The 72,089-nt window shown below is 36.3% G+C and overlaps 1 protein-coding gene, 1 long non-coding RNA gene and 1 other non-coding gene across 3 annotated transcripts; 1 reads left to right on the forward strand and 2 right to left on the reverse strand.

The window, feature by feature from the left end:
* Positions 1-6,999: 6,999 nt before the first annotated feature.
* On the reverse strand, positions 7,000-7,106 carry LOC115208806. The gene has a single exon (XR_003881253.1). It is a non-coding gene; the product is annotated as a U6 spliceosomal RNA (small nuclear RNA).
* Positions 7,107-22,609: 15,503 nt separating this feature from the next.
* Positions 22,610-57,487, forward strand: LOC115231421 (alpha-centractin). Its single transcript, XM_029801446.2, has 11 exons — positions 22,610-22,764; positions 30,778-30,842; positions 39,005-39,080; positions 41,420-41,545; positions 41,834-41,958; positions 43,331-43,547; positions 43,879-43,971; positions 44,891-45,065; positions 46,638-46,699; positions 50,596-50,636; positions 52,121-57,487. Exons 1-11 carry the CDS (start codon positions 22,717-22,719, stop codon positions 52,221-52,223), a joined length of 1,131 nt encoding a protein of 376 aa, XP_029657306.1. The 5' UTR covers positions 22,610-22,716; the 3' UTR covers positions 52,224-57,487.
* A 1,490-nt stretch (positions 57,488-58,977) lies between these two features.
* LOC118761332 lies at positions 58,978-59,749 on the reverse strand. The gene is made up of 2 exons (XR_004997297.1): positions 59,643-59,749; positions 58,978-59,170 (listed from the first exon to the last, which is right to left on the reverse strand). It is a non-coding gene; the product is annotated as an uncharacterized LOC118761332 (long non-coding RNA).
* Between the last annotated feature and the right edge of the window lie 12,340 nt (positions 59,750-72,089).

Raw genomic sequence — 72,089 nt, forward strand, 5'->3', positions numbered from 1 at the left:
TTTACTGACCATTTTATCGTGTGTGAAGTTCGCTAGAAGTTTCGATAGTTTTCTTTTTCTTTTCTTTTCTTTTTTTTTTTTGTTAAGTCAGGAGGAAATGACTTTGCCCATGACAAGCTCTCCGACATTGGTAGAGTTGATAACGTTGTTGGTCACAGATTCAAAAACGCGGAAGGGGAATTCCAGGAAATGGGTAAAAGTATCAGAAGAGTGGATAGTGAGGGACGAGAGGCAGAAAGATGGGTGTGTCGCCGTGTCTGGGTACAGTAGCGTAAAACTAACTAGTTCAAAAGAGGTATTAAATTGGAGCCACGAAAACTCTATTAGGCTACCTGATGCAGCACTTCTTCCATCATGTGTTATCTCGGATTAACCTTTATTGAACAGACCTATGATTAAAGCTTTGGCCATTATGCTTTTTTTTTTTTTTTTGATAATCTATCTAGTACTACTTTATCCGACGATCCTTCATATTAAGACTGTAAACTCAAAACAAAATACAAAAGCCTAAATAAAATAAATAAACTCGAACGTCATGAAATATTCTAAACAAACAAGGCTTAAAATATGTATATTTAATAATGTTTTTAAAACAACAACAATAGCAACAACTATAATATATGTTTTTATACAAAAAAAAAATATAATATATACTGAGCAAAAATATTATTGCTTGATCCAGTGTAGAAGTTAACTTCAAATTCTTTTTGAAACTTACATGAATTCGTCGTCTACAACCCCCCCCCCCCAAAAAAAACAGTAGGGTGTGATTTGAGAGATATTTGACATTTTTAGCACATCAGATACTTTTCTCTGTGTGTGGTTCGTTTGATGCTGTTTGTTCCCTTCCCCAATACGTGGTTCGTATGGTGTTACATGCTCCTTTCCTTTTGTGCAGTTAGTATGGTATTGCAGTACCTGCCCTCCTACCCAGTGTTGCCAACTTAAAATCACAATTTTATGTTAAATTTCAGTGGAAAAAATACCAAACAAATGCTAAATAAGATAAAAAAAGTGCTAAAGGCTAATTATATCAAAAAGCTTAATTTTTATTTACTTTCTTTAATTATATTAAGCATTGTGAAATAATTTCTTGAATTTTACTGATTTGATCCCTTTCAGCTGCAGTGCCTTGGTCTTAACTTCTGTATACATTCAAGGTCTCAATCTTGTTAATTATGTGTTTTGGAATATCAAAGTTTTTGCAACATTTGCCATATCTTTTCAGGCCATATTTTATTGACAGTATTGATCTAAGCATAGAAAGATGCATTTCGTTTTTCAATTTTGATTTGATTACACTCATACTACTGAACAACCGTTCAACTTCTGCATTTGAGTTTGGCAACGTCAATAGATTAATGGCAAAATTTGCAACATCTCTAAAAGGATTTCCTCCAGTAGCATCTTTATATTCCAAGACTTTCAGTCAGAATGCCTCAGTATTAAATGTATTTGTCCATTCAATGCTATTACACTGAATTTCAATTGAAGCAATTTTTTCTTCATTTAAATGCATTGCTTCTAAGACAGGTAAAATTGGCTCTTTGAAATGCTGAAAAATTTTTTTGATTTTCCTCAGTATATCAATATTTTCTGGCAAATGGTGCATAAGCTCTTTATAAAGGCAGAGTAAAAGTTGTTGTGCTCTTTTATGAATATTATTTACTTTGGTGGCTGTTACAATCTTCTTGATAGTCATTTCTGCTATCTTTCTCTCAAATCCTAAATTTGGTTTAGGATCCAAAAATTTTTAAATAGAAGCATCAGGATCAAGAGGATCAATTCTACATGTTGGCAACACTATCATACTAGCAACAGATCTGATCAATTTTGAAAGATCTTCGAGTAATTTTGTTTTGTTGACAGTGTTTGATTCAAACAGTTTATTCACTTCCTGAATATTGGATGCAAAAATAAAAAGTAAAGTTCATTCCTAGAATTGCAAAACATTTCACGTAACATTTGTGCTGTAAAGCATTTTTCTTTTGTAGTTGTAGTTTGGAAGTGAGTTTGCAATTCAAACCATTGGCTTAAAATTCTATTTACAGCTGGTTCTATTGACAGCCACCTAGTTGTACAAGAATTCACAGTCTTCAAAGGCTTTTTATCATTGATAGCAAGGTAAAGTTGTTTGTAGGCATTTTGTCTTGTTGAAGAATGAGAGAACCATTTATGGGTTTCGGATTCTAAAAATTCTAAATTTATGGGCAAGCATTCAGCACAAGTGTAAGATAATGACAACTGTAAAGAATGACATACACATCTAAATAGAATTAATGATGGAACTTCTTTTACTTTCTGGAAAACACCATTGTTGACTCCTGTCATTACTCTAGCATTGTCAGTTCCTATACCCAGTAAATATTTTATATCTAATTTCTTCTTCGCTAATTCAGTTTTTAAGGCATCTACAATGCCATCTGCATCACATGTTTCTAAAGATACCATACTGAGATATGTATGTAACACTTTTTTGTGAGTGTCACTGTAACAATTCCTAACAACTTGTTTATCAATATATCATTGGATTCATCTAATAACAGGCTAAATTTTCTATCTCCTATATGGAGCTACAACATTTCTCACAATATTTGCACATTTTGTATGATGCAACTTCACTTTGGACATAATATCTCTATCAGACATATAATTCTTATATAACTCTATTAAGTGATCACAATTATTATATGATGAGTGGTAACACATTGCTATATTTGCTTCAAGCACAGATGCCTTATCATTTTTGGTTTTAATAAAATTGGTAAGAGGAATCATTTGCTGTGGAGTTGACGCCTTATGTTTCTTTGCTTCACAGTGGCATACTAAATGAGAATATTTTGCCAACATATTACATCTACAATATCTGCAATGTGCTTTAGATTGATCATTAGGTACTTCACACAACCATTTAGTAAATGCTGGCATCTTTAGCCATTCCTTTTGGAACTTTTGCTGGTACAACTTTGTTTTTTCTTTGCTCATTATAATGTAGTGGGAAGCAAGAAAATAAATTGAATGATAAATAAAAATATAAAATTGAAAATACAACTTATCAACAATTCTTTCATTCGCCACTAACAATTCTTATGTTTGCTGCTCACAAATTCTTGAGGTGAAGAATACTGATTCAGGATGCTGGGTAGCCAGCTTATAAATGGAAAAGTAAAATCTGTAGAAATCCTAAAACTGTGTTCTGATATAAATCTGGGAACATCATATTTCACTTCCAATCTTATATTTAATATCTATTGGTAAATCTACAAATATAACTACAATACTTGAAGAAAAAAAGTAAGTAGAAATATAAAGGGGGAGGCCCTGCCAACCCCACCCCCGTACTTCTACACAAGATATATAATCCAAAACAAGCATGAAAAAACCCAGGCCTATTTTAAAACAGTCAAACTGAAAGTAAATCAGTCAACCTGTCATGATAAAAACTCATTGCTAGGACAAATTTCCATGCTTTCATTCTTTGCAACATTATTGTGTAGTGATTTCGGGTGCTGACATGAGTTATTCCCCCCCTTCCCCAAGCACCACTCTATATCCAAGCGGGGGCGGGGAGGGGGCTGGAAAAGTTCATAACTGATAAATTTCCTTTGGATAACTTTCATTTGAAGTTTCATGAAAGTGAAAGAAAAATTCAACAATAGCCAATAGTACTAAAATTTAATGAAAGTAGAAAAAGAGGAAAAAGAAGAAAAAAGGGTAACTATTGTGGAAATGTCATGATCAGAGAAAAATGCTAAATAAAATTTTAAACCTGCTATTTCTTTTGCTAAATGCTAGATTCAAAAATTTGTTGCTAGGTAGGTCACGCATACATAGAGAAAGTTGTTTGTCCCTTACAATGCGCTGGCATGCCACACTTTCATTCCTGCACGATCAAGGCATATAATACCTCATGCACCGGCTGGCAGCCTCAGCCTTACTGCATTAATCACTGGCATATTCAATACTGTACACAGTATTTGTAAGCAATGCATTAGCCTCAGCCTTGCAAACTCTATTGCATATGCATCTCTATTATACATCTACTGCCTTATTTTGCAATATGTCTGCATCAGCCCAATTCTTCTCCCGACTCGAAGCACATCGGATGATCACATGCTCTGCGCTCATGTTAGATATAATCTACACCTGTTAAACCCCTGTTTGGTCACGTAATTAACAAAGAAAATGACCTGTTTCGCGCATCACTCCAGCATGCTACACTGTCGTCCTTGCTATCTCAGCAATTAACCACTACAGCACCAGACACATTTCACTGATGAAAAACATTCCAAGGCATTTACCATGCATTTTTTTGTTTCCTTTCCAGGAAGCTCACTGGCAAGGGGAGTGTATGTAGTGAATCTTGCATGCATGAAATGGATTCGATCCACTATAGCCAAATTTAAATTAACACTGCTACAGAACTTTTCCCACAATGAAACAATGGTTTTTCTCTGACAGCAGTTTTACATTTTCCAGATGCCTTTAGCTAGGCCGAAATAATGTCTTCACTACTTGACCCTTTCTAACCTCTTCTACTCCACAAAAAGTTAGAAATAGAGATAACAAGACCACCAACTAAATCTATTGTTCTCAATGATATATCTATCCTTCTGAATAGTTATATAAGCCAGCACATCCCAAGCAAAAATCAGTTTGTCACAGTCGTGACAACTCATCGGGGTTCGTCACAGTCGGTTACGAATCAATGAAGTCTGGCTGACCAGCTAGAACCTTGGTCAGAGGGAGAAAGCAACTGTGAGACAACACCCTACCATTCTCTCTAGCTCTAATTCTGTTTTCTTACAACATCATTCTATCTCTCTCTGTAATTACTACTAAACAATGAAGAGGACACAAACACAAACTTTACTTCGCATGCTTTTGGATGTATCAAAACCTGCCCATCGAGGCAAGGTATTTGCAATGTAATGGTAAATAAATACTTTCTTAAAACTTCATGTAGCATTCGTCTTTCACATCTTAAAGTAAGCAATCATAACAACAAATTGTTACATGCACACAAATGCTGACCTCAACAATGACATCATCAATAATATTGTGTACCTAATCAATTTCTCCCGTTACAATTGGTAACTATACCAAAACAAATAATTAAATCCGTTACAAGCATGTAACAATCAAGTAATGATTGTTGTCCTTTTATTGGTCTTCTGATATCAGAATATAATGCCAAGTGATATGATTCTGCATTGCATTTAATTGAGAATAAACATAGATGTAATAGTTGAAGTAAAAGCTGAAAATAATCAACTGAGCTAAAACCAATCATCTTTGCTTTGCAGCTCATTAACAAAGACTATATAATCATTATGGACCCAACTCATCTCCTCATAAGACTTGATATTTTTCACCATCTGAAGAAAACCAAATATCAGTGTTTGGTAAATGAAGCCCTTGTCAAAAGATGGCACACGACTTCACTCTCTTTTGAAGTCGGCTAATGTGGCTTTCTAGCTATTTTGGTATACTATTTTCTGCAGAAGATTGGTTTCAAACAAACAACTAAATAAAGCCAGCAAGGAGATAGGCATGGCAAGTGAAACCAGCTCAGGGTGGCTGTGATTGACAAGAGACTTCCTAGCTTTCTCACTCATACAAAATGTGCAGGTGATCTATTTGTGACACTGAGATATCTAATGATGATATGAAAGGGTTTCTTATGTTGAAATGATTTTAGTCACCACTAGAAGAAGAGCTTACAATACCTTTAAGTAGCTCCTGCATTGTGGAGCAAAGCATCTCTGATGTTTCACTCTGTGAAGTGGTTGGCATTAGGAAAGGCATCCAGCTGTAGAAATCATGTGAAGTCAAACTGGAGTCTGGTGCAGCTCCCCAGCATGCTAGTTCTGGTCAAACCGTCCAACGCATGCCAGCGTGGACAATTGAGTTAAATGATTATATAAATAGAAAAGATCCACATATATGTATGTATACACACACACACGCGCACGCACGCACGTGTACGCGCGCGCATATTTACACACACACACACACATATATTCAAAAAATTTTAAAATTAAAACGGTAATCTTTCGGAGACTTTCACTGAAAGATTACCAATTAAAACTTTATTGCAAGTCCTATTCATTTGTTACTTACACACCATTCCTAAGTAACCTACGTCCCACCCGTAATCGTGTGTCTCACTTTAGAAACACAGTAGCAGATGGAATCGTATCTAAGTACTTATCTAATACCTATTTTAATGACCCTGGTGAAAGGCAAACCTTATTCACCTCAGCGGGATTTAAACACAGAATGGAAAGCGACGTAATGAAATATGTTGAGTTATTCTGTTCGACTCTCTACCGATTATGTCATTACATACCTAAATATACCAAGGTATGTAGGTCGGTACACTTCCGCTTCTCCCGCGAAGAAAAAGTAAAAAAAAAAATTATACACTCCCTAGGACGAAAAGTATAATAAAAGGGTTTGTCGTGAGGAAGGAGAAAGTCAGTTTCGGCCAGTACATACTCATTCAACGACGGATGCTACCCGAAAGGTTATTTTTGTTCTTCATTTTGGCAAACCAATTTATTCTACTTTTCAACTGTTTACATTTTGAATTCACGACGAATTACCAACGCAAGCTCCGTGTTTATTTTACTGATAGGAATTTCTATGTTGACATTGATGTAAATACGTCAGAGTGTAGGCAGTGTAGATGAAGTTGTTCGAATAGATCTAGAATCGAAAGGAATCCAGCTGTGATCATCCCATTTTTTCTATGTGCAGGGAACCCAGGGGTTATATTACTCAACTAATGTTTTTTTTCTATGACAGTGGAATATGGTTTGAGGGAGATTTTGCTACTATTTTTAACAGGTTGAGCAATTACGTAAGCTACTTCGATAATTAACAAACACTGGAGATTTTTTTATGCGACTGGGATTGATAAAGTAATGATAAAATATCAGCAACAAGTGTATTTGGTTTTCGTAAAATGAATAAATACCAAAAATCAATAAACCAAAAAATATGGAACGCTTCACGAATTTGCGTGTCATCCTTGCGCAGGGGCCATGCTAATCTTCTCTGTATCGTTCCAATTTTAGTATATGTACTGCCGAAGCAAGTACATAAGATACTACCTGCAAACTGTATTTATACTCATTTAAAATCAAAATAAAAAATATTAGGCTATCTAATTTGCATACAAAGAATATTCTTTTATTAAAATCTAATTTAAATTAGTAAATTTTTTTGTTACTTTTCCAAAATTTATTTAGTTATTTATTAATTAAAAATATCTAAAGGAAAATTTTATAGTTGAAATGAATTTAAATAAAATAGTGAAGTTTTAAATTTACAATTTCTTTATGAAGCCAATAACTAAGGGAGGTAATTGGAAAAAATGTTCGCTGCGCTAGTTGAATTGCTTAATATATTTTTAGTGTACTTTAATCAGATTCCGATGACAACTTTGATCAAAGATGTTCCAGTCGGTGACCATCCCATCTTTTGTTCAGACAACTTTACTTCTAAAATGCAACGGCATTATAATATCATTTATAATCAAATCGGGATTAGCGTGTACTATTTCGTTTTCAAAAAATATGACTTTAATCTATGGTCAGGGGAAACGATAATGCTATATCTTAATTATAGCGTCATTATATGACATTTTTTCTGATTCTTTTTATTATAGTATCACCAATCGGGGTACCATTTTCTTTATTTTAACAATGCGACCTTGCATGACAACCAAAGTAAATGAAACTGCAGAATTATTGCATTTTTGGAAGAGCTCTTTTGGTTATTTACCCAATACCTCAAAGACTCCCTACCTCAAAAAAAAGCGATCAATATAAAGACCTTCACCCGGGAACAAAAAAAAATTAACCAGTCTGAGGGGTGTTAACAAGGGTATGAAAAACGAATATAAAAAAAAAATGCGCGCTGACGACCCGGGGGCGGGGGAGGGCCCTTTTGGAAAATTCCCAAGATCCGCTCTTTCCTTCATAACTTTGGGTAAAATGGATTTATATTGATGTTTTTGGGGGTTTTTTTACGGAATCCCAGATTTTTGGTTATGGAAGATCCGATTCCGATAAAAAAATTTTTTCAAAAATCGTATTTTCGAAATTTCAAACCCCTCCCCTCCCTCCCCCCTTCATTTTTCACTTTTTCCGGATTTTTTTTTTTTTTGTGAAGTACAGAAAAAGGCGAAGATAACGATTCTGGAAAAAAATTGTTTGTAAAATTTCAATGAATATATACCCTCAGGCCTTCAAGCAGGTTATATGCTAGAAATTACAGCCAAATCTCACAAAACTGCTATAGCATAATGAAATTTTGAAAATGCGATTTTTGAACATTCTTTTTTAGAATCGGATCCTCCATAACCAAAAACATGGGATTCCGTAAAAAAACAAATCAATATATATCTATTTTAACCTAATTTATGATGGAAAAATTGGATCTTCTGAATTTTCTGAAAGGTCCCTCCCGATCACCCAGGGCCGTTAGCTCGCATTTATTTTTTGTATTCGTTTTCCACACACTTATTAACACCCCACCAGGGTGGTTAATTTTCTTCTTCTTTTTTTTTGTTCCCAGGTGAGGATCTTTATATTGACCGTAAAAGTAAAGGGTAGTTTTCTCCTTTACTTTCTTCATATTCCTATGTTTCACACAATAGAATAATGATTCTAAAATTTTTTTTCTTTGCAATTTCAATTTTTTTTTTCCATTCATGTTTCCAGTTTTCTTTTCCCTTGAAGAATAGGACACTGAGGAATAGCTATTCTAAAGCTCTTCTTTATTTCAATGTTACTGATCTTCAAATCTGTCAGAAATTTTCATTTTCCTGCAATTAAATGTCAATGTTTTGGGTAATTTTCATGTTATTCTCCCTTAATTCCGTTATCTAGGTGACCAAGTCAGTAGTGGGGGTGGGTGCACTGAAAGTGTAACTGCTAGAATAAGAATAGCCTGGGCAAAGTTTAGGGAGCTCTTACCTCTGCTGGTGACTAAAGGCCTCTCGCTCAGAGTAAAAGGCAGACTGTATGATGCATGTGTATGAACAGCCATGCTACATGGCAGTGAAACATGGGCCGTGACTGCTGAGGACATGCATAAGCTCGTGAGGAATGAAGCCAGTATGCTCCGATGGATGTGTAATATCAGTGTACTTACTCGACAGAGCGTTAGTACCTTGAGAGAAATGTTGTACCTAAGAAGCATCAGTTGTGGTGTGCAAGAGAGACGATTGCGCTGGTATGGTCATGTGGCGAGAATGGATGAAGATAGGTGTGTGAGAAAGTGCCAATCCCTAGCAGTTGAGGGAACCTGTGGAAGAGGTAGACCCAGGAAAACCTGGGACGAGGTGGTGAAGCACGACCTTCGGACGTTAGGTCTCACCATGGAAATGACTAGAGACCGAGACCTATGGAAGTATGCTGTGCGTGAGAAGACCCGGCAAGACTAGTGAAGCCATAACCCGTGGCCCCTACCTGGGACGTAGTCAGTCCACCTGTGCATACCTTCCTTCTTGTGACACTTGTGAAGACCTGTTGAGGCAAGTGAAAATCAAATCAAATCAAACCAAATCAAAATAGATGAACATCAATGGTATTTGTATCCTTGTGGTACCAGTGCCGGTGGCACATAAGAAAACCATCTGAACGTGACCGTAGCCAGTACCGCATCGACTGGCCTCCGTGCTCAGGGCACGTAACAAACACCATCCGAGCGTGGCCGTTCGCCAGCCTCGTCTGGCACCTGTGTCGGTGGCACATAAGAAAACACCATCCGAGCGTGGCCGTCTGCCAGCCTCGTCTGGCACCTGTGTCGGTGGCACATAAAAAACACCATCCGAACGTGGCCGTCTGCCAGCCTCGTCTGGCACCTGTGTCGGTGGCACATAAAATCACCCACTACACTCTCGGAGTGGTTGGCGTTAGGAAGGGCATCAAGCTGTAGAAACACTGCCAGATCTGACTGGCCTGGTGCAGCCTTCGGGCTTGCCAGACCCCAGTTGAACCGTCCAACCCATGCTAGCATGGAAAGAGGACGTTAAACGATGATGATGATGATGATGATAATTAATTTTGCCACATGAGTAAAACACTTCAATTCATTCATTTCTTAAATGTTACTTTATTCATTTTTTTTTTTAATGTCGTAAATATGAATGATAAAAAACATAGGAACAGAAAAATTAGAAGTTTCTAGTTTGCATAAAGTTTGTTAATAGTAATTTTAGAATTTAATTTTTAAAAGCAATGTCTTATTTAGTATGTTTACCACAAATAAATTACCAGCTGTATATTTCTAAACAAAGTTACATTAATGCCTCTTTCTTTTAAGCATCAATGATTTACTTTTGTGACAAGCTTTTTAAGCTGTTAGATTTCTTTCTCCAAATTAATCCATATTCCCTAATCATAATTTTTAATTACCACTTCTTTTTTTTTTCTTAAATGCATCAAGATCAACTATCTTTCCGACAGAAAAATTGCCATAATTACTAGTGGTTGAAGGGCTTTCAAAGAAATTAATTTGTATTGATTCGGAAACAAGTAAGCTAAACCAATAGCTTCCACAGGAAGAGTATATACGTGGTCTGATCAATAAGTATCCGGACTGTTGCCAAAGTAACGAAACTAAAGCACGCAGAGGGAAGCCACTTGGCACAGATTGACATTGAACTCTGTTGTGCATGCACACAAAGTTTTAACATTCTAGCTCACTTCTGCTGTTTACAGCAGTGCTTGGAAAGAAGGTGTGTAACATGTGGTTGTCGCATTGACCATGACAGAGAAAGTTGAGCAGAGAATCTGCATCAAAGTTTGCTGAAAGCTTGGCGATACGTGTTCAGAGGCCAACTTCTTTGGGTTGAACAGGTTGATGAAGATACACTTCAGAAGTATGAGTTGTCATTGCCGAAGTAGATGGTTTAATTAACATTGTATAGTGTACATGTGGATAGCATTGTAGGCTGGGAGAATAATAACTGAAGCAAACTCATGAACATTTAACTTGACATAAGGATATTTAGTATTGGCTATTTACAATGAACAATATTAATAATTGCTGAATGGGTGAGAGAAAAAAGCTGCATCTGTAGAAGTTACTGATGAGACATTGTGTGAATATTCAGAATGGGTCTGTCCAAGAACCTGGAGCTATCAATGCAAATGTCCAGAACCATCTGCATGGCAAGAGAGGAGGCACACAAATCAGTCAGACGCCTTCAACATTCTGCAAGTTAAAGCATGAAAATAGTTTTTATAGGGAACAAGAAGTCAAATTTTAGAATATTCGAGAAAACCATTTCATGCTGATTGAATCGATTTATAGACCAATCACCTGAAATTGGTGGCTCACTCATGGTACCCAACTGAGTATCTAGTGGCTAGGGTTTGAATCCCTGCTACATAATGAATCTCTCTCAATACTTATGATATTTCCTAAAATAAATCTGCTCATTTGATGTAGCTGTGACAGAAGGATTAATTATCCATATCTAATTTGTCAAGACTTGCTGATGCTTCTGAGGTAAATGTTTCAAAATTGTAGTCAGAAATATGTCCTTAGGTATTTCCCCAGATAAGGTTGTTTTTCTTCCAATCGATTTTCTTTGAGGAAGCTTTGTAAAAGTGGGAAAATGGAGCTATTGCTTTTATAAACATTACTATATAGCATGATGATCTTCATTTTTATGCTTCTGTTTTCCAAAACATATCGCAAATAACCACCCCTTTTCCATTGAAATGACAAATTGAACTGATTCTTGGATTTTTCTTTCAAATGAATGGGGAAGCCTTTGTTATCTTATAGCTGCAGTACCATCTGCAGTCACAACAACACATTTACTCCAAGATAAGGAACAGAAGGGATGAGGACAGTGGAAGTAGGTTTGAGAACAGACGTGACTTGAAAGCAGAATCATAGAAGGTTGAGACCAGTGGTTCCCAACTAATTTTTGGCCATGCCCCACTGAAACATTTCTGTGATATTTGATTTTTGTTATTCAAAATTTTACTACTATTCACTTGGAGGAAGCTTAAAAGGTTATTAACTTGGTCTCTAAACAAGCTTCCAAAGAACATGGAATTCATGAAAGAGAAAAATATAAAAAACAGAAGGACAGTTAAATAAATAAAGTTGCAAAACATTGTTGTGGAGGACACCCGCAAGCCAGAGAAGTGGGCTGTTCATCTACAAATAAATAGTTGACAGACATAACAAGTCAGCGAGGTATGCCATTAGGCCAGTCGGGCCGACAACAAAGTACGTCATCATAATACTACACTAAACAGTGTCGAGCAAGACACAGAGAACTGAAATGCAGAAATATAAAATAATTGAATATAAAATAAGTAAACTAAAGTTAGTGAGATTCTTGTGCTTCATGCCGGCTACAGAGAGATTTTATATTAGGCACCAATTTAGTCAGCTTAAGTCTCAAGTCTCCTTGTTTAGTGATATCCAGTCGATTTCTTTTCTTCAATAACAAATCATTTACAACACTAATGCCACATTCAGCTAAATATGAAGATGGGAATGGTAACAACAATTTTCTTGCAAAGTTGGTTGAATTTGGGTATTTGGCTTATCACAAAACCATGACGTCACTCCTTTTATCTCTCTATATATAAAACTGAGAATGTGTGTCTGTCTGTCTGTCTGTGTGTTTCCCTAAAACTTGAGAACTACTCAACCAATTTCATTAAAATTTTACACATGCCTTACTTAAGGTCCGGGGAGTGTCATCGGCAAAAAGAAATCTTAACTTTTTCCCTAGGGCGACCCCACAGCAATATCATATCTTCTCCACTATTTCAGTATTACGTGTTAAAAGTGAAACAAAAACATCTCTTTTGTAATGCAGACACTTTCACTATTAAAGTGAAAATATTATATAACAAGGATGAACCATTAACAATGGTCATCCATTTTGCTAGAAGAAGATCCGCTATGGTCTTATATGCTACACCACTGGTTTTCAATTCATATTAATCAAATTAATATTCAATTTTTCATCCTTATGTGTGTGTGTGTATTAGCAATTCGTATAAAATTGCATTAATGGCTTGAACTTGAATAAGTGGTTTCACATAAATGGAGATAAATTAGAAAGGTTTGTTGTTATTATTATTACTGTTTGACTATTGTAATTACGTTTGTTGGTTCCTCGTCAGGGAAACGTTGTTGTGTTGCATTTGTTAAATAATTGTAAACCGTAACCCTCCCCCTTTTGGAGAAGGGGTTTTGGTTATTGTTTAAAAATTGAATTGTGTCCCTGTTTGGAGAAATTGACAATATTTTCACCGTCTTTACATAAGCATTTTTGTTAAAATGCCTTCGATAGAAGAAAGTCCAAAAATGAATTTCGCTGCAGCCGTACACTTCTATACAAGAGGGAGGACAAGATCCAATTGATTGAAATTGCGAGAGACGGGCCTACAATTCCAGTCTGTTATATATTTTGAGTATTGTTATCACTAGCAATATCAAGATATAATTTTGTATTTTATGTGTAGATGTATATATAGATGTACATGTAATATGTACACATATATATACACATATATATACACATATATACTTGCATAATATATCTACACATACGCACACACACACACACAAACACATACATAGGGGCAGGTGTGGCTGTGTGGTAACAAACTACGTTCCAAACACATGGTCCTGGGTTCAGTCCCACTGTGTGGTGACTTAGTATGTGTCTTCTACTGTAGCCTCAGACCAATAAAAGCCTTCTCAGTGAATTTTGTACATATATACAGGCATACATACATATATATACATGCATACGTACGTATTCAGCATAAACACTCTACCACTACAACTAATAACTGTAGGGAACACTTTCAAACCTGCCTTACATTCAAACCGGAATCTCAACGCCCGAGTTTTCCATCTCATGTTAATCTCTCTCATGGAGCTCATACAAAAAGGGCAAGTCTTTGGGCCCATACAATGTGACATGTACACAATCGAATGGCAAAAAAGGGGCCTTCCACATGCTCATATCCTGCTTTGGCTCTCAGCGAAGATCAATTCCAATGACATCAACAACATTATCTCTGCAGAGCTTCCTGATCCAGCTTTAGACAAAGAACTATACGAAATAGTTAAAGCAAACATGGTACATGGTCCATGTGGGCGTGGATTCAACATAAACTCACCATGCTTGAAGGACAGCATAGGTTCAAAAAGATTTCCAAGGAGGTTCCTACAAGAAACTCAGACAGGTGCTGATGGGTATCCATCATACAGACGCAGAAAACCAGAAGACGGAGGTTTCACAGTAACTATCGGAAAGCACAATATTGATAATAGATGGATTGTTCCATACTGCCCACTCCTGTCAAAGTCTTTCAATGCCCACATCAACGTTGAGTTTTGCAACTCCGTTAAATCCATCAAGTACGTTTGCAAATATGTAAACAAGGGTTCTGACGCTGCAATGTTTGGACTTCAACAAGAATACTGCCAGGATGAGGTGACGCATTATCAGGTGGGATGGTACATAAGTAGCAACGAGGCTTTCTGGCGCATCTTTGGCTTTCCAATTCACCAACGACACCCCGCAATTCAACAGCTTGCTGTGCACCTGGAAAATGGTCAAAGAGTGTACTTCACCGATGCTAATGCTTCTCTGTTGGCAGAGGAACCAAGGGATAGCACACTCACTGCATTCTTCAAGCTTTGTCAAGTGGATTCATTTGCTCAAACCTTGCTGTATCCACAGATTCCATCGTACTACACTTGGAATGGAAAAAAATGGGCCCCACGGAAAGCAGGTCAAAATGTTCATGAATACCTTGGCATTAAGTTTCACACTTGCCTTGGGCGAGTATACATAGTGCATCCCACTTAACAAGAGTGCTTCTACCTTCGTCTACTACTGCATGAGGTCAGAGGGCCAACGTCTTTCCAGGCCGTTCATGGACATGTCTGCACAACATACAGAGAAGCCTGCTATTGACAAGGTCTGTTAGAAGATGGTGCACAATGGGATGCAACTTTAGGAGAGGCTGCTTTATCACAATTACCTAAAAGTTTCAGGGCACTATTTGCAGTATTACTACAGGCATGTGAACTGTGTGATCCAGCCACTCTATGGCTCAAATATAGAGACAACCTGGCTGAAGACTTTCAGCGCCAAGCTCAACTGCTCTATCCTGACATGGAGAGTATCAGCAATGAAATCTATAACAAAACACTCATTGACATTGAAGACAGAATTGCTAAACTGGGTGGAAAGGAATTGTCGACGTTATGGCCTGCCACAAGCATTCAGGTCAGGGTCAAATAGCCTTCCCACTGCTGTCATTCGTGAAACAACCTATGACACTCAAGCGCTTTCAAAGTACATTGTTGAAAATAGCCTAAATTACTTCCAGACCAGCTGCAGGCCTACAGAACTATTCTTAACAGTGTACGCCAATGCGAGGGACGAATCTTCTTCCTTGATGCTCCTGGAGGGACAGGAAAAACATTTATTACAAAGCTTCTCCTTGCAGAAGTTAGGTAGCATCAGGACATTGCAGTAGCTGTAGCCTCCTCTGATTATATTGTGGGTAATTAAGTGATGGCAGAAAAATATGCTAAAGAAAGATTTGAATGATATTGAGGTGGACAAAAGATACATACATATATATATAAATAAAATACAAAAATGGGACAAGAACACAAAACATCCAGACAAACGATACAAAGAAAACAAGGACGGCTCATTTGGAGTTTTCTTTCCTCAGTCGAGTTCCAGATTATCTTTGCAATTTCGGCTATGTATATATATGAGAGAGAGAGAAAGGAAACTCCCCGCCATCTTCTCCTAAATTTGTTTAATTAAAAAATTTTTTTTTGCCAAAAATCCCCATTTTTGGATATGGAGGTTCCGGAAAATTGCCAAAAATCGGCATTGTGAAAATTCCCCACCCCCTTTCGCCCCAATTTCTTCAATTTTGACTTTATTCCCCAACACTAACCCTGACCCTAAAACCCTAACTGTAACAGAAATATTTTGAAATTTTTGTCTAAATCTTAATGTCTATTTTTCCGCATATTTACAAAAAAAAAATTCTTAAAAAAAATTTTATTCAGAATCATAATCTCTGCATTTTCCCACATATTTTGAAAAAAATAATTTCTAAAAAGAGTAAAAAAATGAAGGAAATGGGTGGGGGTGGTAATTTAAAAATGCCGATTTTTGCCAATTTTTTTGCAGATTCATATTCCCCATTGCCGAAAAATGGGGTTTGTGTTCAAAAAAAAATTTTTTTAAAGAGTGGCTGGGAGTCTTGCCAAAATGCCTATGTCTTGTCTTTCAAAACATAATGTTCAAGTTAGCTCCTGCTCCGAGATAATGGACGATCGAGTTATCACCCCTGAAATAGTCGAAAGGAAAAAAAAAGAAGAAAATGAGTAGGAAAGTTAGGTTTAAGAGTCTTAATTTCACTCAGAAGTGGGTGGGTGGGTGGGGTGACATTACATTGACTAATAACCATAAAATGTTGCACTGAAAGTTGGCATATATATATATATGTATGTATGTATATATATATATGTGTGTGTGTATATATATATATATATATTTATATATGTGTGTGTATATATATATATATATGTCCGTTGCCAGCCTCGCCTGGCCCCCGGTGGCACGTAAAAGCACCATCGTGACCGTTTGCCAGCTCCGTCTGGCACCTGTGTGGGTGGCACGTAAAAAGCACCCACTACACTCATGGAGTGGTTGGCGTTAGGAAGGGCATCCAGCCGTAGCAACACTGCCAGATCAGACTGGGCCTGATGCAGCCTTCTGGCTTCGCAGTCCCCAGTTGAACCGTCCAACCCGTGCTAGCATGGAAAGCAGACGCTAAATGATGATGATGATGATGATACGCCAACTTTCTGTGCAACACCTAGCATTGTAGGTGTTCTAACACCTGTCATATCTAATGACAGTTACAGTTTTGCTTTTTGGTAATTCATTGCTAAACCACTGCCTAATTCAATTATATATATACATTGGATAAAAGAAAATATATATATACATGTATTGTTCTACTCCTTTACTTGTTTCAGTCATCTGACTGTGGCCATGCTGGAGCACCACCTTTAGTTGAACAAATTAATCCCAGGGCTTATTTTTTGTAAGGCTAGTAATTATTCTATCGGACACTTTGGATGAACTGCTAAGTTATGGGGACGTAAACACACCATCATTGGTTGTCAAGCGATGGGGGAGGAGGGCAAACACAGACATACACTCACACACACATATACAATGGGCTTCTTTCAGTTTCTGTCTACCAAATCCACTCACAAGGCTTTGTTCGGCCTGAGGTTATAGTAGATGACAGTTGCCGAAGGTGCCACGCAGTGGGACTGAACCTGAAACCATGTGGTTGGTACCCAAGCTACTTACCACACAGCCACTCCTGCACCTATATATATTAGACAAAATGTGATAGCAAAGCCAAGGCTGTGAGGAGTTTTCAGAACATTTATAAGGAAAGAGATATAGATATAGTCTTACAGCTGTTTCTGGAAATGTCCTGAAAACTCCTCACAGCCTTGGCTTTGTTGTCTCATTTTGTCTAAGATATATATAGGTGCAGGAGTGGCTGTGTGGTAAGAGGTGTCTGTCACGAGATGTGTTTGTGAAAAGATGGAAGTCTGTAGCTTGCAAGCTGGGTATATTTGGCACCAGGTAAGTGTGGCCGGATCAAGAAGTAAAGGTTCTACCCAGATGGCTGGGTTCCTTGCCCTACTGTGTAATATTAAATTTGTAATCTTTATATTGTAAATACTGTACACATTATATTGTAAATACTAAAACGTTTTAAGCTACTACACCCTATATGTTTGTCTGTATTTGTATGTCCCCTCTATGTAACGCCTTAATGGTGAATTTTCATGAAATAAAGTAGCTTGTTTACCAACCACATGGTTCCGGGTTCAGTCCCACTGCGTGGCACCTTGGGCAAATGTCTTCTACTATAGCCTCGGGCCCACCAAAGCCTTGTGAGTGGATTTGGTAGACGGAAACTGAAAGAAGCCTGTTGTATATATGTATGTGCGTGTATGTTTGTATGTCTGTTTGTCCCCCTAGCATTGCTTGACAACCGATGCTGGTGTGTTTATGTCCCCATCACTTAGCGGTTCGGCAAAAGAGACCGATAGAATAAGTACTGAACTTACAAAGAATAAGTCCCGGGATCGAGTTGCTTGATTAAAGGCGGTGCTCCAGCATGGCCGCAGTCAAAATGGCTGAAATAAGTAAAAAGAGTTAAAAAAAAAAAGAGATATATTGTCTAAGATATATATATATATAATTTCTTATCCAAATTAACTATTGCTTAACCATTCTCTCACACCGTCTCCATTGAAGGGATATAATAAATATCCTGGAAACAGCTGTAAGAACTTCTATTTATAAATGTTCTAAAATCTTCACAGCCTTGGTTTTTTATCTCATTCTGAAATTTTTTTTTTATATATACACATGCTGATATATGACCTATGTTGGACTCCCTATTTGCATAATCACTGAACCTGGAGCTTAACTATGGTCTATCCATTGCACTTACTCGGCATTACCTGACACCTTTGGGTCTTAATGATACCATTACCTCTCATAACTTATCTCTCCCTATATACATATGCATGCTAATACAAGACCCACATTAGACTTCTCACTCCTATCACTATCGAACCAAGAGTTTAACTATGGTCTGTCCATATGTCCATAGCACTTACTTAGCATTACCTGCCACTCTTTAGGTCTTCTAGATACCAATCCCTCTCATATACATATATATATATATATATTATATATATATATATAAATATATGTGTACACACACAGTGAAACACATTGTTTAAAAAATTGCACAGAAAGTAGCAGATTGAAAAATCACATACAAGTGGTGGGGGATGGTGGCAGTTGCTACAGCAGTGGTAGCGTAAGATCTGTTTTGGCATTGGCTGGTGCTGCTTGTATGAATTGCATGTTTTGTCCCAGGTAAATGACTGAGATTGCAGTTACTATGTATGTATGCATGGTCTCTTGCATTGAGAAAACTGGTATATTTTGTGGGTATCATGCGTTTATAGATTTTACTTTATTTACAGTTTGCAGATTTATCACAGAGCTGTGCAGTATTCATTCAAATTGAGATGGACAGTGGTAGGAAGAAAGGCGTGATAGTAGCAGCAGTTATGGTTGTAGCAGTGGAATATTATGGCAATGATGATGATAATGATGGGTCAGAGTATTCAGAGAAAATGAAGAATGTGGATAGCTGGACAGTGAAGGGCTTTTCATTGCAGAGTTTAATAGGTCATCAATTGTGCTAGCTTTGAGGATTGCTGTCTTTGCTACTGTTGCTATCTGTATATACTTTAAATTTTGATGTGGCCGATGCTTTAGACCAGTAGTATATCTTTCAGAGAAATCCCTTGGGAATTTTATGACCAGCTTCACCAGTTAACATTTTGGACTTTTTATTTATCTATTTTTGTCCTTTGTTTTGGGAAGGAATCTAACTTCAAGCAACTTTTTACAGATCATTTTTTAGACACTATAGCAAAGTATGTAAGGGGTGCAAATTTTGATTTTGCACCCACTAAAAATTGTAGGGGGTGTGCTTGCACCCCGTTCCTGGGCTCTTGCGCATGGAAATCGCTGGCGAGTAACTGATACAGGAAGAAATAGATAATCTATAATGGAGTCCAACGATTCAATCCAGGATGAAGCGAACAGCGTACAAAACAATGAGAAGCAACAGAAACAGCTCCTCTTTTCTTGCAAAGCAACAAATACACAGCCTACATCTGGAATTATGGATTCCACATTATTTTACGTTGACTTGTGTAGGTTCATAGAACTTAAATCTAGTGAACAGTCATACCAGTCTCTTATGAACTGCCGACTAAGAGTTGTAGCCTTTGCTTGAACCTTTGGCACTCTACATCTCTCTGGACTCATCTCACTCAATAAATTAAGAATTCTATGAGTACCTTTTACTTAAATACTTCAAAATAACTTCTTGGGTGTCGTTGGTCTTTGTCTCCCATTCTCTTTACTTACTGCTCCCCCTCCTCTTCCTACCTTCTTTCTACAATTCTAACTTCTCTCCTCACTGGCCATCTATATCACTTCCCTCTCACACTCGCCCCTAATCTTTTTCATAATCATTTACTTGCCTATAACCAAATCAACTGTATTCATTTTTTCTTCTTCACTTAGCTTTGATCAGTTGTTGGCTCTCTTCAAATCTCATTTGATTATTGCTTACATAATGAAACAGTTCTGTGATTACACACAAATATCTTCCTCCCCATAAAGTATCGTCCACTCCCAGTCGGTTGATCTTTCTTTAAGTCTGTCTAATTCATATTATCCATCCACGTAATCCTTGGTTTCCATCTTCCTATTTTCATATTCATTTTGAAGGCTTTTAACTGTCTTTGTAATCCATTCTTTCCCAAATTATTTTAATATTTTCACTTTGGTGGTGACTAATAAAATGTTCTGAGATTTTGTCATTCTTAGTCCTTCCTTATCAATTATGTGTTCTGTTCATGCTGGCAAAGATTACTAGCACTCTGACATGCTATATTTTTCTTGTCTCTTTAACCAGCGGTATTTAATACTGTTAACTAAAAATCTACTTATCAGTTTTGCCAGGCTTAGCCGATTCACCCACATTTCCTTCTCTTGTTATCTCTACCTCTTAGACCAGATTCTAGCACAAAATAATTTTATCCTAACATTTCTGTCCCCAAAATCAACTCTCTAGAATGTTTTACCTGCCTGAATTCTCTTCAACCTAACCTACAACTACATCGATCTCACTTGGAGAGGGTCTTCAAAGGTCATTGGTTTTAACATTCTTCTACGGGCTTATTATTTAACATCTGCCAAAAATATTGACCAAGGATTAATCTTAGAATGTATTTTCGCATTAACATATGGCAGGTACTTTGATGTATAGTCAAGTCCTCATAAGTCTGTAGATCAGTTTCAATTCATACCGTTTTGCTTTTTTTGTGTAAACTTGAATATATTCTATAATTAAAATTCACTGACTGACTTAGAGTGTATATTTATTTCTTCCTGTAGGGCCGAAAATTATTCTCGAGGGACCAGAAGAACATAGAGTTCTGTATAATTGTAAAAAATTATTGTTGCATGTGAAACTAGTTTTTTTCTTTAGTCATCAGAAGGGCAGCACCTATGACCATTTAACAGCCTCTGAAACTGAGGGAGGTATTTAACATTAGCGCAGAAATCTAGCCCGAGCATTCAAGGGAAATTTGGTGGTGTTAAACACGGTCGACAGATTAAGTCTATTACTACCAAGTAGAAACTATCACTGATGGGATTTCATGGAGTTTCCATTTATCAAATTTCACCCACAAGGTTCGTTGATTTAAAGTTTGTTCAAAGGTCCATGCACTGGGACTGACTAGAAACCACAATTTATAAATTAAATTGGTATGACATATCTGTTCTGAATTCACAGCGTTTTTGTTGAATTAAACAGAGGCGTATTTATATCAAGAATTTCTTTAATTCTATTAGTTTGCTTAATTGAATTTCACTACAATACTAATTGGAACTGCAGATGGGAGAAGCTGATAAATTAACAGACTATCATTCCAATTGTCCAAAGTCTGTAGTCAGTTACTACTCTTGCATTATGTCCTTGATTAAGATATATAATTATCTACTGATTTGATTTACCCGGTCGCAAATAGTTACGCGATATTGTTGTTGTCAGCCCTGTTCGAGCAAACGTATGATGACAGGCATTCCAGCCATGACCATTGCGACATTTTCAGGCAATAAGTCCATTTTAAAGACAGAAGGGTGCATTTTAATTGAGATTTGGTAGTTATTTTCATCCGCTCGAGTTAGAAACAATACGCTCCTATAGCAGCACATTGCTGTTATTATGTAGCCTAAGGTTAGCGCAAACTGAGCAGACGTATGATCAAAGTATTTCAAGAGTTACAATATCGTCTTTTCCTATGTGCAAGGAATCTAGAATAATATTATTCCCCATATCCTTTTCTAAAACAGTGGTGTGTGATTTGAGAGAAATTAGGTTGCTATTTCTAGCAGGTTAAGCGACCACGTGGAGGTTTTGTTGTTCTTATAGTTCAACGTTGGAGCATTGGTGAGCGTCATTGCGTAATTGACACGTATTTGTTAGTTTTGTAGAACTGTCTTCCAACCCAGCTGTGCGTACAAATCAAAGATATACATGTTTCAATAGGCCAATCTGTACAAGATGCACTACACGAGCAAAAAGCCATCAGTTGGTGCCTTATTTCACAAAACAATGGGTTATGGTACTTTTTTGCGCTTATTCTTGCATTCCAATTTTTAACGAGTTGTCCTAAATAAATAAATAACTCCTATTAAGCCAGCTAGTATCACGAGTTACGTCCCTTGTTATTTTACGTTGCACATCCATGACAAATAGACCGCAGAAATTTTACGAATAAAAATTTTTTTTTTCATTTAAAATAATTCAATTACACATACTTTTGTAAGCTAAAAAATATTCTATAATATTTAGAAGCTTATATTAGTTTCATTGATTTAAATATTTTCTTAATGACATATTTGACACCTTCCCAGCGAACCTAGCGGAACACATACGGTTAGTTGGTAGATGTGCAAAGAGATTCTGATACTGAATGGAATCATACGATGTTATAGCTAACCAGCCTGTTGTTATTGACAACGTAAGTATTACAATTAATGACAAAAAGAGATAGTGGCAATGTTACATGTATATATATTTAACTTAAATATTTCTGTCTAACTGTGATCATTTGGGATGTTCCGTCAAATGTTGTCTCTATGACTCATCTTTTTATACTATTATCAGCTTCTTAGCTAATTATTCTTACGATCACTTGGAATATTATGTATTTTAACTCATAGAAAGATTGATCCGACAATAATTTTAAAATTTCCAGTTATTTTTAAATGAAATAATAATTGTCTAGTTAGGGAACTTTTGATATAAGTACGACTAAATTCTAAGTCGTCTAGCACTGACTGCAACTTCCGTTATCTCCATTACTCTCACCACTACTTCAATTGTACCCAGCCTTACAAAAATTTATATATAAATATGGATATATTTTTTGTTTTTATTTGTCATTTTACTTTTTATCTAACTTGCCGAATACTATTATCTTTAAAAGATAACGAAATTCTCGATGACACACCCATCTGATATCTTATAAAACTTAGTGCAGCTGCTAAGATGTCCTGTAAATCAGCATAGCTAAATTAGCCCTTTTATTGCCTTAAATTTGTAAATGCCGAAACAGGTTTTATTCTTTATGTAGGCAGACTGACAAACCATCATTTAGTCATTTACCTCGTCCACCCACATTTTCAACAAATGTCACAACGTCACTTGCTAAATTGACAATCCTCGTTTCAATTCACACACAGACGCACACATTATATATATGTATATATATATATATATATATATATATATATATATATCAATTTATATCAAATATATATCAATTTTAAAAACGATTTTCTTAAATCAGTTAAATTTCTGCTTTCCTTCGATTTTCATTCTGACGATTTTTTCATCATTTTTGGAATACTTAGCTATAATTCTAAGTGATTTTCTAGACGTACTTGATATTATTACCGTCTAAAGATTCATTTATAGCAGTTTTTAATGGAATATGAAGTCAATTCAGTCCAAAAGGTTATTAATGTTAGTACTAACTTTGATGCATATCTTGTATTTAAAATGATAGAAATGGAGCAATATGATTTCTTACATTAACCCTGACTTTCACATATTCGGAGGGAGGGCCATTAGTGATCCTCTTGACCCCGCTTTTGTTTAGTTATTTTATCAATTATAGAAGCATAAAAAGCTTATTCGATATTGGGGATTGGAAATTAAACGTAAAGAGACGTAACTAAATTTGACAATATATTCTGTCCGGTGTTTTACCGTAATCAGCGAAGATAGTACTATGGAAAGTACGAAAACACTGAAATAATCATTAAATCAAATAAAACCAATCACAACGAAATTTATCTAGTAATTATCTCCCTTCGAATCTCTATACATTTTTCAATGGAACAAAAATTTTAGTATTTTAATTATTTTATGCAACGTTTATATTGTAAACTCCTTGCTACGCTTATTAGGTGAGTTAAGCCTCATCTGCTCACTGAGATTGAATCAAATTCCAGTGTATTATACAAATTATAACCCAAATAATCAGTATCCAGTTTGGCATTAAGCACTTCCATATTCGAATCTTCTCGGGGTCAACATAACCTTTAATTTCGACAGATTTCGTATTTTGGCATAAGTATTAGTTATTTATTGATTGGCATGGCTACTGGCCAAGCTGTAAGAGTCGGCGCTATGTGTTTTGTCGCAAGGTTGATTGTCCCTCATTATGATTAAGTTCATCTTACTGTAAATAGATACCCCCATGTGACAGTAGAGATCACCTTTGTTGGCCTGTCAGGGCTGTATGAATGGTGAGTTATTTGCTTGTAATGCTGAGCTCAGAATCTGAGCATTATTTGCAAACTATCACGGCTCTCAGAACATAACTTATTCCAGTGTTGTATATCTATATGTATCGCTCAAATGCTATAAATACTGTATCATCATCATCCTTATCAATCTTAGCATAGGTAGAATAGATTTATTGTGCAGTATTAAATAACACTGCTTTAAATACAATGACACTATATGCATTACAGCTATATCATATGTATTACTGAGAGTAATAAAGCACAGTATCGCATTCAGTGTGATATTACACATATTGTGCACAGGTAACAAAAAATAACACATTGACTACAATAATACTATTAATGTAACTTTCTCAGAAGTAATAATTTGGTATGGTCATGTGGCGAGAATGGATGAGGATAGCTGTATGAAAACATGCCACACCCTAGCAGTTGAGGGACCCTGTGGAAGAGGTAGACCAAGGAAAACCTGGGATGAAGTGGTGAAGCATGACCTTTAGGCCTCATCGAGGCAATGACTAGTGACCAAGACTTTTGGAAATATGCTGTGCTTGAGAAGACCCAGCAAGCCAAATGAAACTATAACCTTGTGGCCTATGCTAGAGGTGTAACCAGCCCACTTATGCGTACCTGTCCTTCTTTGGACACTAAACTTTGCTTGCGAAGACCTGTTGAAGCAAGTGAAATCAAATTTGATGACTGGCATCTGTGCTAGTGGGGCACTAAGAGCACCATCTGAGCGTGATCGTTGACAGACCGGCTAACTGGCTTTTGTGCCGGTGGCATGTAAAAGGCATCATTCGAGTGTGATCGTTACCAGCGTTGCCTTACTGATACTTGTGCTGGTGACACATGAAAAAACATTCGAGCAAGGTCGTTGTCAGTACCACCTGACTGGCCCCCATGCTGGTGGCACGTAAAACCATCCACTACACTGTTGGAGTGGTTGGCGTTAGAAAGTGCATCCAGCTGTAGAAACTGCCAGATCAGACTGGAGCCTGGTGCAGCCATCTGGTTCGCCAGTCCTCAGTCAAATCGTCTAACCCATGCTAGCATGGAAAGCAGACATTAAACGATAATGATGATGATATATTGCTCAAAGATAACATTGCTCAGATACACAAAATTTATTGTCATCATCATCATTATTTTAATGTCCTTCCATTTTTTGGATGAAGTCCAGTATTTTCTTTTCATATTGTCAATTGATCATTCTCTACCATGAGCATCTTCTACTGACACCTATTCATATTACATGTTTATATCAAGATGGTCATCTTTCATTTATGCTCAGTTGCTTTTTCAGTTTGGGGTTTATCTTTCAGCTAACTCAGCATCACATATCCAGTAAACATGTTTGTCTTATTTCTCTTGAGGTGCTACAAATCTTCCGCATTCAATGTTTGTGTTTCACTATATGCAGATACCACGCAATCATACAGCATGCATTGCTATAAAATCATATTTTCTTCAGATTGATCAGATTTGTTTTATGGTGTTAAGTTTATTTACATCTTTACTGATTCCAACTAGTAGGCTGTGACTATACTTGGTCACTTCCATCAAAAGAAAACAATTTCTATACTTGGAATTGAACTTGTCTGCCTTGGTGAAAATCAGGAACCCTAGCTACTAGTCTTCTCTGAGATCTTTTCATTTAAATGTGAGAAGTATTCTTTCATAGTGACAAAATTGGTGTGATTTGAAATGACAATCTAATAATTGCTATAACAAAGGCATCTTTAGTGTAATTTATCATCATTGTTTCGCGTCCGTTTTCCATGCTAGCAAGGGTTGGACGGTTCGACCGGGAACTGGGAAGCCAGGAGGCTGCACCAGGCTCCAGTCTGATCTGGCTTTGTTTCTACAGCTGGATGCCCTTCCTAATGCCAACCACTCCGTGAGTGTAGTGGGTGCATTTTACGTGCTACCAGCACAGGTAACAGCCTCGATCGGTTGGTGCTTATGTGCCACTGGCATGGAAGCCAGTCAAGGTGGCACTGGCATTGGCCACGTTCGGATGGTGCTTTTTACGTGCCACCGGCACGGGTATCACAGCTACAATTTCCATTTGATTTTTATTTTGATGTTGATGTACTTGACTCAATAGGTCTTCTCAAGCATAGCAGATCGCCCTACGATCCAAGGTAAGCACAGCAGGCCGTCCTGCGATCCAAGGTACTTTGGATGGGCTGGGGCTGCTATGTGAAGCTGGTGCAGGAAAGAGCCATGAACTCATGTTATTTGTCGGGTCTTTGCAGTCACAGCATATCTCCAGAGGTCTCGGTCTTTCATCAACTGTTTGGGAGTGGCACTTCTTCACACATCTACCAATGACTTATATATATATATAAGCTTGAATGTGAGCAATTACACATTCCAATAGCTTTTACCTACTTACATGATAGGTAATAAATTTATTGTGGACATCATTTGGGTACCAGGTGTTAATGTCATACTTCAAAACCAAGCAAAGCATGAGCTGTCAAGTTTTTAAAAATGTTTGCAATCAATAGAAATTGATCTTTTAGTTGCATGATTGTCAAAGAATCAATATATTTCTCTTTTCTTAAATTATAATTTTAAAATAGTAATACTTTCTGAAAATGTTAATTCTTTTGATAACAATAGTTAACCTTATTGATGAATGAATGTGGCATTAGCAACATGAATTCGTTTTTAAAATCATTTCATTGTACATGCCCCCCACACTGTGTTTGGCTTCTAAATATTACAGGTACTTTACCTACAATATTTAGAAGCAGAACACAGTATGAGGGGCATGAATAAAGTTTTCTATCAAAATCTCAATGTAGAAATATCAGAAAAAATTTGTCAAAGTAATCAGTTTTTATTATCATTGGTTTAGATTTTGTTTTATTGTGACATGTTTTCTGTAATTTTTTGGTTCCCAAGAACTTATTTTGCAAGGTGAAATCTTTAATAACAGCTAACACTATGTACTCAGTTACATCAGTTAAACTGATAGTTATATAAATTATAGATCTTTTTTGAAAGTAAAACTTATTCTGTGTTAACACTGTATAGATTATCAATAACAAACTAATACTTTGTATTTTTTTAGCTCTTCAATAATATGTTTTGTGAAAAGCTTTCATGTTTTAACACTTTTTGTTTGGTGTCAGATTTTTATAGTATGTAGGCACTCTGTCAGTTGTTTCTAATATTCAATCTTCTTCTTCTCTCAAATTAATTTGGATTTACCCATATGATAGTTTTAAAAATATAATCCCAATCTTTTGACCCCTACCTTCAGTGTCAAAGAACCATTATTTTTTAACTGTTGTGGATGAGTATTCACGTTTTTCATTTATTTTTCCATGTACTGATACTAGTGCTCATTCTGTTATTAGTAATTTGAAGGTTTTGTTTAATCTTTTTGGATTTTCTGTTGTTATTCGTAGTGGTAATGCTAAATGTTTTGTATCTAAAGAACTTAAACAATTTCTGTATGATAGGGGTATAGCGATTACTCATTCTACTGTGTACAATCCTCATGGAAATGCTCAATGTAAAAGGTATAATGGAGTAATATGGAATTCCATTAAATTGGCCTTACGTAGCAGAAATTTACCAGTTTCTCAATGGGAAGTTGTGGTTCCAGAAGTTTTACATTCGCAACGTTCATTATTATGCACAGCAACTAATGAGACCCTGCATGAGAGATTCTTTAAATTTCCCAGATGTTCTATGTGTGGTGTTTCTGTTCCTACTTGGTTAATGCAAGGACCTGACAAAGTGTTTGTTAAACGACATGTATGCAATAAGTATGATCCATTAGTAGATGAAGCCCAATTGGTACAAATAAACCCTAACCACGGGAGGGTGCTGTACCAAGATGGACGTGAAAGTACTGTATCCATTAGAGATTTAGCTCCTACTGGCAACAGTTAAGTAAGGATCAAACTGATGTTGCTGACACTGATCCTACTCAAGTGCATGAACACCGTGGTGATTTTTCAGATACCACGATTGATTCTGACCCACCTACACCAGCTCAAGAATCAGAACCTCAAACTACTTTGCACAGGTGTTCATCCAGAACAAAAAAAGTTTCTGATAGGTTAAATTTATGATTGATGATGTGTTATGCTCATGAAATGCCACATTATTACGTTGTTGTAATTAGCTCATGGTTATGTTTATATTTTGCATTTTGTTGGTTAATTTTTTTTTTTTTAGGGGGGAAATGTTGTGATTTTAGTTTTGATCACGTGACTTTGATTGTCTCGATTGCTGTTATTTGCCTGCAGTGCAACTGTGCAAAGTTCTGTTCTGTTTACAGCACGTGTTCAGTGTTAGTTTTTAATTAGTCAAGACTAGCAACTCGCTGCATAAAACTGTTATTGTGTTGAAGTTTAGTTTTGCTTACAATTTAACAATCTTTGTATTGTAGATTACTGTATTTTTAGTTAATTAAAACCTTTTAAACTTAGATATTCCAGTTTGGGTTTATAACAATGCTCAGATGGGTTGAGTGCTTATGGTAAGTCAAACATTTCCATGAAGCTTAAGGCACAAACAATAAAAAAAAGTTGTGATTTTAGTACTTATATCTAACCTGAAGAAAGAGGATGATATAACTTAAATTTGAACACAAGGCCTTTTTGTCTCATTTTAATCATTGAATAAATCTTTATAGCTTATAACTTGTTCATAATTTTTTGACTAATGTTAGATTTTAAATTTAAGCTACACAAATTGTGATACCTTTTTTTTTCGGGAAATAAAGTGAAATCACTGATAAATTAGTTATTCATTAGTCTTGGGATATATCTCTTTATTCACAAGTATTATCAACTGAAGTCTTGAGGTTGGTGATATTGGCAAAATTCTTTATTGGATATTGGTATATATATCATCATCACCATCATTGTTTAACGTCCGCTTTCCATGCTAGCATGGGTTGGATGATTTTGACTGAGGTCTGGCACACCAGATGACTGCACCAGGCTCCAATCTTGATCTGGCAGAGTTGCTACAGTTGGATGCCCTTCCTAATGCCAACCACTCCGAGAATGTATTGGGTGCTTTTTATGTGCCACCGGCATGGGGGCCAGTCAGGCAGTACTGGCAACGACCTCGCTCAAATCTTTTTATACATGCCACTGGCACAGGTGCCAGTAAGGTGACGCTGGTAACGATCACACTTGAATGGTGCTTTTTACGTGCCATCGGCACAGAAGCCAGTTAGCTGCTCTGGCAACGATCACGCTCGGATGGTGCTCTTGGCACCCTACTAGCATAGGCACAAGTGCCAGTAAGGCAACGCTGGTAACGATCACACTCGAATGGTGCTTTTTATGTGCCACTGGCACAGAAGCCGGTTAGCTACTCTGTTGATGATCACACTCATATGGTGCTCTTTGCACCCTGCTAGCACGGATGCCAGTCATCGAATTTGATTTTGATTTCACTTGCCTCAACAGGTCTTCGCAACCAAATTAACTAGATAATTTGTCCTCTGCATTTTTATCTCATTTGCATCTTCACTTGCTTTAAAATATTAACAGTAAAAATTTCTTCAGTTTTCACTTGAATCTTCTTTTATTTTAATAGTTATGATTAGTGGCATTTGTTTTGGTTGTAATCTTCAATTTATTAAAAAAAATAGATTTCATTACAGTCATGATACTTCTTTTATTTCCAGTTTGGATATCTGAAGATGATATAGCTTTACCCTTTTCCTTATAGTCATCTTTTTTTCTTATAATTGTTTACGTTGTTGCTTCGTTCATTCATTTTCAAGCCTTGGTGTTTTTTTTGCTTCAGTGTCATGTCTTTCAATGACTTCAAATTTATCATCTAAGATTAACATTTTCTTTCTTCCTAATACTCTAGTATTGTTGTGTGTCTTTCTCTCATCTGTACTTATTGAGGTAAGATTATGTATTATATTTAGATGAAGTGAAGCAATATGATGACTACATGGAAGCATAAGATTCTCAACACATTTATTATAACATAATTAATTTAATGTTTGAAAATACAACTGGATGGTTTTTCCACACAAACCTTTGAAACTATTGCCATGCTAAATGATGTTGTTTTTGGTATTGGTATCAATTTAAAACCATATTAATTTGAAAACCATGTTCTTCAGATTCATGCCAACTAACTGAATTGATTTTATTTTCAGATGATGAGTTTATTTAGAAATGAAAAATGTAAACTTTAAACATAAAATTTTTTTTCAGGGGTCTGGGGTAATCAAGGCTGGATTTGCTGGGGACCAAATTCCAAAATATAATTTCCCAAATTTGTAAGTGTTTTATCTTTCTTTTTCAAAAAACATACTTAAAACTGATCAATTTAGAATATTGTTTTATTTTTTTATTCTCATTATCATTATTGTTATTCTTTTTATCCTTCTGAGATAAATAAAGTACATACCAATCAAGTACTGTAGTTGAAATAATCGACTAACTTTCAGGCAGAATCATCATCATCTTAAATGAAAGAAAAAGAGCGAGAGAGGTGTTAATGACATGTGGCAGGGTGGGGAAGAAGTACTTATTACATGGTTAAAGAGTTAGCAGGAGGGATAGAGATGGAAAGGGGAAGTAGATGTATTCAGGGAGAGAAGATAGTGGTGTGTTGATTTTGAAAAGTATTTTTTTTAATTGAAATAATTTTTTTGTATAGTGACCATTGCATGCACGTAAGTGCAGTTATTTATAGTTTGTTTACTTAAAAAATTTAGATTTGTTTTACAAGCTGCTCAAAAAAGGATGTGCAGATATAGAACATGGATCAGACAGGAGTAGAGAGAAAATATAATAAAAAGAGGAAAAAGACAACAGCAATGGAGATGTGAGGAAATGAATGTAGACAAACATCAAGAATATTTAAAGAAAGCTAAACTATGAATACTATAAAAATGCAATCCATCCTTCCATTCTTAAATAGGTCCTTGTTTAAATAAAATTTTGAAGGATTGGAATGAACTGGGGAGAGGGGTACATGTTGAGGGTTTGCTGCAGATTCCATTCCATGGAATTTATATGGGTCCTACTAGTATAAAATTATCTCAGACAAAAATTATGCAGTTGAACTGTGGGATTGTGTTCCAAAAATCATATTAATACGTTGATAAACATAAAATTTTTGTTTTATGAAACAATTATTTTAGAATCTAATTGAAACACATAAGGTGTATATTTTGGTTAGAAATATAGAAACAAAATGGTTAAACCTACCTTCCAGCTGTTATTAGAGTGGCTAATATTATTCGGTAATTCTTAACCCTTACGTTACTGTATTTGAGATGCTTTGTGTTTCTTTCAGTTACTTTAAATATAACAAAGAATTTAGTAAAATAACTTACTTATCATTCAGCTAGTGTTAGGAACATAAATTGTGGCTAAGGTTTGGTGGAAGATTTTAATTCAAAATTTAAGAAAACAAGACATTTGTATTACAGAGTCAGAGCCTGTTTCAGCTGGGTTGGTAATGAAAGGGTTAAAGAAATCATCATTTTCCCAATTTTTTCGATCAGTTTTGTGACAGTCTGCTTGTCATGATAACATCCTTAACTATGGAAAAAAAATCAAAGACAATCAAAATCTTTAATATAATAAAACAATTTTATGAAGTTCTTTAAATTTATGAATCAAAATTGAAGTAAGAACAATTTTAAAAAATAGAATTTCTATGGTTCCATTAGTTATTAAGTATTTTTAATAGTTTAATGTGAAATTTTACTGCACCCGTAGGTATTCCTTCATGCTTCAGAAGTGTGTATAATATTGTATTTTGAGACAATGGGGTGTTTGAGTGTTACATCAAATTTGCTTTGTTGTGGGTTTTGATTTAGTGACTCTTGTATTGTTTTAGTGTTTTGTTTTTTATAGTATTGGGAAGTGGTTATATAGAACATGAATTCATCATCATCATCGTTTAATGATGATGATGATGAATTCATGTTCTATATAACCACTTCCCAATACTATAAAAAACAAAACACTAAAACAATACAAGAGTCACTAAATCAAATGTGTAAGATATTTTATTTTATTGGATGTTGATTGTGTTTTGTATATGGTGTGTTGAAATGTGTTCTGTTATTAGGAGGGTGTTATGTAGAAAACATGTAAGTTGTGTTTTTATGTGTGACTTCTGTTCTAGTATTGAGCAATACCTTTCTCAATATTCCACAGCAAAATCTTCTTTCCTTCAAATAAGTAGCTAATTTCTTTTCAATGTCAGTTGCTCCTTAACTGAGCATCTAATTTTCATGATAAACCTTCTCACTTTATGCTTTTTAAATGCTAACTGATAATACATCCTCAGTTTCTTTTGCTATTATTTTTCCTTTGTGGATTGTTTTCTCATTGGGACAGGCCATATCAATAATCCATTTCTGCTTGAGTGTGGAGTATTCCTAAAATTAAATCTGACTTTCTGATATTGATTTTTTTATGCAAGCGTTATTCTAAATTCCATCACTTCATTCCTTTTTCTCCAATTTGGTCCCTCTGTATCATTCAGTCATTTATGATAAAATGTGTTCCATCTGTAGCTATTCCTTTTCTTTTTCGGACACAGTGTATCAAAGATTACATTATCCTCTATTTTTTTTTAATCATTAGAATGTGATTTGTGGAAGACATGGTTGTTAATCCTACTAGTTCAATCCCATAACATTTTTCCCAACTAATCTTTCTTGGTTTACCCTAGGTAGTTCAAGTATATGGGTGGCATATCCATTCCCTGATTTAATATCACCACCTAGTCCTTGAGTGTCTTTAGCAGAGTCAAGTCTGTTACAAGAATTAGGGTCAGGTCTCTAGTTTGAAGCTGAAACAACAATTGATAAGTCAGTGAATAGAAGTTAATTGGAATACATCAGTAATCTATTATTGTTAGAAATAAAGTCATAAAGCTGTTAAATGATGGAGTCATCGAGTTATACAAAATGGATAAATATTGTTACATTAGGAGTTATAGAAATGCAAACATGTAAAAAAATATAGCATTGTATACAAAGTGCTCAGTATAGAAATTTAATTGAAACTAATACATTAATTAGCAATTAGAACTAAGGTGTTAATTAAAAATATAGTCACAACCAAACCAATCAGTGTTTGTGTAAATGAAAGTTGCACCATCACTGTTCTGTCATTTCAGATGAGAAATTTTCAGATTATTTAAATTAACAGCTTGTCTTTCAGATGTACAATAAAATATTAATGTAAATGTTTTTGTTTTGTGGATAAATAGCGGGTTGTGGTTAATAATTACACTGCTGATGCTTTTGTTACCGCTATCTTTTACCTTCTTTTACTTATTTCACTCTGAACTGTGGCAATGTTGAGAGACTGCCTTGAAAGGTTTAGCTGAACAACGACCCCGGTACTTGCTTCTAACTCTGGTACTTATTTTGTCTCCTTTGCAAACTGCTAAATTATGGGGATGTAAATAAACCAAAACTGCTTCTCAACTGGTGGGCAGACTGACATAAATACAAAGACACACACATATACACACATATACTTATAAAGACATGATTGGTCTCTTTCATTTTTCCAAATCCACTCTTGGCCCTATAGTAGAAGACACTTGCTGAAGGTGCCACACAGTGGAACTGAACCTGAAACTGTGGGCTGGAAAGCAAACTCCTTACCACACAACCATGCCTATGCCTCATGTGAATCTTTCATATGTAACTAAACTTTAAAATACATTCTAGTACTATAATCAAGTTTCAAAGAAGTAATAAGTTCTAGCAGTGATTTCTTTTTAGCATTTTATAGTATAATGTAATTTATACATTAATTAGCCAAATTCAAATTAAACAAATTTAACCAAAGCTGAGTGGATAAGCTGATGGACTATGAAGTTCAAATCTCTGGGAGGAGTTTTAGGTTTTCTGTGCAAGATATATTCTGTATGGCCTTGGCTAATTTTCTTTTTATCAGTGACTTAACAGTGTGAGGTGATTAGTTATAGATACTAATCATCATCGAAAAATGGAAAGTGCTAGTACTTTAGCTCAAGAAATGAAGACACCCATCCCAACAACTGCAAGTAGTTTAGATAAACAGTTAGAAAATATGTCTGGTTCTAAAAATGATTTTATCTGTTTTTCAGAATTAAAGGGAACTGATCTTGCAACTTCTTATTAAATTATTAATCCATGCAGCATGGAGTAGAGGTAAGCTGCTGGTCAATCAAGTCCTTGTCGTAGTTTCAATTCCTGGCTTATGATAGTGTTATTATTAGAGGCTTGGACAGCGTAATAGCTTATTTCTCCCCTTCCTTGTTAATCCTTATAGCTGTTTAAGAAACCAGTATTGCATTAAGTTTGATTACAAGGTGAGCACTGGAACTTGATTGGGGTGGGAAGGCATTGGAGAAGGTTGAAGTGTGTGGATATTTTTTTATGATTTAGTCAGGAGATTGACATTTATTTCATTGTCACTATCTTGATCTCTAATTAACACCTTAGTTCTTATTACTAATTAATGCTTTAGTTTTCATTAAGTTTCTAGATCAAGCACTATGTATAATGCTATATTATTTTACATTTACTTTTTCTGTACCTACTTATGTGACTAAATTAATCCATAATATTTTCCCTATGACTCTATAGTTTATATATCTAACAATAAATTACCAATGTATTTCAATTAATTCAGAAGGGTTTAATAAAATAATTAGCTTTTATTCATTTACTCGTCAGTTGTTAAGCAAACCTTAAATCAAAAGCAAACGTTCTCATCAATCAGTTGTGGTTTTGAGGTATATTTGGCTGCTGTTTATTGCAGGTTGACCTCATAGACGTTCCCTCTTAAGTGGTGTTTGGATTACTACTTAAAAAATAGTTATATAAAACTTTGATGAAATTTTTACCACCCAATATCTCACATTCATGTAGAACAATTTCTTTTGTAATGAATTGTGGGTTGGTAACCTGGGATCATTTGTAGTATTAGGTGATTGCTATCAAAAGTGTTAACTTTTTATATATTTCTCATAACATCTCTCTCTCTCACACACACACACACTCTCTCTCTCTCTCTCTCATATGTATGTGTGTGTATGTCAAATCATCCAAATTATCCCAGCATGCAACATGTAAAAAATATTGTTGCTGCTGCTTGTTAGTTTTACATTTGGTACATGGCTCAGTGATTAGAGTATTGGGCTTGCAATCATGAAGTTGTGAGTTTGATTCCTGGACCAGGCAGTGTGTTGTGTTCTTGAGCAAGATACATTATTTCATGTTGCTCTAGTTCACTCAGCTGTAGAAATGGGTTGCAACGTCACTAGTGCCAAACTGTATCAGCCTTTGCCTTTCCCTTGGTATGGAGAGGGCAATTACTGGTCTTCCACAAACAACCATGCCTAGACTTGTGCTTTGGAGGGAAACTTTGTAGGTGCAATCCCAAGGTCAGTTGTGACCAAAGGTTTTTTTTTACCATTTTTAAAGGTTACATATATATCATCATCATCATCATCATCTATGCCATCATATTTACATTTACATTTTCCATGCTGGCATGGGTTGAAGAGAATGAGTTGTTCTGTGTCTGAATTCCCTTCATGACACCAACCCTTGCTCGTTTTCAAGTAAAGTATTTTATTCATGTCTTTGCACATTCAAGTGTTGATTTGTTGAACTTTCTGTTTATGTTGTACATAAACATAGTTCAATATAAAAACCTGTAGAGACAAACACACGCATCCTCATTGTTTTAACATCCTACTTTTCCATGTTTGCTTGGGCCAGATGAAACTTGTTGAGGCAGATTTTCTATGACCTGATGCTCTTTCTGTCAGCAACTTTCATCTTCCAAGGAAGGTAATGTAAGTAAATTGTTGTGCTTGATGATGATGATGAATCCAGCTAAACTTACAAAAGACTGACATGTCATGTATAAAAATGTAAATACCACTTAAGTCCTATGATTTTTTTTAAGGTCTAGTGCTTGAGAATTGGGTAAGAAATAAATCTTCTGCATAATCTTTGGTCTATCTCAAGTAACATTCCTAGATATTTCAAGTATTCTTGATAGTTGAATTGACTGAGACAATGTAGTTTAAAGTGTTCTATGCAGAAACCTTATGTAACACTTAGAGCAGATTTGAATTGCTTGTAATGAGCAAGTAGTCCAATACCTTATCAAATTTACCTTATTATCAAAAATACAAAGACAAAAGTACTTGGAATAAGCTGTAATACTTTCACATTAACGCAACATAATATTGATGTAATAAAGAAAGCAGAGGATGTGGGGATACACACACACTGCCTCTTTCTCCCTCTCTAATTGTACATAGCCGTCTTATTTGGTCAACACAAGGAAACAACACCATTATAGTACAAACACTAAACCCATCTTGGGTTATATCATTTCTACATGGTCCTTGAATCTCAAGACAACAAACAGCAAATAAACAGAAAATACATCACAAATCAATTCCACTATGTAACTAAATTACTTAAAATGAAACTTCTTCATGGCAAATATGAGATACACTTCAGTACTGCAGTGTCCTTTTCATTTCCTAAATCCAAGATATATGTGTATCACTACCTCAACAGCATTTTAAAAACTATTTCTTTCACTCAGTCTAAACATCATCATCATCATTTAGCGTCCGCTTTCCATGCTAGCATGGGTTGGACGGTTCAACTGGGGTCTGTGAAGCCAGAAGGCTGCATCAGGCCCAGTCAAATCTGGCAGTGTTTCTACGGCTGGATGCCCTTCCTAATGCCAACCACTCCGTGAGTGTAGTGGGTGCTTTTTACGTGCCACCCGCACAGGTGCCAGACGGAGCTGGCAAACGGCCACGGACGGATGGTGCTTTTTACGTGCCACTGGCATGAGGTCAGTCGGGGCGGCGCTGGCAACGGCCACGAACAGATGGTGGTGCCAGACGAGTCTGGCAAACGGCCACGAACGGATGGTGCTTTTTTACGTGCCAGGCGAGGCTGGCAACGGCCACGAACGGATGGTGCTTTTTACGTGCCGCCGGCACGAGGCCAGTCTGGGCAGGGCTGGCAACAGCCACATTTGGATGGTTCTCTTATGTGCCACCGGCATTGGTAACTCAGCTGCAATTTCCATTGATCGATTTTGATTCTGATCCTTGCTTGCCTCAACAGGTCTTCACAAGTGGAGTTTTGTGTCCCAAGAAGGGAAGGTATGCATAAGTGGGCTGGCTACATCCCATGTAGAAGGCCACGGGTTATGGTCTCACTTGTCCTGCTCGGTCTCTAGTCATTTTTTCAGTGAGACCTAAAGTTCGAAGGTCGTGCTTCACCACCTCGTCCCAGGTTTTCCTGGGTCTGCCTCTTCCACAGGTTCCCTCAACTGCTAGGGTGTGGCACTTTTTCACACAACTATCTTCATCCATTCTCGCCACATGCCCATATCAGCGCAAACGTCTCTCTTGCACACCACAACTGATGCTTCTTAGGTCCAGCTTTTCTCTCAAGGTACTTACACTCTGTCGAGTATGAGTACTGACATTACACATCCATCGGAGCATACTGGCTTCATTTCTTGTGAGCTTACGCATATCCTCAGCAGTCACGGCCCATGTTTCACTGCCATGTGGCATGGCTGTTCATACACACGCGTCATACAGTCTGCCTTTTACTCTGAGCGAGAGGCCTTTTGTCACCAGCAGAGGTGAACTTTGCCCAAGCTATTCTTATTCTAGCAGTTACACTTACAAACACAGAAATTTACAGCAGCTTAATAACTTCATAAAAATAAGGGCTGAGTATCAGGAATTGTCATGCTACAGTTAAATCCACTTTGCCATCCTTATTGTAGTGACCACCAGAATATTCATCATACAGGAACAGAATGGGTAGGGAAAATACAACATATCCCTATTGCAACACAATAGCCTATTCATTGCGAGATCCTCTTAGTGGCTACTTGCACTTCTAAAAATAGCATCCAAATCTCACACAAATCACTGCTATCTTAGAAAATAGAAGGACACATTGGATATTGAATAATGTTGTTATCGATACATTACTCTTGAAACAATAATAATGACTAGATGGTCACAGCTGGAACACTTTTGAATATAGGCTTGCTCATTGTGGGCTGATCTGAAGTAAACAATAACCACCATTACTGCATATTAGAGTATACAGTATGACTATCAATTAGGTGAAAGCATTGTATATCTAGAGCACTAAATCTGTGGCATTTACTTGTTCAATTGACATACCATAGGTCTGTTCAGCCACTACTGACCTAGGGTTAAATAACAACATAACTATATGTGCCATAAGTTGATTTAATCAGGGCTAACCTAAGACAAAAATAACCAGATCAATGTGACAATTGAAATCAATTCTGGTTATTTTAGTGTTAGAGCAAAATCCGAAAAGTTATATATAAAAGTTTTTAATATGAATTTATCATTAGACATTTTCTGTTCTTTTCTTAACAGTATCGGACGGCCAAAACATGTCCGAGTTATGGCAGGAGCTTTGGAGGGTGAAACTTTCCTGGGACCGGAAGCAGAGGTTTGTAATTTACTTTGGTCTTGATACTTTCATTGTCTTCTGTGTGATTGTATTTTTGCACTCTAAATTTGCTTTTTTGTTTTCCATTGCAACTGGTTTTGCTGAATGAGAGATGGTTTGTATAATATCATTGGCATTGTGTATCATCATTATCATCATCATTGTCATTTAACGTCAGTCTTCCATGCTAGCTAGTAATAATTGCACTTAATTGTAATTAGTGTAATCCACCTGGCTGTATTTAAGAATCGTAAGATAATGATATTGAACTAATAACAAAGTAAAAAGTACTGTTCACCGTTTGGTATTTGTCACTGATAAGATTTGTCCAATGTGACAAATTTTTACCCAATGGCAGTGTCTATTTTTCCTGACATATTTAAATCATACTTCCATCACATCTTCCTTAACTTATTCTCTGGTATTGATGAACATCATAGAATCTGAAACTACTGTACTTTAAGGTTGGATAGACAAAAAAATACTTGTGGGACAATTGGTATAGTCATAGTATTAGCCTGTAGGAGCACTGTATAATTAAGAAAAGTGTTTCCTTAACTTGTATTGAGGAATTCAGCTGTTTTCATGAGCTTGGAATTCAGTGTCAAACCACTCCTTTGAATCACTATTTGAAGATAAAGTCTTTGGAGATATATAAGTTACAGTACTTTATGGACAAACAGACCTATATGTCTTTCTATTTTTAAGGTGGTAGGGTGTGGTTTGATGAAGAATTGACTGCTATTTTTAGTAGGTTGAGTAACCATATAGCAGTGGTTTTTCAGTATTTTTGGTGTACTAGAAATTAAATATGAATAATTACTGTTACACTGGAGATAAAATATAAAAAAAAATACTGATTTTGCATAACAAGTTGAACAAAACTCTTTTCATCATCATTACCATCATCATCATCGTTGTTAAATGTCTATTCCATGGCATGGATTGGATGGTTTGACAGAAGTTGCCCCGCTGGGGAGCTGTCCAGACTCCAGTTGTCTGTTTTGGCACGGTTTCTATGGCTGGTTATCCTTTCTAACGCCAACCACTTTACAGAGTGTGCTGGGTGCTTTTTATGTGCTGCTGGCATAGGTGTGTTTATGCACTACTGGTGCATGTGCATTTTATGTGGAAGTGGCACAAGTGCATTTTATGTGACACTGGCACCTGCAAAAGACATGCCTGCTGTATGGATGATTGCAATTTTACTTTGCTTGGCACATCTTTTCAAGTACAGTAAAATGCCATAACTCCTGGTCTCTTGATATTTCCTTGGTGAGGCCCAACATCTGAAGATCCTTTCTCACCATTTTGTCTTGCATCATCCTGGGTCTACCCCTCCCACAATTGAGATTGGCTCTTTAAACAGCTGTCTTCATCCATATGCATCATGTGGCCAAACCAGTCTTTTCTCTTGCATACAACATCTGATGCCTCTTATACCCAGTTTTCTTTTTAAATTATTTACACTCTGTCGTGTGTGCACACTGACATTACCCATCCAGCGGAGCATGCTAGATTCATTTCTTTCAAGCCTTTGCAAGTCAAAGCTCATGTTTCACTGCCATGTAACATAGCTGTACATACACAGGAATCACACAATCTTCCTTCAAGTTTTAAAGTTAAAAATTAGAAAAAGATATATAGCATATGACTTGTTTCAGTAATCACACTTCTATAAATCAGTATTATGAATAACATGTTTTTCAAGATGTGCAGTATTAATATGGATTTTATAAAGCCTAAATGCATTTTTATGAAAATACCTACTTCACACATAGAGGTAATTGGCTTAGTGGTTAGGGTATTGGACTCATGATCATAAGATTGTGGTTTTGATTCCTGAACTGGGTGATGCATTGTGTTCTTGTGCAAAACACTTCATTTCACATTGCTCCAGTCCATGCAGCTGCTAAAAATGAGTAATCCTTTAACAGATTGGTGTCCTACCCAGAGAGGAATATAAAAGCCAGGGAAAGTGACCCTAATCTTCTTATGGAGTAATGTGAACTAACCATAACCACCCACTTCACACATAGATACTTCTTGCGACATTTGTGTACTGTGGAATACCATTTATGAATTGCTAATATCAAAGCTCTCCATTGTTGCTTGAGTTAGGTTGTAATATTTAGATAAATCCCCCATGGGTGTCAATCACTCAATCCCTCAATTATTATTGAAATAAAATGTTTGAATTATTGCTTAAGTGTTTCAATCATAAGCAAAAGTAGAGAAAAAATATTTAAAAAATTTCTTTATAAATAATTTATTTTGATTAGATTCTATTTTAATTCCTATTTTATGAAAAACATTTTTTGTGTACTATGTATTTGCAGGAATACAGAGGTTTGTTGACCATTAAATACCCTATGGAACATGGTATAATCCGTGATTGGAATGACATGGAAAGAATCTGGCAGTATATCTATTCAAAAGACCAACTACAGACATTTGCAGAGGAGGTAGACAAATTTACTAAGCGCATTCTATTTATTTCTGCAATATGTACATTGATTCTTTCTTTTATTTTTAAGGATATTTTGTAATAATTGTAAAAGTACTATTTATACTAGACAAAAAGAATAAGGTCTTAGCACTGAAATGTTTTGGATTCTAAACTTAGAGCATGTTGTGATGTAAGTTGATATATTAAACTTTAAATCCTTCTTTCAAAATTAAATACTGATGTTCATATTTAATGTATCTTTTGCTACAAATGATTAAAAAAAGATTATTTTAATTTTTTACAGCACCCTGTCTTATTGACAGAAGCACCACTAAATCCTCGTCGAAACCGAGAGAAGGCTGCTGAAATTTTCTTTGAAACTTTTAATGTACCAGCACTGTATATCTCCATGCAAGCTGTTCTCAGTTTGTACGTTTCTTAATTTTGTTTCTTAATAATAAATTTTAGAGTAGTAGAAATGCTGGAGAAATTAGATATTAGCGTTAAATACACTACACTGTTTAGTTTCATTCTGTTTGGTTCTCAGTTCAAATTCTATCTAGGTTTGTGAAATAAGTACCAGTAACATATTTGACCAGTTCAACTTTCTGTTCTCAAGCAACGATTAATCACATGCTTTGTCAAAAGCAATGAATAATTAAATCTTGATTTTTAAAAATTGTATGAATTATTGTAAAATTTTAGATTATCCTTTGAGTAAAGGGTGAATTAACAAGGATTAAAATCAATTCAAGAAAGAAAAAATAAATGCATTTCAATAAATTTTCTTTTAGATGATTCATTAATTCATAAATATGTATTACAGTATTACTGTTTATGAATTAATGCATATTCTAATATTGAAAATAGTAAACACAAGGTGCATTTGCTATGTAGTTGTTATAGTGCTGAACTGCTGATTAAGAATTTAATTCTTTTTACTACTACTCTTATGACTGCAATCATTGTGCTGTGCACCTGTGTAAGTTACATAACTCTTTACTTGAGTGTGCTTGGCTGACAAGTTTTTATTTATTCTTTATTGAATGCGTCCTACTCCAAAAACAAAACGTAAGAACTATCCTATCTGTGGTACCATGAAAGAATGATGTAAGACAGAGGGTGTATTTAACATTTGATTTATAGAAAAACGCCATGTTTGAATTTGAACATGATTTATATATAATTTTGCTCTATTAAATATGAAACAGATTTTACTGCTATTGGGTAGATAGCCTTGATCAACTCTGTTAAGTAGACCCATAACACAGCTGATTGAAAACATCTGCTATCAGTGTTTCTAGCCATGAATTTTCTCCTTTTTATTGTGAAGGATATAATCGTGAGATTTTGGTGTAAAAATGGTTCATATTCTTAAGATGGCTACTTATTGTGTATTGGGCTGTCAAACAAAAAGGTCACTTGATTGTATATTGTGATTTGAATGTAGCCAAGAATCTCTTAGTTATGCAACATTCATGACAGAATACATTTTCAAATGTCTTTTCTTTCTCTAAAAAAGTTCAAAGAATAGAAATAACCATACCACTCTAAAAGGAGTAGCACCATAAAATTGTGTATTTTATTGTCTTGGGTACAGCTTGGAGAGAGTGATTATTTCGACCTAGCTAACTAACTCTAGATACTTTACATGGTGACTAAAATGTTGATAAGAAATACTATATATTCAAAATTGTAAAGAATTTGTTAGTGATTACATTTAGCAAGTTAGGAAAAATCTTTCAAATTCATTTTGTTTTCATTGCTTTTGACTTATTTTATTTTTGTTTTTGCTTTTTAGATATGCCACAGGACGTACTACAGGATTGGTCCTGGATGCTGGAGATGGTGTCACCCATGCTGTACCTATCTATGAGGGCTTTGCTATGCCTCATAGCATAATGCGAGTTGATGTAGCAGGACGAGATGTCACTAGGTACTTAAGACTTCTCCTTAAAAAGGAAGGTTATGATTTTCACACCTCTGCGGAGCTTGAGGTTGTCAAAGCTATTAAAGAGGTATGTATTTAACTTATATCCAACCCATTCACATTTTCAATTTGACATTGTCAGCAATATTCCATCATGTTTTATTAAGCTTAAAATAACTCCTATCCTAGAAACATTTAACTGCATAAATTTAAAAATTCAAAATTTCTGTATGAGATATGTTTAGAATTTTTGATTTAAAGTTTTGTAGTGCAGTGAGAAATTATAATCCATAGGTCTGTATTGACTAAATATTAGCATAATATATTAATATTAATTTGTTTGATATTTCAAACATAATAATTAATATATTTATTTTTGTGATAAATAATAAGCCACATTTGTATATTCTTATTTTCAGAAAATATGTTATCTTCCTTTAAACCCAACTAAAGAAGAAGGTGTTGAAACAGAGAAGGTTGCTTACACATTGCCTGATGGAAATACTATAGAGGTTAGTTTCTCCATTGACTTCCTTTGAAGAGAGTTTTGAAAGTTGTTTGGCTTATCCTAAACTGGGCAGCTGGTTAACAAAGATTAACATGTAATTGAGTAAAAATCATAGTCATTCATTTCGATAGTAAGTGAGGAAAAAAAAAGATAATTTGGTTTGCAGCTTATACAATGTTTTGATGCTTTTCTGAAAATGGGATTGTGTTGAAGTGAGCTGTTTATGGAAGTAAACTTCAAGCTAGCTACCTGGTTTCCATTTCTTATTGCATATCATTGCAAAAAGTATAATAAATATTATAAACTCACATATCACCTAAAATATCAAGCTTCATCATCGTCATCATTTAATATTTGTTGTCCATGCTAGCATGGGTTGGATGGTTTGACTAGAACTGGCAAGCTGTACCAGACTCCATTCTGATTTGGCATGGTTTCTATCGCTGGATGCTTTTCCTAATGTTAATCACTTTATGGAGTGTATTGGCTGCTTTTATGTGGCACCACACAGGTGCTTTTATGTGATACTGCACAGGCACTTTTACGTGACACCACATGGCACTTTTATATGGCACCACATGGGTGCTTATGTGGCACCGTCACGAGTGCTTTATACTACCATAGTAACCAGTCTTAACACTTCTGAGTTACAAATTTGACCACGACCAACATCACACTCCTGAAGAAGAATGTCTCTTCTAGGCTGGGTTGTCCTTATCATACTATATAGAAGCAAAAATCTTTAGCGGTGCCTGAACTCTACTAACGGCAATATCGGATATGATTTTGAGTTAATGTGGTAATTAATGGTTTAATTGAAAACTGTAAACAAATCATTAAAAATGAAGTTCCTCAGTTGGAAAGCACCTGTGCTTACTGATGTAATTCAGTTGTTTGTATTATTTTCTTCTTTTTCATTGCAGATTGGTCCAGCAAGGTTCCGTGCTCCTGAGTTGTTGTTTAAACCTGACCAAATTGGAGAGGAATGTGAAGGAATTCATGAATGTTTAGTCTATTCGATACGCAAATCTGATTTAGACTTGAGAAAAGTGCTTTACTCAAATATCGTTTTGTCCGGGGGATCCACATTGTTCAAAGGTATTATTAAACTATGACCTATTTATTCTTGGTATCAAAAAGAAACATTTTAGGTGGAGAGGTTAGCAATGATAATATGGTGGCAGATAGTGTCAAAGGTTTTTTTTTATTGATGCTTCATGTATGTATGTATGAATTAGGAGTGAAACCTCTGTAGTAGACTGAGATAAAGTTATGTGTATTGTCAAAGGACACAATACAAAGGATATAGTAGTCAGAGATTTGCTCAGAGCAATACCTCAATGTAATGTGGTCCAGTACTTTAATTTTATAAGCTATGAAATGTAATAACAAAGATTTCATGTATTGGCACAGTATCAGATAACTTCAGGGAAGGCACAAATTGATCTTGGTGCTTGGCTGGTATTTTGTTTTTTGACCCAGGATGGATTTGAACTCAGAACATAAAAAGACTTAATTAAACGTTTCAAGGTAATTTTTACGATGCATTACTGGTTCTGTCAATCCACCTCTACAATAATATGAATAATGGTTTAACATTATGGCATAAGGCCAGTGAATTGCGGGGAGGAGATAAGTGTTTAACTGGTCCTTATTTTATTGACCCCGAAAGGATGAAAGACAAAGTTGACTTTGGTGGAATTTGAACTCAGAATGTAGAGATAGATGAAATGCAGCTAAGCATTTTGTCCATCATGCTAATGATTCTGCCAGCTCATTACCCTAATAATAGTATTCACATAGTTAAAAATTTTAATAGGCATCCCCTAATCCTTTCACCAAAACCACCACCACTGATAGAATCAACGTCTATTAAAGAGGTTGCAAGAAGTAACGAAAATTTTAGAAAAAATAGATAAGCAAGTGAATGGAAATCGAACCAATGAGTGTGTTAATACATTAAAACAGAATGACTCTCCTGGATGCAATAAAAAGTTTCGCATTAAGTTAATAAAGAAAGCACTTTAGATGATCCAAGTTGAGTGCGTATTGGACTATCAATAGAAGAGTTAACAGTTCTAGCTCTGTCACTGGCACTCTGGTGTATTCATGATCAGGAAACTCGCAAACAGGACTGTTCAGCTACCTAACTGTAAGCAGTTATTAGTTAGCATAAATCCCTACTTTCAGCACTGGTATTGTGAATTTGGTAGTTGCTGCTATTGTTTAGCCCCAAGGTGGTGAATTGGTAGAATCGTTAGTTTGGTAGTTAATCATCTTTTGAGAATATAATTGTGCTTTAAATGAAGTCTGCTGAGCTATGTTAGCATAAACTGACTAAATGATGATGAAATATATTTTCAGTGGTGCTGCTCTTATGATCCATGAATTATAACAGCCACCAGCACTGTCATATATAAATACATCTAGCCTCTCTCCAGTTGCTTCACTTGCAAAAAATAACTGTTACATCTTTCTTGAACCACACCGTATCTTTGAAAAAATAGAAAATATATTGTATAAAAAGGTTACTGAGTGATTTATGCATCATATCAAAAGACGTTTTTTTAAATATGTATTATCTTTGTGTTTATGTTTATGTACAAGTGTGGTAATTTATATCAAGTGGAGCATTTTCACTTCTTAATCCTAAATTTCATATTTTCCCAGGCTTTGGTGACAGACTTTTGACAGAAGTAAAGAAATTAGCACCAAAAGATTTGAGAATTAGGGTATGTTGAGATTATTTTCTTGTTCATAACATTTAAATTTTTCACAAAAAATTATGTTAAAAATATTGTTCTAAGTCTGTTTTGCTTTGTATTGATCCTTTACAAAAGAACAATACTGCAGTTCTGTTGCCAGGAGACAGTGTTGTTGTGAAGTAGCATTGGTAGAGAGGTTGTTAAACAGATGTTGGTGAGAAAATCTACAAGTCCAGTATCTCAGCTATGTAGACATTAAATACAAATTTGTTAGTATAGGTGAAATATCATTGAATCAACTTCCAGGCATATCCATTCCATCTTCATTGTGGATAAATGCCTACAAGATTTAGGTCTTGGATAAGTGGTCAGTATTTCTGAGGAAATATTTACTGAGAGAAATATAACTGTCATGTTATGCAACAATCTAATTGAAAAATATAGCAAATGTCATGGTTACAATTGTTTAAAGACTGTGGCAAATCTGAAGCACTGTGTGTCCCACCTACACTTAACAAGGAAACTTCACACACACTCTACCACAACGAACCAAACTACGTCTCAACATCCCTTCCCTTCCTCACATTTCCACTTCAAGAACTATGATTACCTCCCACTCCCCAATCTTGTCCTCTTGGCCTGGTTTCACTGTATCATTGCTCTCTGCTTGCACCCCTGACCTGTGCATTCTATCCACATGCCTTGTCGCACTCTATTATTGCCATCTGCTAACCTCTGACCTGGGTGTTCCACCCACATGTAACAAGAAAACTTTCCCCTCACCCTACCCCAACAAACCAATCTAGATCTCTTCTCTTTTCTGGCATTCTCTCCTTCATTCACTATGCCTAGCTCTCACTCCTTGCCTAACTTTCACTCCCCAATCCTCACACCCCTGTTCGTCTGTATCATTGCTATCTGGTAGCCCCTCCAACCCTATATATACCCAGGTCTTTCGCCACTTACTTGCACTCTTTAATCACACTCTCTTCGCAATATCCTATCACTTATATTATGGTATTTGAACTTCAAGGGTACACTCTTGCACTTGCCTATATCTCTCACTTCCTTTACTTAACCATCTCATTTATACTCTGATCCCCATTCCTTGTGAGTATGCCTGGCATTTATCACCATCTCCATCCTGCAGTTTTTTACTCTCTCTCTCTCTTTCTCTTGCACTTCCTTCAGGTTGGGCAACCATGTATTTTCTTTGCCATAGCACACCTGTTTCTGTCTTCATTCCTGATCTTTCTCTCTCCAACCTGGTAACCTTGTACTTCCTCTACAGCAAACACCTATATCTGTCTCACTATAACCTTTTCATCATCACCTCCTCCAATGCCTCCTCCCCTCTTAAAAGTTTTTGTCTTGCAAGTACTTGGCGACCCTGTCAGTGCAGGTTCTACTTAAAAGCACCCAGTCCACACTGTAAAGTGGTTGGTGTTTGGAAGGGCATCCAGCTGTAAAAACCTTGCCAGAACTGACCTCGCCTATGCTTGTGCCACATAAAAGCACTAAGTCAATTCTGCTGAGTGGTTGGTGTTACGAAGGGCATCCAACTGTAAAAATTCTGCCAAAATAGTCACTGAAGTCTGGTGCTGGCTTTGGCCTGGCCGGCTCTTGTGGTAACATCCCACCCATGCTAGCCTGGAACACAGATGTTAAATGATGATGACGATAAATGAGAAGTACAAATAAATTAACCTGTAGAGTTTCACTTAATTATATTGAAGTGGGTAAGGAAAATTCCACATGAAATATCTAGTTTTAAGATAATTTATTGCTTGTTTGTTTTCAATTACAATTTCAAAAATCTTTTGTTTAATTTTTTGTTTGTTTTTGAATTAAATTGTTTTTTTATTTTTATGTTGCTCTAAATTAACAGAGTTTTCATTGTTTGATCATTTGTGACCTTGCCATTTGGTAGTCCAAAATTTCGACACTGTTGTATTTATATCACTTTAGTTTGGTTGTTCTGGCTTACTGAGCTAGTATGTGGAAGCTTTCTCTGACTTCCCTCTTATTCATCATAGTCCTCCAGGCAATAACAGATGAATTCAAGACAGGATGCCCCTGGGAGCTCCTCTATACTGATGACCTTGCTCTAAGAGTCACTATCAGAACTAGAGGAAAAGTTTCAGATGTGGAAGCAAGGATTAGAATCAAAGGGCCTTAGAGTCAACTTAGCTAAAACCAAAGTCTTAATAAGTAGGAAGGCAGACAAACCACAAATCCCTTCAGGTAGATGGCCCTGCTCGTTCTGTAGAAAAGGCATAGGTAGAAACTCCATAAGATGTACCCAGTGTAAGCTATGGACACATAAGAGGTGCAGCAATATCAAAGGAAGGCAAACTGGGAAGATAGTTCTTGTATGTGGCAAATGCTCGGGTGCTATAAACACTGAAATTGTGCAGAGAACAGCTTCTGTCATATTTCAGGGAGAAAAACTACAAGTAGTTGATAGCCTCCATTACCTAGGGGATCAAGTCAGTAGTGAGGGTGGATGCTCTGAAAGTGTAGCTGCTAGAATAAGAATAGCCTGGACAAAGTTCAGAGAGCTCCTATCTCTACTGGTGACAAAGGGCCTCTCCCTCAGAGTAAAAGGTAGACTGTATGATATGTGTACGAATAGCTATGCTACATGGCAGTGAAACTTGGGCTGTGACTGCTAAGGACGTGCTTAAGCTTTCAAGGAATGAAACCAGTATGCTCCGCTGGATGTGTAATATAAGTGTGCATACACGACAGAGTGTAAGCGCCCTGAGAGAAAAGTTGGATCTAAGAAGCATCAGATGTGGTGTGCAAGAGAGACGACTGTGTTGGTATGGTCATGTGTTGCGAATGAATGAGGACAGCTGTGTGAAAAAGTGTCACACCCTAGCAGTTGAGGGAACATGTGGAAGAGGTAGACCCAGGAAGATCTGGGATGAGGTGGTGAAGCACGGCCTTTGAACATTGGGCCTTGACTAGTGACAGAGGCAATGACTAGTGACTGAGACCTTTGGAGATATGCTGTGCTTGAGAAGACCCGACAAGCCAAGTGAGACCATAGCCCGTGGCCTATGCCAGTGGGTGTAACCAGCTCACTTATGAGTACCCCTCATTCATTGGACAATAAACTTTGCTTGCGAAGACCTATTGAGGCAAGTGAAATCAAAATATTGTTGACGTGGCTGATGACAGTACCGCCTGATTGGCACTCATGCCAATAGAACATTAAAAGCACATCCAAGTGTGATTATTGCCTTACCAGCACATGCTGGTGGTATGTGAAAAACAACATTTGAGCGTGGTCATTGCCAGTGCTGCTGAACTGACTCCCATGCTGGTAGCATGTAAAAAAACCTTTTGAGCGTGGTTGTTGCCAGAACTGCCTGACTGGCCCTTGTGCTGGTGGCACGTAAAAGCACCCACTACACTCTTGGAGTGGTTGGCTTAGGAAGGGCATCCAGTTGTAGAAACTTTGCCAGATCAGATTGGAGCCTGGTGCAGCCTCCTGGCTCGCCAGTCCTCAGTCAAACTGTCCAACCCATGCTAGCATGGAAAGCGGATGTTAAACGACGATGATGTTGCCTTTACACTGTATTTCTGTCTAGGTTTTATATTTTCTATGCTATTTACAAACAGAATTACTGCTACTGAATAATGTTTAGTGCTGTAGTTGAAGATTAGTCAAGCGATGGTTAAGTGTTGCAGATAGACTTATTTAAGAAACTAGTTATGAGCATAATTATAGAACTAGTCAAATAAATGGTCTAAACTTAATTAAGACTAGTCTAGTAGCTAGACTAAACTGATACTAATCATATAGTTTAATTAAATTTAAACTAGTCATTTGTTTTCAAAAGAAGTGAAAAATGACAGGTACATGAATATTTTCAAACATATATATATATATATATAATTTTCTTCTGTTTTAGATATCTGCACCCCAAGAGAGATTGTATTCCACATGGATTGGGTAAGTTTCTTTGATGTTAGTTATTCTGGTTACTATTTTTGTTTCACAAACATTTTAGCATATTTTTCCTTCTTTGTATCTGTTTATATATTTAGTCTTTGCCTTTGTTTACTATCTTATTCTATGACTTTCTTAATAACGATTGTTACCATTAACTAACATTACAAGTCCAGACCACCACAACATACTTCATTGGCTTCCCTTTAATACCTAACAGGTTCACAACACTTCTCCTTGTCACCTTCATATATTCAGACAACAGCTACCTATCTCCACTGAGGCTGCTGCCAACTATTATACATGTTAGTAACACATTTCCCTATCATCCTCTACCAATCATCTTCCTCTACTTTAATTGTTGTCTTAAAATAATAGATTTTTACACTTGATCTAACCTTTACACCTGTCTAAAGTACCAACTGTAGCTTGCATCCACTTCCTTCACATACATTGATATAACCTACCACTTTGACTGTCATCCTTTACTATCACCATAACACCATAACCTACCTCTAGTCTATCCATATTATAACCAACCTGTAACTACTACTTACTATCACACATCTGTATCACTATGGCCTACTCTAATCCTGCGACCACCTACATCTATAATGCCTCTTTATGAGCCAATGAGGACGTTTCTATTCAATCAAATGACTCAATAGAAATAGCAACTGAATTTCCATGAAATATGCTATATTGTCTTAGAAAAGAAGGTCACATTGAACAATGTAATCTCTAGCATACAAAAAGATGGAATGATCACAACTGGAACACCAGTCTACTCATTTGACAAATCAAACGCTGAACCACAACATCTCTATGAGTTATTCTCTTTATAGCTTTCTTCTTGTAACAATACATCCAGTTCACATAACCCTTTCCTTTTTTTACTTGAAAGATATACAATATATAAAATTCCATGAATTTCAATACATCCTATTTGTTCACTTGTAAAAAAAAAATCCATATATCTGTGTTGGTTTGCATATTGATTTTGTTCACACGTTTAAAATGAATGTTATTCATTGTCACTGTAAATTTCTTAGATAAATGCATATAGGCATATTTTCTTTCACAGTTGAGAATGTTACATGTTCAAAGGAACCTATCTTATATACAAACTTTGAGTCTAAAAGGACAAACTCTTTATTGCTGGAGCCTTAATGTAAAATACATCATCATTATTTAATGTAGACATTAAATATTCCATTGGTTGGATAATTGGCAGGTTCCAATGGGTTTGAGGACTGCACTGTGCTTCAGTATCTGTTCTGGAATGGTTTCTATTTTTATATATGGATGTTTTTCTTAATGCCAGCCACTATCATAATTATTTGGTGGCTATATCATAGCAGGTATAGCAAAGCTGTAACTGTTGGGATATTAATAATGTTATTTTTATTAATTTTCTTGTAGTAATGTTTTTAAACTGTTGTAAGTTAATTATTTACTGTTTTCTTTTTTTTAAAAAATAATTTTAGTGGTTCAATCCTGGCATCATTGGATACTTTTAAGAAGATGTGGGTTTCAAAGAGAGAGTACAATGAAGAAGGAGTGAAAGCAGTTCACCGAAAGATGTTTTAAAAACATGGCAATCATTTCTCTCTACACCAGCTACAATTAATAAACACAGCCTACCCCTATGCATGTGAAGTTTATGTAACATAATGATTTTTGTGTCTGTGTATATATTTACCATTCTATTTATCTGTTTGACAGAACAAAAGATGAAAGAAACTTAAAATGTTTTCTTCTCAGAATGTTCCACTCTACTAAACAGCACTAGGGGGGTAGTGACTAGAATCGTGCCCAGGAGATCTGAAATTTATTAAATGAAATGAAGGGAGAAACAATTACTGAAAATATAAAAAAATATTTATTTTATGAAAATAATAGAAACCCATTGACTTATCATTTTCTGTTTAGAATTCTTTTGATTTATTTCTTGCTTACTTCAAGAACAACAAAACCCTTGACCCTTCCCCCATACAAAAGATAATAAACAAATTATTTCATCTCTCATTTATATTTAAAAGTAATTATCTCCTGGTGAGTGAATGAGTGGATGAAAGTTGGTTAAATATTTAGTTAATTTCTTTTCTATGCTTTTCTCATTTCATTTAAACAGATATTGCTACTATAGATATCTAGAGAAGGGACACTTAGATGGGAGAAGACAATTTTTATTTTTTCACTTTTCATTTTAAACATCTGCTCAAGTTTGTACCCTCTTTATGTTTGGCCAAATGTCTTGATTTATTTAATCTTTTGCTATTGCTTGATAAAATAGTTATTTTATCCTTTCTATTTCATCCCACTGCAAAAAAAAAAAAAAATCCAGAAAAGCCTGGAAAAAATAACAAAATAATGATCCAAAACAAAGAAATTTGCAAAGTCATTCAAAAGAAATTTAAAGAATGGTTCCTCTGAATTGGGGGAATCTCAAATTATATATTGTTTATTGGAATTTGTTTGACAGTTGAACATAATGATTTAGCTGACAGAGCTAAATGATTATTTCTCCATGATATGATGCCTTGCCATCTATCATACAAGCTAACTCTGTGATGCATTCCGACTAATATGAACAAAGAAGATAATGTTTTCTTTCGTGTTTACTTCTATACCAACACAAATTATTTTTATCTCTTTCTGGTGATGTTCTAGTTTGTTCCTCTAAAGTTTTAATTAATTGTTGCCTCATTGAAGGTGAACCATAATCAAATTGAGCTTTGCAAGTTATTGTCACCAGCTGTTCTTATAGACCGATACTTCAGATTGTGTCTGCTTTCATTATTTGCTGAAGGCATAAAGATGAAAACGAAGAAAGAGGCAATTATAATGTTAAATTCTTTTTAGTTGTTATTTTTAGTTGTACTTGTTAAACAATCTTTAGTTTAGAACCATTAATAATATTTATATTTCTGGAGACACTTTTTGAATTTTGTGTCTTGAATGTTGTTTTAGAGTATTTTCATTGCAGAATTTCAAAAGTACTTAATTGCATTTTAGGTCTGTTGTAAATCTATTTCATTTATTTTCATACATAGAAAGCTTTGCATTACTTGAGAGAGTCAGCCTGAAATCTTTCATTGTTCAAAATAATCAAAAAGCTCTAGGATGGCTTATGATTAATCAAAAAAAATTAAAAGCATCAAGTAAACTACTCTGTTAATAAAATGCTTTTGGTTTTCCATACTGTCTTGGTGAATGACCAATTCCTAACCTTTTGTTGAGCAAACAATAAACTTTGTAAATCTCAATCAACTTTTAAGCTTTGTGATTTCTCTGTTAATTCTGGTACCAGTGATATTGTTGCATCTTAAAACTCTGAAGTGTTACTGTTTGCTGAGATGTTAGGGAATATATTGGACATAATTATATAGGATTAGATATGACAGGTTCTGTTATACAATACAAAGCAATAGTGTTGCATTAATTATAGGATATAGTCTTGTATAGAACAAGACAGAATCTATTACAAATTAGGATATAATGCAGTCTATCATAGAACAAGTCAAAGAACAATTTTGTACACAACATACCTTACTGCAGTCTTTCATGTAGAACAGAGAGTAAATTACATTGTAATTACAAATTAAAATATAGTGCAGTTTGGTATAGAGCAGGCAGTAATATTATTATAGAACTAATCACAATAACTGTTATAGGAAAGGCTATAACAATGTTTGTTTTATGGAACATGTTACACAATGTTATAGAAGGGGTAATAATACGATGTTTTTGAAGAGGACTTCAATGAATTAGATTTTACTCATATAATATGAAATCAAAATGTTGGTTAGAGATAACATGTTTCTGCTTTTACAATAGTCTCTTTAATTTACATGCGTGGCTTAATTCTTATTTCATAAATTTTAATTGCACATATGGTATTTTTTCATATTGTTTACTTTATCTACTACACTACTATCATTTCACAATCTTCTGAGTTTGTTTCATCTTTTAAAACATTTCACAATTATATCTTGTCTATTTTGAGTTTGCTGTCAGTTAATTATATTTTCATTGTCTTAGGCTTTTTCTTTGAATTGTCTTCATTGCAATTGGAATAAATATTGCAACTTTATATATATAATATATTATTATTGGGGGCCCACATTGATCATGCCAGTGGAATCATGATTTGAGATTTAGTGATAAGTAATCTTTTCACACTTAATGGGTTTTGTGAAGGATTCTTGCAGAATAGAAGATAAGTTTTAAGCACTCTGCTTTCTAGATCTCAGCTTATGGTATTGTTCTCAGTACTCCAATGACTAAAGGAATTAATATGTCCCTAATTGTTTTTCAGTTCATTTGTCAAATTGACATATTTCTAAATCTTGTCTGTTTCCTTTCACATTGAAGTGATTGTTTGTCTCTATTGCAATAATGTATCTTGTATCTTCTTTACATGGTCACTTAGTTCTAACAATTTCTAGAAAGTGCTTACAAAATTTATTTTTAATACTGCCTTCTGATTGGCTCAGAGAATCAAAGGAGCATTGAACAAAAGGCCTTACAGTGTTTGTTCAGGCTTTTTGCTGCCAGTGTTCAAATTATGTCATGGTCAGCTTTGCCTGTCATTCTTCTGGGATCAACAAAATAAAGTACCAGTCAAGTACTGGGGTCAGTTTAAATAAATTCCCTCTCCCTGTGCTAGAAACATAATTTTTATAAGGGCAGTGGAGTGGCCAAATTGCAGTATTTATGTTCAGTTTAAAATCTTACCAGTCAACTTTACTGTCATCCATCTAAAGTCTATAAAATATATGCCAGTCAAGTACATGGCTTGATTTCAATGACTAAATCCTTCTTAAAATTTGTGGCCTTGTGCCTATATTAGAAGTAATTATTATTACAGACACAGGAGTTGTAATGGCTAAAGTAACAACACACTTGACTAAATGCTTTACATTCTGAAGTTTTGTGTTGCAACAATTCTGAGTTCAAATCCAGGATTGACTTTGTCTTTCATTCTTCACTGTTTGATAAAATACCAGGAAATTGCTGGGAATGATTAACCCAATGTAAATTCTTTTTCTAACAAGAATTACTTTTGTCTAAGAGAAGAAAAATCATTATTAATATTACCATAAGACTAGAAAAGCAACTGATTAATATTAAACAATCTATTAAGTAAAAAATAAAAAATGAGTAATAATAAACGATATTACATTATCATTTCTGAAATTCAAAATATTTCCTAAACATAACATGATAGATTGTCTTTTAATTTCTTTAAGACTATTTTCATTTTCCTTTAAGTTAAGACTTTATTATTTTTGTTTTCTTTTAAAACATTTCATGTCACAATTGTTTCACTTGGCAGTATCTTGTTATTAACTGATAAATAAATAATTGAAAATAATATTTACTTGAGTATTGTTTTGTCAGATTTTGCTCTGAGTTAATTTGTTTTCCGTATTGGAAATATTTATTGATATTGTTTTTTTGTTGATGTTTCTAGAATTATGGTAATTGTTGTGTGGCCCCAGCCAGATTTTCCTGATCAGAGCTAAGGCACAGCCTTCTAGGCATATTGTTAGTATATGATATCTGCCTTGCCAAGTTGTATTAAACTTTGGACTTCTGGCTGTGACTATATCTTTATTATGGGAGGATGAATGCTGCTATGAAATTTAGGATTTAAACATGTGGTCAACAATGATAAGGAGTTTGTTGAGAGAGAGAGAGAGAGAGGGTTTTGGATGCTACGTAAAGCTTGCCATAAAACTACAGACAATTTCCTTTCTTGGCTTCTTCTGTTAGTTCCCTAATTTTCATCTGTTTAGTCTTAATATTTGTGTTAATCTAAGGAGCATAAGTTGTGTACCAATTTCTATTGTGCGCAGGTTCTCTTTCTTATTGGCAAGTCTGTTGATCTGTTACAGGTTCCATGCACCATTTTATCATGGTGAATATTCTTTAGAGATTGTATCAAACTAACTACTGTCAGGTGTTTAGCATTTCACATGCTGTGTCCTATATATATATATATATATATACACACACATACATTTCTTTTGGCGGATAGGTCTCCTGACGTCTTCATTTTCAAGCTGTTAAAAGTTGTATTGATATATGAGTCATAATTGGTTACCTCCATGAATAGTTAATTTTCTCACTAATATCAGTGTCTTTTAATATCAGCACTTAACCATATCTTTGGGGATTCTACAACACATTTAAGTTTACCTGTAAAGTAATTTTGTGGGCTTAAACATTGTTAGAGAGAGAAGGTGTGTGTATACAATTTTGATGTGTTTTAATGTTTTATTGTAAGTCATGGAATCCTTTAACTTAATGTTTTAGCCCTAAAATTTCTTTATAACAAAACTAAATATGCTTTCAGTTGAAGTAGTAAAATTTTATTTCTGTAGAATGTGTTACGAAATTAGAACATTTCATTTTAAGTGATTATGTAAATTTTCAAGTTTATATTAAAGGTAGTATGATTATCGTTAATCATTTATACACACATGAAGACACAATAAATACATATATATTAGCCATTATAAATTTATTAATTGTACTTTTATGCTATTTTGTGAGGTTAAATTTTATGTTATTTTGTGAGGTTAAATTTTATGCAGCAATATTTTAAGAAATAAAATGAAGCATGTAGAAAAGAATTGATGCAATGTTTGAAGAAGTCTGAGAAGATATATTGAAAAAGCCTAAACTGTTTAATGTCTGTGTTATTTTCCTTGTGTGTCCCATAAATAGAGCTAACATGCAACACATCTATTTTACTGTCTGGACAGAGAACAAGATTGAGGTTGCTAGTGTGTTGAAGGGGTGATTTAAAATAAAATGAAATAAATTCTCATTAATTAATACTCTGTTGAGAATTCTTGTTAACTTTTTTTTTATTATCAAACAGGTGAGTAACAAACAGAAAAGGTAGAATATATGACTAAATGCTTTATGATACCCAATTCTTATTCAGCCAGGTTTGTATCTGTTTATCTCTCTGAGGACAATAAAAATATGTACCAGTCAGTTTCAATTGACATATCCTTTTCCAAAAGTATGTTAGACAAAGTTAGAAATAATCTAATGAGGCATTGAAGTGTGAAAAACAAAAGAGCTGAACTGAATCATTGCTGTATTTTGTCCTTTTGTAATTTGGCCTGTATTATTTTGTCCTTATTCTCTCTGGCTGGTCAAATAATTATCAGAAATCTACTAGCATATATTGAATTAATTACACTTCTACCTTTCAAATTTATTAACTTGTACCAATGCAAGAAATGATAATTACTATTATTACATTGGGTCCCACAAAAAAAAAAAAAATGGTGCCAGAATGAGCTGTCTAACCTTCACTAGCAAGAAAAATGGATCTTAAAACAAGTACTGGGGGTGGATGTAATTGACTATCTTCCTCCTTAAGAACTGCTGACATTCAGTCAAAATTTGAAACGGTCATTATTACTAAGGCAGTGATGGCACTGAGCTGGCAGAACTATTAGCATGCTAGGCAAAATGCCTAACAGCATTTTGTTTGTCTTCATGTTCTGAGTTCAAGTTCTGCTGAAGTCAACTTTGCCTCTAATCTTTTCAAGGTCAATAAAATAAGTACAGTTGATCACTGGGGTTGATGTAATCGACTTATCCCCTTCCACAAAATTGTTAGCCTTGTGCCAAAATTTGAAACCATTTTTACTGAGGCAGTCAGCTAGCAGAATCATTAGTATAACATGCAAAAAGCTTAACTATTTCTTCAGGCTATTCATATTTTGAGCCTGAATAGCCCTGGCAATGCAGGGCTCAAATCCTGTCAAAGTCAACTTTGCATTTTGTCCTTTCAAGGTTGATAAAATAACTTCTAGTCGAGTACTGAGGTTGATATAATTGACTTACTCCCATTCCTCAAAACTTCTGGCTTTGTGCCAAATTTAGAACAAAATTACTATGTTTAACCCTAGGTTCTTCATTCCTGATTAAGGAAACCTAAGCACTGCACAGGTACATTTATGTGACACCTGTATGGTACCTCATAACAATACCCAGCACACTGTAAAGTGTTTGGAGTTAGGAAAGGCATCCAGCCGTAGAAGCAATGCCAAATCTGGAGTCTGGTGTAGTTTGCCAGCACTGGTCAAACCGTCCAACCCATGCTAGCATGGACAAACGAGTTAAATGATGATGATATGATCACAGGTTTCATTCATGACCATTCCCTTCTTTTCTCCGGCATGATATATATTGTGCTTTTTCTGATGGTATGATTTGAGGATTTTACTGATATTTCTAGCAGATTAAGAAACCACATAGATGTTATCTTGGCTTGATTTGGTAGAATTGTTTAAGGTCAGTGTAAAGCTTTAGTCATATATTGGAGTGCATTTAATTAATCCATCCTCTACAAAATGTTTGGCCTGTGCCTCTGTAAGAAATTGGGCTGTGTGGTCAGACTGAATGCCTTTAGTATTTTTAGTTTGCTCCTTCTAGTGTCTAGAGTTAATTCTAGTGGGTTTGATGTTGTCCTTCACCATTCAGTCAGTAATAACATAGTCATACTGGAATATAAAGAAAGCATTGTTTGATTTAAATGTTAATCATTAATGAACTACATAGAAAAATAGTGTAGAAAGGAAAAGCTTGAAATCAGAACAAACTAAACTACTTCAGCAATATTTCAAAATAAAATATAGACATGTAGCACCATACCAAGTGCTGTACATTCAATAACGAAATTACAATAATACCAAATGTACTCCTTGATTTTGATTTCCGGGTGATTTTTTTGACAAATCCCAAAACTTGAGACATGATTGCCAGAAGTGGTAGACTACCATTAAGGATGATGTAAATCAGGATGAAATTTGAAATAAACATTCTAAGCAGGGCGGCGGAGGTGGTGGGGCTCAAGAAATTCCTTAGCTTTGTTGAAGTAAACACTTCAATTTATTTTCTAAGAGAAAATATCTAAAAAAAAAATTTAATAATTATATAATATTTCACATATGATTTTTCTCCTTTGTTGCTTACCTTTGACTTTTCTGAAAATATTGACAATACTTTTGTTTCACATTGTCAAACAAAAATTCCGTTTTAGCCGGAGAAAAATTCAGTTCTTTTTCTTAGATAACTTTTCTTCTTACGTCCTCTGAGAATTCTCGAATATCACTATTCTATAGCCAAATTTGCATTGAAGTGAGGGAGTACTCTCTGACAAATTACCTCCCTTGTAAAGAATATACTGTATTGCTTCCCCTGAACGTAAGAATAACACTGATCTTGCGTCGATCAACATTTTCTCTTTTGAATTACACACTTTCTTCTGTTTCTAACATTTCCTTCCAACATCTATTATTGTTTTATGATATTCTGTGATTCTTATCACCAGGGTTGTCCGGTTTCCCTTTGTAAGCTCTACCATTAGCTACAAAAAAAAAAAAAAAAAAATGAGCAGTAGAGAAGGAGCAGTACCCATAATTTTCGCAGAGCCTTTTATATTGTTGTGGTTGGTATTTACTGTAAACAACTATAGGCAAATTCATGTTTGCGGAAAAGTGTGGATGTGGAAAAAATTTCAGAGGGATATATTTTTGAAAAAGGAGTGTTTAGTGTGGGGTCTGAGGTGTGGTAATGACGTGATACAGTATGTTTTCGCAAGGAGGTTTAATATAAAAGGTAACAAGTCAAAAAATGTCGCTGTCATATTGAAGATCACCACTTGTGTTGATGAGATGTGATACAGCTAGATTGAAAGAAGGGATTTAAAAAAGTTTATTAAATCCGGTTAGAGGAGGATATGCGGATAGCTGGTTCAGAGAGTAGAGACTACTGTAGCAACAATACGACAGAAGTAAATCATTGCCTATCAATCAAATAGATTTGGGGATGTCTTCTAGGATGTTTGTGTACATCTGAAGGAGCGGTTCCGTACCATATATGCATTCAGAACTCTTACCTTCTGTTGAGAGTAAGCAATTGATAAGAGTTAAGCAGTAATAGGATACTTCATGGCAAACATAACTAAACAACACATAATATTAAAAAAAAAATTCAGTTGGATAAGGGACGCAACTTAGGACATTTAATCTAAGTTGTTTCCCTGGAAAGTTTAAAGGCAGAGAACTACGAAAAGAAAGAGAAAGAAGAATGTTAGAACAGAGAATATCTGGAAATAGGAAAACTCGAAAAGAAGGAAAAATTCAAGGAGAGATTAAAAAACAAACAAGATACAAGAGAAAAAGAGTAGATCAAAGTGGTAAGATAAGGCCCTATACATATTGTTGTTGAATGATCGAAATAGGAAGTAGATAGACAGCCGACAACTGATGAAGGCTCATTCTTTGTGTTACTTGTCCTGTTTTCAATGTTTTTTGTCTAGTTGTTTGCGTATTTAACTTGCTTGTTTTTGTACTTCATGTTGTTTACAATTGGTGACGTCCTGTACCCATATGTGCATATATATATATATATCTATATATATAAAACTGTAGTTGTGTGAGTGTCTGTCTCCTATGATTTAGATTCCTAACTCCTCCCACATTTTGCGGTGCAGTTTAACCAAATTCGGGTATCTTATAGTCGTGATTAATATCGAGCCCGTCTGGCTATTAGCGCGCGTCTACGATGAGTCTACAATTTAAAAAATAATTTAACATCATTTTTTATTCCATTCTAAAGCATAATTTTTCGTGTGTCGATGGCGGCGGAGTTGGCGTCCACGCTCACAGCTGCACCTGTTTGCTTCTCCTCCTTCCCTCCCTCGTGAAGCTGTGGGGAAGGGAGTGTAAAGAAATCAACGTCGTAATGCGTTGTCAAGGAGACCAGCGTTCTTTTAGAACAACGACTTCATGGCTTGAAGACACCAAAACAGAAATGGCTAAGAAAGCCCGAATTGGCATCTATAAGGGAAGTAACTCTCTAAAAATGCTTATATAGTTATTTCCCTTACAAACCCGAGCAACGCCGGGCGATACTGCTAGTCTATATATATAAAACTGTAGTTGTGTGAGTGTCTGTCCCCTTCGATTTAGATTCCTAACTACTCCCACATTTTGCGGTGCAGTTTAACCAAATTCGGGTATCTTATAGTCGTGATTCATATCGAGCCCGTCTGGGTATTAGCGCGCGTCTACAATGAGTCTACGATTTTAAAAATAATTTAACATCATTTTTTATTCCATTTTAATGCATAATTTTTCGTGTGTCGATGGCGGCGGAGTTGGCGTCCACGCTCACAGCTGCACCTGTTTGCTTCTCCCCCTTCTTCCCTCCCTCGTGAAGCTGTGGGGAAGGGAGTGTAAGGAAATCAACGTCGTAATGCGTTGTCAAGGAGACCAGCGTTCTTTTAGAACAATGACCTCATGGCTTGAAGACACCAAAACAGAAATGGCTAAGAAAGCCCGAATTGGCATCTATAAGGGAAGTAACTCTCTAAAAATGCTTACAAACCCGAGCAACGCCGGGCGATACTGCTAGTATCTATATATATAAAAGTGAAGTTGTGTGAGTGTCTGTCTCCTACGATTTAGATTCCTAACTACTCCCACATTTTGCGGTGCAGTTTAACCAAATTCGCGCATGAGCGCACACACGTCCGCGCATGCGCACGCACACGCTCGCGCATGCGCGCACACACATTCGCGCACACACATTCGCGCATGCGCAGTCACACGTTCGCGCATGTGCAGTCACACGTTTGCGCATGCGCAATCAAACTTTTGCGCATGCGCAGTCAATCGTTCGCGCTTGCGCACACACACGTTCGCGCAGGCGCACGCACACTTTCACGCATGCGCGCACACACATTCGCGCATACGCAGACACACGTTCGCTAATGCGCAGTCATACGTTCGTGCATGCGCAGTCACACATTCGCGCATGCGCAGTCATACGTTCGCGCATGCGCAGTCAAACATTCGAGCATGCGCAGTCACACATTCGCGCACGCGCAGTCATACGTTCACGCATGCACAGTCAAACATTCGCGCATGCGCAGTCACACGTTCGCGCATGCGCACTCATACATTCGCGCATGCGCAGTTAAACATTCGCGCATGCGCAGTCACACGTTCGCGCATACGCAGTCATACGTTCGTGCATGCGCAGTCACACGTTTGCGCATGCGCAATCACACTTTTGAGCATGCGCAATCAAACGTTCGCGCATGCGCAGTCACACATTCGTGCATTCGCAGCCATACGTTTGCGCATGCGCGCACACACGTTCGCGCATGCGCAGTCACACGTTTGCGCATGCGCAGTCACACGTTTGCGCATGCGCAGTCACACATTTTCGCATGCGCTGTCACACGTTCGCGCATGCACAGTCACACTTTCGCACATGCGCAGTCACACGTTCGCCCATGCGCAGTCACACTTTCGCGCAGGCGCAGTCAGACATTCGCGCATGCGCAATTACACGTTCGTTCATGCGCAGTCACATGTTCGCGCATGCGGAGTCACACTTTTGCGCAGTCGCCCGCAAACGTTCGCTCACGCACATATATGTCCGCATATAGCATAAGACTATATATATATCTATATATATATAAAACTGTAGTTGTGTGAGTGTCTGTCCCCTTCGATTTAGATTCCTAACTACTCCCACATTTTGCGGTGCAGTGTAACCAAAACTGGGTATCTTATAGTCGTGATTCATATCGAGCCCTTCTGGTTATTAGCGCGCGTCTACAATGAGTCTACGATTTTAAAAATAATTTACCATGATTTTTTCCATTTTAATGCATTTTTTTTGCTATTATATAAGGGAAGTAACTCTCTAAAAATGTCTACGATGAGTCAACGATTTAAAAAAAATTTACTATAATTTTTTTTCCATTTTTAATGCATTTTATTGCTATTTTTTGGCTATAACTCTCTAAAAATGCTTTATAGTTATTTCCCTTACAAACCCGAGCAACGCCGGGTGATACTGCTAGTATATATATATAAGCATTTATATATCTATATATATAAAACTGTAGTTGTGTGAGTGTCTGTCTCCTACGATTTAGATTCCTAACTCCTCCCACATTTTGCGGTGCAGTTTAACCAAATTCGGGTATCTTATAGTCGTGATTCATATCGAGCCCGTCTGACTATTAGCGAGCGTCAACGATGAGTCTATGATTTTAAAAATAATTTAACATAATTTTTTATTCCATTTTAATGCATAAAATGCATCGTATGTCGATGGCGGCGGAGTTGGCGTCCACGCTCACAGCTGCACCTGTTTGCTTCTTCCCCTTCCCTCCCTCGTGAAGCTGTGGGGAAGGGAGTGTAAAGAAATCAACGTCGTAATGCGTTGTGAAGGAAACCAGCGTTCTTTTAGAACAACGACTTCATGGCTTGAAGACACCAAAACAAAAATGGCTAAGAAAGCCCGAATTTATAAGGGAAGTAACTCTCTAAAAATGCTTATATAGTTATTTCCCTTACAAACCCGAGCAACGCCGGGCGATACTGCTAGTATCTATATATATAAAACTGTAGTTGTGTGAGTGTCTGTCCCCTTCGATTTAGATTCCTAACTGCTCCCACATTTTGCGGTGCAGTTTAACCAAATTTGGGTATCTTATAGTCGTGATTCATATCGAGCTCGTCTGAGTATTAGCGCGCGTCTACGATGAGTCTACGATTTTAAAAATAATTTAACATTATTTTTTATTCCATTTTAAAGCATAATTTTTCGTGTGTCGATGGCGGTGGAGTTGGCGTCCACGCTCACAGCTGCACCTGTTTGCTTCTCCCCTTTCCCTCCCTCGTGAAGCTGTGGGGAAGGGAGTGTACAGAAATCAACGTCGTAATGCGTTGTCAAGGAGACCAGCGTTCTTTTAGAACAACGACTTCATGGCTTGAAGACACCAAACAGAAATGGCTAAGAAAGCCCGAATTGGCATCTATAAGGGAAGTAACTCTCTAAAAATGCTTATATAGTTATTTCCCTTACAAACCCGAGCAACGCCAGGCGATACTGCTAGTTATTTATATTATTTAATTGAATGCCACTCATCCATTTCCAAGTATATGTATGTATGTATGTATGTATGTGTATTTGTGTTTGTCACTGCTTGACAACTGATGTTGGTTTGTTTACATCTCCATAACTTATTGGTTTGACAGAATAAGTAGCAGCTTTAAAAAAAAAATTGTTCAACTAAAATGCTTCAATGTGGTGCTCCAGTATGGCCATGGTCTAATGACTGAAACAAGTAGAAGATAAAATATATGCAGCAGTATATATATATTCTTTTATTCCTTTACTTGTTTCAGTCATTTGACAGTGACCATGCTGGAGCACCACCTTAAAGAGTTTTAGGTAAAGTAATCGATCCCAAAACTTATTCATTGTAAGCCTAGTACTTATTCTATCGGTCTTTTTTGCCAAACCATTAAATTATGTGGACATAAACACACCAGCATTAGTTGTCAATTGATTATGGTGGGTAACAAACACAGACACACACACACACACACACACACACATATATATATGACATATGACGAGCTTCTTCCAGTTTCCACCTACCAAATCCACTCACAAGGCTTTGGTTGACCTCAGGCTATAGTACAAGACACTTGCCCAAGGTGCCACGCAGTGGGACTGAACTTAGAACCATGGTTGGGAAGCAAGCTTCTTACCACATAGCCACCTATATATATATATATATATATATATATATATATATATATATATATATATATATATCATCGTCATCATTGTTTAACGTCTGTTTTCCATGCTAGCATGGGCTAGACGGTTCAACCGGGGTCTGGGAAGCCAGGAGGCTGCACCAGGCTCCAGTCTGATCTGGCAGTGTCTCTACAGCTGGAGCCTTTCCTAATGCCAACCACCCTGTGAGTGTAGTGGGAGCTTTTTACATGCCACCAGCACAGGGGCCAGAGGAGGCTGGCAACGGCCACGATCGGTTGGTAGTATTTACGTGCCACCGGCATGGACGCCAGTCAAGGTGGCACTGGCATCAATCACGTTTGGCTGGTGCTTTGGTGCTTTTTACATGCCACTGGTACTGGTATCACAACTACAGTTTCCATTTGATTTTTATTTTGATGTTGATGTACTTGACTCAATAGGTCTCCTCAAGCACAGCAGGTTGCCCTACAATCCAAGGTAAGCACAGCAGGCCGTCCTGTAAGCCATGAACTCAGTTCATTTGTCGGGTCTTCGCAGTCACAGCATATCTCCAGAGGTCTCGGTCTTTTGTCATTGCCTCTGTGAGGCCCAATGTTCGAAGGTCATGCTTGACCACCTCATCCCATGTCTTCCTGGGTCTACCTCTACCCTAGATTCCTTCAACTGTTTGGGAGTGGCACTTCTTCACATATCTCTCCTCATCCATCCATAGTACATGACCATACCAATGCAAACATCTCTTCTGCACGCCACATCCGATACTTTTTATGTCCAACACACACACATACACACACAATATACACCCACATAAGGTGTTTGGGCTTAATTTGACATGTTGCATAAGAGAAAAGAAAACAATATCCCATCCAAAAATAAAAGTATTTAAAAAAATCAAAAAATATCAACTAAATTATGGCTAGGAAAAAGCAGTTTACTTCGAGTATCTGCCCTCAATTTCCACCACAATCTCAAGATATTTTGGGAACAAAGCACTTGTGTCCTTAACTGTGTCCCTGGGAAGATCTTTTAATACATTCTTGATTTTGTCCACCAGTTCAGCCTTGGTGTTGCAGGCAGAGCTGTTGGTGTCTTTCTCAACTGCACACCACACATAGTAATTCATGGGATTACAATTGGAGGAATTAGGAAGCCAAAAACTGGGGCTTGGTGAAGTCATTAAAATTCTCTGACAACCAGTTCCAACACTTTAAGGAGGTATGAGAAGGAACCAGATTCTGGTGCTACAAACATAGCCTTCTAGCAGCAACCCTCTTCAATGGAGGGTTGACCATAGTCTTCGGCAGCTTCACATAGCTGTCTGAATTGAGCTTAAGACCTTGTTTAAAGATGTGGGGATGAATTCCAGCATGTAGATGCAGTTGGGATGTCTACTGTGTCTGTTAGCCACAGCTCTATAGTCTCCATTGCAGCTGTTTATGTCATGTTTTACAGCTTTTACTGATCCTTGGTGGACCCCAACCTCTACCCGGAATTCTTCACTGTACTCATTGCCAACCCTCACCTTATTGACAGCATTCCTGTACATGGCTCGCACAGCTCTCACTAAACATTCATCTATCCTTAGTTTCCTCATTGAACACCAGATAAGGGATCGAAGGACCCTGTCAAAGGCTTTCTCCATGTCAATGAAAGCCAGGTACAGAGGTTTATCTTTGGCTAGGTATTTCTCCTGCAGCTGTCTTACCAGAAATATAGCATCAGTGGTGCTTTTCCATGGCACGAACCCAAACTGCATCTCATTTAAACTGACTCTCTCCCTAATTAGTTGGGCTATGACCCTCTCCATGACCTTCATTACCTGATCCAACAACATGATACCTCTGTAATTATTTGTATCTAAAGTGTCACCTTTACCTTTGTAGCAGTTGACTATTATGCTGCTACACCAGTCATTGGGTATGACTCCTTCATGTATCACCTGGTTAACTATACGGGTGACTAGGTTACAGTCGACACCGCCAGATATTTTGAGCATCTCTGCAGTGATTCCTGATGGGCTGGGGATTTCCCTATCTTCATACTCTTAATTGCTTTATCTAGCAAGGTACTGTCAACTTGGATAGCTGGTCCCTCTTTTGAATTGACATTCGGCAGACTCTCTTTCTCCCATTCATTTTCTTTATTGAGCAACCTTTCATAGTGGCGTCTCCAAACCTCCCTCTTTGCAGCCTCATTTAGTGCAAGTGAACCATCATCCATGCGGACACATTTCTCTCCTACAACATCATGATTCTCTCTCAAACACTGTCTTGCAACACAAAGTACCTCAAGTCTTTGATCCTCGTGGCGCAGAACATTGGCAAATTTTTTCTTATCTGCTTCCCCTCTGGCTAAATAAACCTGTCTCCTAGCTTATACATACATCTTTTATCTTTATTTGTTTCAATCTTGTGGACTATGGCCATGCTGGGGCACCGTCTTAAGTTGACTCCAGTGCTTACTTTTTGAGGTTGGTACTTATTCTGCTAGCTTCTTTTTACTGAGCTGCTTAGTTATGAAGATATAAACAAATCAACACCATTTAAGTGGCCATGGGCAACTAATACACACACACAGTTTCCCTCTACCAAATTGTTTTAGTTTCCATCTACCAAATCCATTCACAAGGCTTTTGTTGATACAAGGCTGTAGTAGAAGATACTCACTGAAGGTGCCATGCAGTGGGACTGAAACCAAGACCATGTAGTTGGGAAGTAAGCTTTTTACTACACACCCATACATATACACCTATACATATACACAGATTCACACACACACACACACATATACACATAACATTCATATATAGATATATGTATAGATCAAGGTACAAGTGAAGATATAAACCTCAGAGGGATAAAAATATCCAAGATTAGACTGGTTGAATGCCTAACAAAGCAGGCACATACATATATAGTATTATTAATATTATACAAAACAAGAGAGAAGATGTAGATAGGATTAATAAAAGTTTATTAACATTAACAAGACCAGACCTACAATTGTTTCAATCCATCACTTGTAGCATAAAAAATTAATAGAATTTTATTTAATTCAACTAAATTAATTTGGTTAATTACTACAAGTAAGATATTCTCACTTGTAGTAATTAACCAAATTAATTTAGTTAAATCAAATTAAATTCGGTCTCACTTGTAGTAATTAACCAAATAAATTTAGTAAAATTCTCATAGCAATTAACCAAATTAAATTTGTAAATTGTAGTAATTAACCAGATTAACTTCGTTAAATTCAGTTAATTTTTATACTACGAGTAATGAATTGAAACAATTGTAAGTCTGGTCTTGTCAATGTTAATAAACTTTTATTTATCTTATCTCCATCTTCTCTCTTGTTTTGTAAAATATTAATAATACTATATATATATATATATAGGTGAGAGAGTAGGTATGTGAAAGCACGTGGTTGGATGTATAAAAAATAATTTATTTTATGTATGTATATATATATATATATATATATATATACATACATAAAATAAATTTCAGTTTCTATTTACCAAATTCACTCACAAGGCTTTGGTTGGCCTGAGGCTATGGTAGAACACACTTTCCAAAGGTACCACACAGTGAGACTGAACCTGCAACCATGTGGTTTAAAAACAAGCTTCTTATCACAGAGCCATGCTTGCACCTATTTCATTTACTGGACATGCATATATACAGGGTGTCCCCCCAAAATGTAAACACACTTTAGCAGCTGATAACTCAACTGATGTTTTTTCTTTCCTGATGAAACCAATTGGAATTAATGATGGCAGTCAGACTAAGCTTTAAACAAAGGAAATTCATTCTAAAATGCTACTAGAAGTGTGAAAATGCAGTTGAAGTGCAAAGACAGTTTAGGAGCGAGTTTCAAACAGATCCACCAACGCGACTCACCATCACTCAAATTAGAGATAAGTTTGAAGCTGATGGAACAGTTCAGAATGTTCACGAGAGGTGTTCCAGAGGACAATGATCATCGACAACCCCCACAAAGCAAGGAGTGCCGGAAACGTATCACCAAAGTTCAGGAAAATCTGTGCGGCAAGTGAGTCGTGGGGTAAGTATTTCAAAATCGTCTGTCCAACACATTTTGAAGTGTTGTCAATGGAAAAGTTATGTTCCAAGATTAGTCCATGCTATTTATGATGATGATCCAGACTGAAGAGTGCTGTATTTCAAGTGGTACTTGGCACGATGTGTAGAAGATGCACACTTTGCAACAAAGACTGTGTGGAGTGATGAGGCCACATTCAAATTAAATGGTTCAATTGCACCTACTGGAGACCTGAGAATCTGCATGTTATGGTGGAACACCATGCTAATTTACCAGGAGTTACAGTGTGGTGTGGCTTATCATCAAGAGGATTGATTGGACCATTCTTTTTTGATGCTACTATGACTGGTCCTGTTCACTTGAACTTGTGGCAATAGTCTGTCATGCCAAGCATTAGAGAAGTCTTTGAAGATGAGGAGTTTTATTTTCAGCAAGATGAGGCACACAGCCATTGTGATGCTAGATCCTTCCTTGATGAGATCTTGCCAAACAGGTGGATTGGATGAAGGAGTTTTGTTGAATACCCTCCGTGTTTGCCAGACCTCACACCACTAGATTTTTTTTTTATGGGGATATGGGGATACATAAAAGACAAAATCTATGCTATGAAACCTGCAACAGTCGCTGATTTGAGAGCAACTGTTGAATGAGAATGCACACAAATACCAAACAAACTGTTTTGTGATGTTTATGATTCAATTTGTTTTGCATTTTTGGCAGTGCCTGGACCAGAATGGACGTCAGTTTGAAAACAGGCATTGACAAAACAATAAAATAATGTCTGTAGATTCTATTAAATTTTGAAAATGAAATGTATTTTTATAAATACCTTCTTTACAATTATTTAAAGTGTGTATACATTTTTTGGTGACACTCTGTATAATAATAATAAAAACATTGTGTACAGTGCTCAGGTGTACTACAACTCATTTAAAGTGTATCTATAATCAGGTGTAGTTTTGGAGGATTTTGGAAAGCATGAGGGCCTTAAAGGATGCAGTGTCATGGCAGTCAACAACTGACGCAGGCAGTTTGTTCCATGCTTCAGCAACTCTGAGCGTGAAAAAATGTTTCCGAAAGTCATGGGAGCTGTGTTGTTTTCTGACTTTGTAGGCATGTCCACGTGTGTTGGACACATGGAGATCAAAAAGGTGTTCAGTGTGGTTGTTGGTGAGGTGATTGATAATTTTGTGGGTGTTTACCAAGTCCATCGCCAGATGCCGGAGCTTCAGTGAATCCATGCCCAGGGAAACAAGGCACTCAGAGTATGGTAGGTGTCTGATGGAGGGTATGCGTTTGGTTGCATGTCTCTGAACAGATTCCAGGAGGTCAATGTTCTGAGCAAGATAGGGGTTCCAAACTGATGATGCGAATTCCAAGTGTGGTCGTACCATAGCTTTAAATAAATGGCTGGAGAGCGGCTAACAAAAGTCTTGCTGAGTGATGCCAAGACACCCTCGGCCTTCTTGACAATTTTAGAGATATGCTTTGTCCAACGCAAATCACTGCTGACAGTGATGCCTAGGTCACGCTCACAAGAGGATTTCTTGATATCAATGTTGTGGAGGGAGTATGTGGACGCAGGGTTTTTTCTCCCAAAATGCATGGTGGTACACTTGTCCACAGCCAGTTTCAGTTGCCAGTCTGTGATCCATTGCTGCATTGTGTCCAGGTCTGATTGCAGGAAAGAGCTGTAGACAACAGGATCTGTCCTCTTGATTTCAAGGTACAGCTTGATGTCGTCTGCATATTTCAATACTGTGGCATTCTTTAAATTGGCATCTATGTCATTAATGTATGCCACAAACAAGAGGGGACCAAGAACAGATCCCTGTGGTACACCCGATGACATGGTGTAGAATGCTGTCCTAGAACTGTGACTACCTCCTTTCGGCTGAGAATGAAGGATTTCAACCAGTTAAAAAGATCATCCCTCACACCCATTGCAGAGAGTTTCACCATAAGCCTTTTGTGGCACAGAGTTGAAAGCCTTAGCAAAGTCAAGGTAGACAACATCCACCCATGAGCCACTGTCAGTGATCTGAGTAATGTCCTCAAGGAACTCGACAAGCTGATCACTGCAGCTGGAGTTAGGGACAAATCCATATTGTGAGGGTCGGATGAGACTGTGAGAACTCCAGAGGTTCCAAAGTGTTTCTCTGACACATGATTCCATCAGTTTTGCAATACAGCTAGTGAGACTGACTGGGCGATAGTTGACAGGTGATGTGCGGTTGCCCTTTTTGAACAGAGGAATGACACTGGCAGTTTTTCATTGCTCCGGAGTAGCACCATTGTTGAGACAGTACTGGAAAAAAATAGAAAGCTAGTGTAAAAGGAAGTACCTGCCACGTTTGAAAAGCAGGTATGTAACTCCATCAAGACCAGGGGAGGCATAGTTGCGCTTATTTTGAAGGTGACGTCGCAGCATTGCAGGTGTAAATTCCATAGTTGTTATGGAGTTTGCTGTTAGAGATGGTGAAGATGGTACATTTTGATTTTCAACTGTGAATATGTTTGCATAGCACTTGGCAATGAGTTCTGCACATTCCTTGGGATCGTCAGTGATCTGGTTTGTGTGAAGGTTGCGAAGAGGGCCCACTGGAGAGTGAGGTCTCTGCTTTGAATGCACATATTTCCAGAAAACCTTGCTGTCAGGATTGGCTGCTATGCACTGTTCAAATTCAAGCACTGCTTTTTTTGTCACTTGCTTGAGATGGTTGGAAGATTTATTCTGCTTTTTCCTGTTGGTGTCTGATTTAT

The sequence above is a fragment of the Octopus sinensis genome, linkage group LG2 (assembly GCF_006345805.1).
Source record: "Octopus sinensis linkage group LG2, ASM634580v1, whole genome shotgun sequence".
Taxonomy (NCBI): domain Eukaryota; kingdom Metazoa; phylum Mollusca; class Cephalopoda; order Octopoda; family Octopodidae; genus Octopus; species Octopus sinensis.

Coding starts and splice junctions, on each gene's coding strand:
- LOC115231421 (XM_029801446.2), top strand. CDS start 22,717: ATGGAATCATACGATGTTATAGCTAACCAGCCTGTTGTTATTGACAAC. Junction 45,066..46,637: donor GGGATCCACATTGTTCAAAG/GTATTATTAAAC, acceptor ATATTTTCCCAG/GCTTTGGTGACAGACTTTTG. Junction 46,700..50,595: donor CAAAAGATTTGAGAATTAGG/GTATGTTGAGAT, acceptor CTTCTGTTTTAG/ATATCTGCACCCCAAGAGAG.